This window comes from Vidua macroura, chromosome 5, assembly GCF_024509145.1.
Source record: "Vidua macroura isolate BioBank_ID:100142 chromosome 5, ASM2450914v1, whole genome shotgun sequence".
NCBI lineage: Eukaryota > Metazoa > Chordata > Aves > Passeriformes > Viduidae > Vidua > Vidua macroura.
This window is the reverse complement of record NC_071575.1, coordinates 13,445,195-13,517,283: the sequence shown is the minus strand read 5'-3', so window position 1 is coordinate 13,517,283 and position 72,089 is coordinate 13,445,195. Positions and strand designations below refer to the sequence as shown.

At 39.5% G+C, this 72,089-nt stretch overlaps 2 protein-coding genes across 2 annotated transcripts; one reads left to right on the top strand and one right to left on the bottom strand.

Annotated features, from left to right (window-relative positions):
• Positions 1-31,506: 31,506 nt before the first annotated feature.
• Positions 31,507-35,450, bottom strand: LOC128807232 (5E5 antigen-like). Its single transcript, XM_053977429.1, has 3 exons — positions 35,364-35,450; positions 34,628-35,280; positions 31,507-33,070 (listed from the first exon to the last, which is right to left on the bottom strand). The coding sequence occupies exons 1-3, from the start codon at positions 35,448-35,450 to the stop codon at positions 33,049-33,051; spliced, it is 762 nt and encodes a 253-aa protein (XP_053833404.1). The 3' UTR covers positions 31,507-33,048.
• A 53-nt stretch (positions 35,451-35,503) lies between these two features.
• On the top strand, positions 35,504-38,355 carry BTG1 (BTG anti-proliferation factor 1). Its single transcript, XM_053978574.1, has 2 exons — positions 35,504-35,923; positions 37,076-38,355. The coding sequence occupies exons 1-2, from the start codon at positions 35,776-35,778 to the stop codon at positions 37,438-37,440; spliced, it is 513 nt and encodes a 170-aa protein (XP_053834549.1). The 5' UTR covers positions 35,504-35,775; the 3' UTR covers positions 37,441-38,355.
• The last annotated feature ends 33,734 nt before the right edge of the window (positions 38,356-72,089 follow it).

Here is a 72,089-nt window from a genome sequence, read left to right as displayed (position 1 = left end):
ACTAAATCATATAGGTATGAGTGCCATCCAGGCATTCCTTGAACTCTGATAGCTTGGTGCCAAGTGTCTGCTTTAGATCTGGTCTGCCTGCTGTTATGATTAAAGTTTATTGTGTAAATAACAGTTTATTCCTACTACAAAAGATGTCACTGCAGACAGTGGATAAAGGAGCGTTTGCACTAGTTCACATCTCAGCACAAGTGACTCAGGATGATTGGTTTGGTGTGGGTCAAGTGCTGCTGTGGACAGAAAGCCTCATCACTCTTGCTCTCTAAGGGTGCAGACCTGTTGTGCCCAGGAGGTGTTTGTTTCTTCATAGCTTCTGTAGCAGAGTTTTCAGGAGCAGCTCTGCGCTGACTGTCCCCTATGACCACATAAGCCAGGTGGAGAGGGATTTCTGATCTTTTCTGGGCGATATAATAATGTTCCTGGACTAGTGGTCCATGTCCCTCTCAGCATGGTGTGGGAGGTGAAGGTCTGGCACACCTTGTACCAGACATATCTTTGTCCTACTGCATTCCTGTAGCAATGGCTTTAGCACCTGTGTGCAAGTCCATGTGCCATTTCTGGGCTGTGGCTCATGTCCAGAGGTTTCTGTGTCCTCGCTATGATTCTGTGCTGAAGGCAGAGGAGGAATTGCATGTACATAAGCTGCTACATGCCAAAAGTTAATTGCCAAATAAAAATGCATTGGCAGCATGGGAAATGGGGTACAGAAAGCTGTGGTTTACCCAAGGCACACGTGCTTGTGGCAGTCTGGACACATTCCTGGTGGTCTGTGGCCTTGCCTGGACATGAGTTTTTTGAAGGAATGGCTATCGAACATGGAAATTTTGGCCATTAGAGCAGCTGAAGGTAGCCTGAATCTCTCCAGAGTGGTAGGCAGAACAGCAGTGCTTCCTGAGTCTCTTCAAGCACATGAGGAAGGGGGAAGTTAGAATGAGATTGAGGATAATTTTGCTTTTTAATCTGGCGCCCCTTTCACCATCTCTTATATCAGCTGCCCTCTTTTCCACCCCATTAACTGTATGAGAGTACCCTTTTATCAGCTTAAAGGCCTTAAAATACAGTATTTTGTATGTGGATTAAGGACAATATGCAGCATTAAGTAACCCATGCCGACGAATTCCTCTTTGGGGTCAAGTTGTGGAGGAATGCTGCAAGGTTGCATGGCTTTTCTGTGTTGCTTACAAAAATAACAGATAAATAGATATAATTTGTCAAAGCCCCAGTCAGAGTAATACATTTATGCCTGAATACAGTATTTCCCCATAAGTTTAAATTAGTTTACTTACATTTAATATCAGAAACCAGAATACATGTACTTGTAGTTTTATAAGCAAATCCACAACAATTTATTTTGTATGAAAGGTTAAATGACTTAACAATGACTTTCTCAGAATGTTTTTTCATTTTGTGGATGTTGGAAAAAAAGTCCAATTTTTTTGCTCCTAGAGAGTGAAAAAATACATCATTATGTTCTCAGTTTAGCTATGTAAATGACCTTACTGATAAATGAGAATTGATATTTCAAAGCTGTAGTTTATTATAGCCTGATGGCATGTTAGCCCTTATCATTCAAGAAAGTACTTAATTCTGAATAATACATCATGCTAACTCTCTGAAATCGTTATTATGAGATTTTAATGCACCATAAAACATGTCTTATGATCTTCAGCATGTTCAAGTGTCAGTCTAACACATTAATCTCACATATATCTTGGAAAACAGTAGTTTGGCAAAAACTGTCTTCATATATAGCACTTCTTGTACTATATTTCATACATGTGTAAGTATGGGATTTGCAACATCTTAATACAATAATTATCTTTTCTGCACTCAAAACACAGCAAAATGAGATCTGAGCCATGACTGGGAATTCTAGATTCTGTCAAAATATCCTTATTAAATAAACAGTGTTGTTGACATAACAGACATGATACTGAGGAAATGTGTGAATATATTCTTGGGTATGCACTTGGACTATTCATGCTGCTCCTTTCTGATCAGAAATTATTTGTTTTAGTTTAGATGCTATTTTATTTTACATTTCTGAGGAAAATGCATTAACTAATCTTGAACTGGAGGATGATGGGCAAGAACAAGGATAGAGAAATATGGCTGAGTTGGCTCTGACTTGCAGCATGGAATTTATGCATAGTATGGCAAAAAGTGATTTGTGAACTGTTGTCTCCAGCCAGGTGGGACAAGTTTGTGCCTATTCACATGTCCACTCAATCTCAGAGATACTGTGGGTCTTATGAGGACAATTGCTGAAGTAGAATACACAGTCATTCTGCTTCTCTCAAAACCAGAGCTAAATAGGCAGAGTACTGAGCCAAAGATGTTTGCTAACCATGAGAGTCTGCTGGGGCAAAATGGCAACTCCATCATAACATTTTCCTTTTTTATTTATTTATTTATTTTTTTTTTTTTTTTTTTTTTTTTTTGATGGTTAAGGTGGAAAAAAAAGGCTGCCAGAGAGATGTTCAGTTATCCAAATAACTGTGGCGGGTCAACACAAGTGGAGGAGTGTACTGCAAGGCTTAAGTCTGATTCCTGCAAAGCTGCAAGTTTAGCATCATACCGTTGGACCATAGCTGGTAAAATCACTCAAGGGTTGTGTTCTAAACTTTGCAAAGGGAAGTCCTAAATTTAAGGGTTTTGTCTCATTTGGGTCTGTATTAATCAAAATCTTCTAATTCTGGCCTTAATTTCATAGGGCCCATATGAAAAATAGTTGAGAAGCCATCCCTAGAATGGATAGTTCATAAATCAGGTTCAATATATCTCAAACTAAACTAAAAATTCAACATGTGTTGTTACATATGTTCTGCATGTTCTTCCTTAAGAACATTAGTGACTGTAACCTATATCCTTTCAAAATGCAACAGATATTTAAATGAAGCAAACTGCAAAAGGTAAAAATGTTCTTATTTATTAATACTGATTATTTAGGCAATGGGGTCTGGTCTAGAAAACTCTGTAAAGAAACATAATTTTTATCCAAATCCCAGGATTGTTCAACTGCCAGATCACATTCTTTCTCTAGCTGTAGGATAGTTGTAGTTTTGTAACACAATAAGTTCTTGTGAAAAATGTAGCAAAAGCTGTTCTTGAATGTGTATTACATTTTCTGGTTTTCAACCCAAAGGGTTTGACTGCTGCCATGCTTAATATTATAAGCATATATTATGTTTTTGGTCTCACCAGGTTTAGAATTTGTATTAAAAACATGTGGTCTGAAGGCTCTATTGAAATCTGTATTTATACCATTTAAGGATACATGCTTTGAACCATCTATCTTAGCATGTTTAAAATGATCTAATTTATATCAGACTATTTTAGACTTTTATATTTAGATGGTCTGATTTTCTAAAATTTATCTTTGCAGACTATAGGAACTGCCTTTCAGTGTCCTGATTACATGTCCACAATGATCAGAGACTCTATTTTTTGATTTGAAAGAGGTAACAAAGAGAAAGGAGGAGAGAAATAATGACCAGATATAATGCTGAAGGCACAATAATTGAAAGGAAGAACAGTTTTTCTTAGTATATTGCAAACTGAATGGAGGTTGTGCAGTTTAAAGGAGAGGTTACAGGGTCTATTGCACAAGAAAATTTCAATTCAGGGCCAGCAGTGGCCACCTGCGGTAAGAAAGATGCTGGTGAAGAAGAGGAAACGAGTAGTATGATGCATGGATAATAGGCCTTGTAAAGAGAGGATTCAATAAAGCAGCAGCTGGAGAGGCATCATGGCACTTCAGCAGTCTTTGTTGGGTGTGGTGCTGCTGTACGCTGTGGTTCTCCTCATTTCTATTGAAAAAATCAACAAGAGACTAAGTTGTGCTTAGGAAAATTAGATTGCATTTTCACCTGATAATAGGAAATGGGCTTTTTGTTCAGTAGAAAATAACAGAAAAATCTATTTGTTATTAAGGGGGTTTGTGTACATCTTCTTTCATAAAAAAAAAAAAAAAAAAAATCTCCAATGAGTGTTTTTCATGGAGAAATAGTTGCCTGGTTATATCTAAGGGAAATTTGGGGATTGCTGTTCATAAGAATTGTTACGGGCAGACATAGACTTCTCCATTCCAAAGCAAAGATTTGCAATGTTTTCATAATAACCAATCTACAGGAGTTACATATAAGTAGACATAAGAATATTTACAGATAAATAATTAATCCTGAATGTTATTGACACTAACCAACCACAGACAAATGGCAGTATGTAAAAATATGTGATGATCCAGTCATCACCAAAGAGCTCAGTGCCAATTAGGTAATTCAAGTGGATGGTTCCTGAAATGAGACATATAAAGTATTTTAAAATTCACATCTTTGAAACATTATTAAAGGTGAATAAAACTCCACTGAAATGGCTGGAGCTGATCACACATATATGCAAAAAGAGGGATTTTTGAGCTTGAATGCTTGGCATAACTACCGAAACTTCAGGGATGCGTTTGTACCAAGGTCCAAGTTGGGGTGCATGCTGAAATCAACTGTGACACTCTGCAAGCCCTGGTTCACCCCAAGTGGAATATTTTAAATCCTTGAACTTGATGTTTCTTCTCTTACAGAATTGATCACATCATCTGCTTATAAATATATTTCACTGGCATGGTGTCCAATACCAAACCAGCCAACCAGCCCCTTATCAAATGAGAGAGCTTTGTATCCTAAGGTGAGAGCAGATAAATTATTCCCTAAGGTGACATCAAGGAAGAAATGAATCACAAAATATTTCCATCAAGAAGTTGTTGACAGTTTGAGGAAGGCAAATAATTCAATGATTAAGTGAGAAGTCTGTTATTTTTCTTTGTTGTGTATTATTTGTGAACTGTGATTTTTATTTTTATACTTTCTGAGTAATAGTAGACGACAAAGGACAACTAATATAACAGAGGGGAAAATGTCACTATGAAATAAGTGAAAGATAAAGGTTCCTAATGAAGGAACTGAGAACACTTGGGCTGCAAAATAATAACAAAAAAAAGTGTATCTGTGTCATTGCATGAACAAATGCCTCTATATTTTATGTTTCAAGTTGACCCCATCCCAGGGTAATCAATCACGGTAAGACTGTCACCCATGCAAGGTTAAATATGAGATGAGGCAGCTTCTCACCAAAAAACACGTGGAGACCAGGAAAATATCCTCCATATGCACCTTGAAGTGGAGAAAAGTATTTCTGAATTTAATCCAAATTAGATCATGTGAAGTTTCATGTGTTTCTTTCTTCTAATTTTTTAAATTTTTTTTTTAAATTTCCTTTGTGTACATGCACATCATTTTGGCTATGACAGTCCAAAAAGTTTGACTTTTCATGGCATAAATCATCATAGCTCTGTTGAAATCAGTGAAATTATGGCAAGATAGCCCCAGTCATATATTTAATCCATAATACAGACTTACAGTGTTTTCAACAGGCTGGAGGTGATTTTTGCCATGACCCTCTTGCACACAGCTGCACTTACATAAGCCAGCTCATATGTAGTGCTGTCCTCTTTTTTTCTGCAAGCAAGCAAGCAAGGACAACAAATATTATGACCTTCACTTCATCCAGAGAGCTGACAACAGAAGCAAGTTTTCACTTGAACCACAGCTGTTTACAAGATGTTTTATTCAGCTCTGACTAATAATTGGTCAGGGAAATTTTGCAGGGAAGTTTCTACACGGAACTGACTCGTCATGTAGATGACTAAGCTAATAAAATAGTACTCTTCCTTTTCATACTGCAATGTGGTACTATAGACAAAGTTATTTGAATGACCCAAAAGGGGAGATATTAGAAAGACCAGGGCATCTTCATTTAGAGCAGGGCTGTTAGTTGTGGCATTCTAGCTAAAGTCATGTCTAGCGTGCTAAGATCTCTTGAAGTTTAAAACACATTATCAGTGTCTGGCATCTCATCTTCTTTTTCTCTCCTATCTAGGTCAAACAGTTCTTGTTATAAGCTGTTTATGGTAGGTAAATCTCACAATGCTTAAACCAGAAATTCTTAGTCATGAGAATGAATCTATTCAACAGACAATATTTATTCATAATATAGAGGCATGCCTGTTTGCAGATATAATTCCTCATTTTCTTCACATGCAAATGAAGATCAAATCTTGGCTCTCCAGAGCAATACCCATAGGTAAAAAATCTAGATATAGATAAATCTTTTTTTGCAATTTCAAAATATTATATGTAATATTTCCCATTTGTGCTGGGATCAGTATGGAAAATACCAGCCTTGAAACGAAATTATGTATTTATTATTTAGTAAAATGATTAGTAATGACTGCTCATGAGCTCTTTCATTTTACTTCTGTTTTTAAAGCTGTTTTCAAAACTATGGTTATGTTAGATATGCATTGAAGCTTTCCCTATAAGTTAAGTATGACAGGCATAGAAATAATTTTCCAGTTTAATGTAGCATAAAAATTGTTAAGATGTTTCTGACTCTTCTAATTCAAAGCCTTCTCCTGGTACTCATCCCCCTGCAAATAGTTTCATTACCTTAATTTCTTTTGGAAATTGGAGACAACTTGTGACTGAGAGACTGCAAGGCTTGATTCAGTGCTTATTTGGAAACTAAATTATGAAGGTCTTTATAACATTACAGAGTTTAGACACAGAAAGGACAGCTTTAACTCTTAAAATTAGTGTTCCATTACAAATCATTCAAAAGGACTTATTTTCATTGACAGACTTTTTCTAAAAAGCATTGACAAACTTTTTCTAAAATTTGTCACAGAAATGAGTTTCAAAATCCTTGGTTTACAGAAATTCAAGATATGGTGTTACCAATGGTTTACCCTCTTTCTAGTCTGCTGTTCTAAATTGTAAATTGACCTTGTTTCTCAGTGCCCTGCTTTATCAATTAGTAACACTGCTACTAAAGCTTCTAGAACATTTTGGGGACCCAAACTCTGGGGTTTGAGTTTAGGTGGTATTGAGCATTCTAAATCTCAAATCATGAAAGGATATGCTATGTTTTAGACTTCCATTAATCTGTATCTCTGGTTTTCTGCAGGCTATAGCAGAATTTTCACTATGCACAAAATTAAAAAGTTGCTGGTTTGTTTTCCTACATGGTATTTATGAAACTCATGCTATGAAGCTCAGTGAAACAAACTAAGAGAAGAATTCTCTGTGTGTTTCTTTAGTGCTGTTTTTCCAACAAAATTCAATGCTTATAAACATTTAAATAAAGCTTATTTCTTGCCACCTAAAGGAATGATCTCTAAGACCAGAAACTCACTTCTTTCAGCCCAAAGGAGGTGCCAATATCTTTCTGGGTAAGTGTAAAACCCAGCACATATGTGGGAAAAAAGTTTATTTCTGTACAGGTTGTTTTTTACATGTAAGACTTTTCCTTCTTTCCTAAATTGCCAAAACTTCTGCAGGATCCTAAGCGATGATAACCAGAACAGGGAGAAAGTGTGTATACTGCGTAATATTTTTTTAAAAATGTGTCATTTAAGAGGAAACAAAGGAAGAGGAAGCAATCTTTGGTAATTTCTTTTTCAGACACTTATTTGCAACATGGAGGCTAACATTGTATTCCCTTAGGTATAAAAAGCGCTAAAGTCTGAGAGCTTCTCTCACTGACAGTCAAACAGCTGCATGAGATGGAAAACCATTGTGTAGGCTATAAAATGGGATGAACAAATAATCACACTTTACTTTCCAAAATTCTCTCTTTTCTGCATTAAAGGTCAAGCAGAACAGCTCTTTCATCTTCTTGTGTTCATGGCTAAGGACATGCATGGCAATCTTCCTCAACACTGAGCAGTATTGCTAAAACTGTATTATTTCTACTTAAGCACTGTATTTATTTCTATAGAGCAGCTGCTCTGTAAATTCACCAGAGGAAGGTGATTAAGTCCTTGTATGGCCACTGTATGATATGCAGACCTCTTGGTGCTCTCTTGCTGTGCCATTCTGAATCTGAGGTGTCAGTGATTAAAAGTTGGTGTGAGATGACTGCAGCTCAGCACTGATGTGACACAGGAGTTAGTCCTACTGTCATCAGAAAGGTGCCAAAAGATCGGAGGGCCCTTTGGCATATCATGAGCTTTTTAATCTCGTGCAAAATTGTGTTTGTTTTCTCATGCTTATCTTTGCACCCTTTCTCCTCTTCTACTATTTCTCTCTTTTTGTGGTTTTTCTGCCTCTTGATCCTCTTTCATTTCTTGTTTTGTTGTCAATCTTGCACTAGTAATCCTTCTTCCCTTTGTCTGTTTAGCTTCCTGCCCTCTTACACTGAGGGATGCCTTGCAGTTGGTATTATTATGAGATTAGTAATGCTCCCAAGACAGCGTGGAGCATGCCACACTTAGCTAACCCAGTCCTTTCCCTGCTCTCTGTAGATGACATCAGCATAAACAGAGCAGAGAGAGGCCCCGGTGAGGGCAGTGCAATGATCCACTTCCATATGGGGTATAAAGTTAATTTTTTTTTAAGAGGGCTATTATTTTTCCATTTTATTGTTTTCTGCCTTTCCCATCCTATCTTGCCATAAGGCACACAGATGCAGATCTGCCCTGCTTTCTGGAGAGGGCATGTTTTTACAGTCCAGGTGGACTTTAAAATTACCCCTATGTGCCATTCCATCATGCCTGTAACCCTGCGTGAATGATATATATGTTACATACTCAGAGGTGGCAGTATTATTTTCATGGTGTGATTTCCTTGGTGTCCTGTAACAGCTGTGTCAGGCAGAAACTGTCTTTGCAAGGATGCCCCTCAGAAATGAGATCTTTAGGTCTCCATTGTAAGCAAACTCCCTGGGGGGGGAAATACAAGCAAACCGATCTGCTCATGAACTTGGCCAAAGACATGAAAGCTGAAAGGGCTGATTTGGCACAACTTTCTCAATGAGATCAGGTTAAGAGAACCTGCACTTTAGCCTAACAATGAAAAACTGTACATAGAAGGAAGAAGGGACACAGGGGAGCTGAAAGTAAAGTAGTGACAGAACAGATTGCAATTCTGGACGAGAATAACAGCTTTTACTTTGTATCTGGCATGATCTCACTCCTGGGTCCAAGCAGCTCATTAAATCCTTTAGTAAGACTACTACGGTACAGAGTGATGTACTGTTGAATCTCAGGTAAATTCATTGGCCTTTATTTCTTCTGGCCTGTGCTCCCTGAAATTCTATTTTCCTATGCAACTCCCTGTACAGCAGCTTAATTTTTAGATTTCACTCAGAAGTAATTGCAAAAAACCAGTTCCTTCACTTTCAGGCTTGAAGAAAGTACAAATTCCTAAAGGCAACACTTTTTTACTTGAATCGATGCAGAAAACAGATATAAGTAAAGCTGAATATAGAATCACAAGCTAAACTGACTGTTGTATTGTGTTTTTATATCTCTGTAACAGTTCTGTAATGGTTTGCCCCTTCACCCCCCATTTTCTCCCAATGGCTCCACCTCGAGCTTTCCCGCCTCTCCCTCAATGCCAATCTCCCTGAAAATGCTCAGTCATTCCCCTGTCCCCTCCCTGTACCCTGTCCATCACTCGGCTCCCCATCCCACTCTCCCAGAATCTTCCACCTTGGGCATCGAGTGAGTGGACGAGGGCCAGGGGTCCCTCCCTTGAACGTTCCCCATTGATTTGTGTGTCTGTCTGTCCTTTTGCCTTCCACTCCCCCAAATTCCCGCATTGGGTGGTGGGCGTCCCTTCCCCCTTGCTACCGCCCCGGTATTTAGGCTGTTGCAAAAGCCTCGGGGGTACTTTCGGCTGTCGGATACAATGGCATTCAGAGCTCCCTGGAGCTTGCATTAAACCTGAGACTTTTCCCCTGGCCTTGAGTCGACTCCCTCATTACCTGCTCGGACGCCGCCTCTCCTCCATACAAGGCAGATAGCAAAGTGCTCTGTCTTAGCCGCTCCCCGAATCTCCTCGAGAAACAGGGGAGTGTCCCCCGCTGCTGACCGTGCCTCGGCCAGGCAGGCGAAGCCAGGGAGCTTCAGGCAGACACGGCAGCAACTGACCAGTGCTGTATTTTACTTATCAGTAGCATTCATGACTTTGATAGATACATCTCGAATAGGGAATTGTTTTGTATGAAAAAATCTATTTTTCCAAATTACACTGTAACTATTTTAATGACAACGCATCTACAGAAATCTCTTTGGCCTGCAAGAGGAAAAAAAGCATATGTGTTTCAATAACATTTGTAACTTGACTAGTGCCTCAGTTTCTGGGATCCAAATTGAGGCACTTATAAAGAGAACTTGGTGTATCTGAGAATGCAGAGATTTCCCTCTGGAAAGCAATGGCTTAACTGGCACCAAGCTTCTTAGATGTGGGGTTTTTGGGGGTGGTGGTATGGGTGTTGCTGCTCTATATAACATAAAACTGTATTTGTTATCTCTAAAATACAGCGACTTGGCATATGCCTTTACCTGTGCCTGCATCACTCAGTCTCTCGCCTTTTGAGATAAGCTTCAAGTATTTATAGTTGATGCTCCCATTTATAAGGCAAACTACAAATGTGTTTTTCCTTCATAATATTGCATACAGGCTAAAGGTTCAATTTCCACAGCACAACACAAGACTGAACAGGGTTCCTTTACCATCTTCAGTGCTGTTTTAGTTTCTTTAACAAATAAACCTGTGTGCAGGTCAAGGTTACCCAGTCGGAATTACAATTCCAGGGGCCTCTGATTATCCATCCTACTTACCGAACCTTATAATTTCTATGGGTTTTTAGGAACTTCACTTTTGTATATTGTTATTGGAACAGATCACTTTATCTCTTTCTCAGAAAACATTTTTTTCTGTTATCTGTCCATTGAAGGGAAAGTTTGTTTTCTCCTTAACTCCTAAAGAAGGTGAAACTAATCAGCTATGAATTTTTATTCCACTGATCCTGTCATCTATAAATTGTGTTGTAAGGTAATATCTTGTTTCTGCACTAGAGAACTATAGAAAGAATGCAGACCAAGGGCAAAGACATATGCTATGTAAGCAGACAGATTCCTGCCAGCATAATCTATAAGTGGGAAGTTAACACTTGGCTTTTTGAAGCAAGTTCTGACCTGACAATAGCAATACAAGCTTCTCAGAACTGGGTCAGAGAGACTGAAGGGTCAAAAAATTAATGTTATGCTGAAACAACATAGTTTTGGTACTGTTGAGCATGCAGTCATTCTTCCCTGCTCCTGCTCTGAAGTAATATCCTCAGAAAAGTTACAGGAAATATGTCTCTCTACTGATTCTGAATAAAACATAGGAATATTTTAAAACTATATGAAATCAGTGCTGGTACTACTGTAAGTATTTTTAGCTTTCTTTTTCTTTTTCTCCTTTTTCTTTTTCTTTTTCTTTTTCTTTTTCTTTTTCTTTTTCTTTTTCTTTTTCTTTTTCTTTTTTTCTTTTCAAAAGAGATAAAAAAGATTGCTTTTGAAAATGATACATAGGTCTAAAAAATTCATGTTTTGGCTATAGATTTTCCGGCTGTGGTATTGTTACTAATTATTAAATGTCTCCATGACTAAATAAAATCTGTTGGATGACGTCCTTCTAAGTTTATGTGGAATGATTTCACAGAGATCCATGAAGTGTAAAGACAAAAGGCTCATCCAAATTCAAGCACAGGAGTGAGCCCAGTTACCTCTGCCCTCGTCCTCCCCCCCCCTGCTGCCATCACCTAGAACAGTTGTAAAGGGCATCCTTTTGATTTGGTTTTATCCATCAGCCTTGTAGTGTCAGTCTGCTTACTGTCAGGCTTGCAAGTGTAAAGGAACTTGTATTGCCCCTTGTCTGGATGACTGGCATCTCTTAGGATGAGAAAAGCCATTAGAGTGGCTGTTCTGGGGCTGGAAGTGTGATAACAGCAGCATATTTAAACACAACTCTCACGTAGGATGAATCACTCTATCAGCCTGTTTAGATACGAGTCATGGAAGCTCATGAAAGGGTTTCAATGGCCTGTTGTTGCTTTAATAAATTGTCTGTTGTAAATTAATTTATGTTCCTGGTTTGTATCTTTTTTTCTCAGGAGAAATCTTATCTAGGAAATACCCTGCACCAATATAAGATTGCAAAGTATCTCTTGGACATGTTTTGCTCCAGGGTCTTCAGTGATCATTGATTTACAATAGAAGAAATAAATCTGGGGGACTGCATTGATCTTATAAGAAATTCAGGTTTCTTTTTTTGCTGCAAACTGGTCCATCAAATATTAAGTGGTCCACAATGGAAAGGATAAAAAGCAATGCTGATGGGACTGAGACGAAACAAGGAAAAAGGCTCAGGGTGTACATGATGATTTCATGGAGCAAGTGTACTGTGCTGCCTCTGAACAATGAACTGTATGGGGAAATTTGAGCAGAAATATCCCTTTCTTCTTTGATTTGACCCTTGGGAATTTCTTGAGGCAATGCTCTGTGTTTGGCCCACAACTCTACCTCAATGGACTCGGGGAGCTGGAGCTGGAGGGCATGGGTGGCTTCAAGACCAGCCCTTCCGCAGGTCTGCTCAGCAGGGAGGGCTTGGCAATGGCAGCTAGTGCCACCCCGGAAAGCCAAAGGGAGCTTGGCAGCTGTCCTGCAGTCCCTCCTCTCTCATGGTAAATGGATCTTCCTGTTGGGATACATTCACTCGAGACCAAGGGGCAGGGTTTTTATGCATTTGTTGACTTTTATGCAGCTTGTGTGAACACATGCTAGCCCACGGCACACTGTGACTAATGCCCAGGGTATGTGATGTTCGTAAGCGGCTGTTTGCACAGGGCTACTGCCCTTGAAGTGGCAGCTGCCAGCTCTGTTGCCTGGCAGACTACACAGAAAGGAGCCCCTTGTTTGGGGACCTCAGCTAGTGCTTCCACAGCTCCCTCCCCACACCACACCATCCTGAGCTGGTTTGTGATGATAAACCAAACAAGTGCCGAACACTGCGGTGTGTGCACCTGCCTGGTATGCACGTGTGTGCAGCTTGTGTTTATGCAGAAATATGGGCTCACAGGAGGTTTGGGGCACTTTCAGCCCTTTCAGCCAGCTGTTGTGGGAAACATACTCTCTGAACACCTGTAGGAGCAGAAAGATCTCACATAAGCTGCTGGCTGACAGACATCCTCCAGTGCTCAACGGTGTAAAGATTTCTTCTTTCTGTGAATCTCGCAGTTTTAGCTGGGATGCAGCTTGTCATCTCTTTAACCATATAATCTTAAACTGAAGAAATACTTGAAGCTCAAAAAAGAGTTTAGCTTATATGTTTTTAATTACTTGTTGGCAAACACTTTTATTTCCAGGGCCCTGTTAATTAATGAACAATAAATTAAACTGCTGCTTCCCCCTTGTTATTTTAAGAAATACTTTAAAATATGCTACCCATTTGTAGCCATATGCCATAAATATTTTCTTTAAAGGCTTGAACCCAAGAAGTACGTTCTTTAGGTTTCCTTTACAAACTGAAGCAAATGCTTTAAATGCTTTAAATGCGCTTGCATTCTTACTTGCCATTGTACAAGCTGCACTCTATCAACTACATAAAGATGCTGTTTCAACACACTTGAATCTTACTGTACTTTGGGGGCTGAAACTTTCTGTCAAATTCAGGAGCTTTCTTAATTTTTTTTTTTTTTTTTCTTTTTTCCATACTGAGTTCACAGTTAAAGTGCTAGAGTCATCTGCAACTCTGGCAATAGCTGTGTTTCCCTGCTGGCCAGGGTCAAATCTGGCTCCATCCAAGTCACAAAAGCTTCATATTTTGTGGTCTGCTACCACAAAACTTGACTAAAACACTTTTTTCCTAATCTGCCCCTTACCTTTCCCACCATGTAAGGTGATAAGAGACTATCAGCTTAATATCTACAGGAGAGAGATTTATTTTGTGCATGGATCAGGTAAAACATTATTTGCTTAGATGACAGCTACCCCAAGCAGACATACTGCAGTTGGCTGTGCTTTGCCTGGAATAAAACCAGTTGGATCCATCGCTGTGACAGTAAATGAGGATTAAAATGACATCCTGTGGTTTCAGCATCTGCTCTGAAAAGAGATACAGGAGTATATATTCTAAATGTATAATCAAGGAATGGGAAAGATTAACAAGCAATATCTGTCCTCTCTAATCAGCTTTGAAAACAACAGCAACAATTTTCACTTGCTTGATTATTTGATGGGGTCTAGTAAATATTTGAACCAAATAGTAATATGCATCTATAAACAACTGAAAACTCATGACTCCAGGTAATCTTAACCTGAAGAAGTAGGAGTGACTAAACACTTCCTCTCATATGTCCTCAACTTTGATTCACCCACTTTCCACCTGTCTACCACCTCTCTGCTGTCTGTGTCCTGACATAAATAACATCTTGTTGATGAGGCAAAATAAGGATTTTGTGAAGCTTTGTCTGGCTGACCTCAGTGGGGCTATGCTGGCGTTATCAGCTTTGTCAGATGGTTGGCCACTTAGCACTGTTGCCCTGGTCCAGACACCTGTCTCCTGAGCACCAGTTCTTCCTTAAAAATCCAATTATACTGGGTAAACAAATTCTCATTTTATTTACTGTCTCCATAACCATTGCCAGGTTTTTGAGCCTCAGAGCTCTGATACTACAATTGCCAAGTGGTTGTGTTTGCAGAAAGAGGCAGTCTCCATGTTCACTTAGCAAGAGGAAGACTTTCAATTTTCAGGGCCATACTTAGGACAATATAATTACATCAAAGTTATATGTTAGTTCATCAAAGATGAGTCTGCAAGGAAAACATCTATTTTCCCTTGATTTACTGGCCTCATCCATTCTGGATTTGTAGTGTCATTCAGGAGTTTTCCAATAGTCCTTAGAAATCCCATTCAAAGTCTTGCATACACAACACAGAATTGCATACATTGGGACAATTTAATATATCTTTTTGATTTTATGTAATTTAAATAACAGTTTCATTCTTTTGTTTTTGTAGATGAATATGCTAAAAAATTATTTTTTATTGTTTTAAAGAATATCAATGACCAAAAATAGAGAGTGATGTGCATATACAAACTTGTACTTTCATGTTCTTTGGGGTTAGCTCATTGTCCATGCTCCAGAAGTGACACAAAAATACAGGATTATTGTGGGAATTGGAACAGTATTACCACCAGAACAAAATGGTTGGAAAAAAGATTTCTGTGACAAACATGATATTTTAATGGCTTTAACTTAGATTCCAAAATCGTTATCTGTCATTCACCAGGAATAGGAAGGGAGGGAAATTTGTATTCAGGAGGAAGCAGTATGCTGGTCTTTAATACTCTGTACTTGGAGACTGACTCTGGGCCAGTTTTTGGAGTCTTGGTCTCATTATTTTTTCAAAGTCATTAGATTTTGTGTAAACTGTAAACCACAGTTTCCCCATCATTTGGTTATGCAATGGCTGACAAGAAACACAGCAAAAATCCAGTGTGGAATATTTGAAAGAAGCATGTAGCCTTACAGCATGCCCAGTCCAAAAAACTGTTATAGAAGAAAAATGGGCATGGTTTTGGTTTTGTTATGAAACTCTCTGAACTGTTTGGGTAATTTTTGTCTATGTTGAATAATTTCAGGGCTAGTTTCTTCCTGAAGACAGTAATTTTTCTTACTGTGTTAAAACACTGACACAGTACCAGATGTATTAAAAGCATGCTCCATTATTAGTACACAAACTGAAACTGAAATCCTACACAACTAAGTATTTGACAATAAACATTTGAATCTCCCTTCTGTTGTATATTGCCATTGACATAAAATACAACAAATGCACTGGACATAGACTACAGAAGTTGAAATTACTTCCCTCTGAAACAGCTTTTATGATCTTGCCATAGTATATGGGGTCTCTGTGTGGCTATACATATTTTGAGCAAGATCAATATAAAAATGTTTATTTAAACAGGAACTTATGTTCTGATTCAAAACAAAAAATTAAATCTGATGCCTTCATAAATATGCTTACATTTAAATAAACGTGTACACTTCACAAAAAGAAAAAAACAACCTGTAAAGCAACATGCAAATTATTATTAAGAAAATAGCCAACAAATAAATTCCCTTTCGTTTGCAATTTGATTTTGAAATCATTTACAAAGGCATGGTTAAAGTCCTACTAGACAAGCTATAGAGCTCTGTACTATTAAATACACTTATTATAAACTGGGTTAGTTTGTCCTTCAGGGCAATGCCACAATAGTTAAGGCAGTGCCAAAAAATCACTCGCTTGCAGAATATTTACTTGGAAATAAGGAGCACACTGAAAGCCAATGTCAGTGGCTTCAAGATCCTGTCTCACCAACTCAAGGATTCCAGGTAGTGGGAGGCACAACATGAGCAGCATTATGCAGGGGATGGGAAAGGCTTAACCTCATATGGCTGCATGGTTCAAAAAGTGTTTAATATTTGCTCTTTTTTTCGTTTCATTTTTTTGCTTTTTTTTTTTTTTAAGAGTTTAACTTTTTTGTCTGATCAGGCAATTGGATGCATTACAAGAACAGCTCATTTCCTTTAAATGAAATAACATGGCACAGCAGTTCCCAAGCTGTAATATGTTGATTAGGGTTGTGTGTAAACTGCAATCAGATGATAGCTGAACTGGTTTGAAAGTATAAATTCAGAGGAGGAATACATTTAAAATGCATGATTAAGAAAGCTGGTATAACCAGGTGTCTAAGCCTCAAGTGCAGTGTGAGCTTGGAATGATCCAAGAGCTACTGATAAATGTCAGAGTGGAGAAAAGGAGCTGAGTTGGTGCTTCTCTCCTTGGTTGTACAGTGCTGAGCACTGCACATTATAAATAATAGATCTTTCTACAGAGAGTTAACTTATTCCTTAATCACCATGAGGGTTGTGGTTGATGTGTTTGAATCCCAGTTCAAGCATTTGCAGCTGCTCTGACATGTATTCCTTTATGCCCTTGGAAGCCAGCCACCCCTTCCCAAAGAGCAGCCCTTATTTTTTCTCTTTCCATGCTTTCCCTGTGCTTGACCTCTGAGGGAAAAATTTCAGTGTAGTTTAAGAAAAATAATTATATTTGTCTTGAAATATTCCTTCTGTCTTAGAAAATAGTCTTTGTAACAACAGCATTTGAGCACTTAGTAAATCTGCTAGTATTTAGAAAGTTTACCTCTGCGTGTGAGAGCAGATATGTATGCATGGGTTATGTCAAGATAGCAAACTGTGACCTAGAAAAACAAAGGGTCACTTGAAGCTTGTCTTCATGTTAGCAGCAGTTGTTTTATTTTGTTTTAAGCTGAGCAATACAAAACTCTTAAGAACACATATGCTTGAAAGCAAACATTAGTCTATATCAGCTTTTCTTCCCAAAAAAAAAGTGTTACACCTTCTCCATGAGACATGTCTGTGCTAGTATGCACCTGGCTGACATTTGTGCTTATCTATGCTGTTGTCATCTTTGATTGTGGGATTAAATTTTGGAAAAGGCAGGAAAAATATTTTTGTATGCCATTTATATAGGTTAGAAATTATGTAAGAGAGAGAAAACAATATGAAAATAATTTTGGCAAATACTGTATAAATATCTAAATTCTTGCATAATCATTCAGTAACTTAAAGATCATACAAAATAATAACATGTCATGAACGTAGTCACATGCTTTATTTCTGAATTAAGTTCCACCGTGGATACAGCTTTTACTTTGGTACTGCTTAACTTCAGCTGAAAGAGAATTTAAAAAAAAGTCCATGTAAATAGAGCTAGAACTTGTTCTAAGTTCTTTCATTTTGGGCACAGGCATGTTGGTGTCTACAAATATACCAATGACCTGGGCATATATTTGTTGCATGCAGTATCACTCACTCACCCCAAGTCACACTGTGAGACACCTCCACAAAGCTCAGTCAGGAAATAAGGAACTCAAATTTCCAAATAAATGCTCTGACATCCATGAAGTAAGAGCTGGTATTGTTTTGCATGTGAATGTATGTGTACACATTTTATCTCAGACCATCAAGCCAGAGCTCTGACAACACTGAGGGTAAGAGGAAAGTACAGATGTATTGTTACTGAGAACGCAGCTGAGGAAAGACATAGACTAAAGCTGGTTTGGCTGGGAAAATACCTAAAGACACATCTCATTAACATGACCCAGTTGAGTTGCAATGCATGTAAGGAGTTTGACATTTAGATGTGCAGGCAAGCATGTACAAACTAACTATGACACAAAACTGGCAGTTCAATCCACAATGGTGAGGCTTGCTAACACCTACAATTTCCTTTAGGTCATTGATAGCAACTGTCTGTTGTAAGCAGAGTGAAAATAATGTCTTCCTAAAGCTTCAGTGAATACAGTATTGTTGTCTGCTTCCTACTATGAGCAACTGCATTATGTGAATGAGGTACAAATTCTTAATTTACTTTGTGCAGTGTATGCAGTTATACAGGTTTTCCTGTGTTTCATCACAGACTTAGTTTCTCTATATCCTATCTGGAGCTGAAGTTGTTACTTGTTGCCCTAATAAGGTGCTTTCAGCTTGTTTGGAATAAGACGTAATTTTGCTGGAATAAGAAGTAATTTTATTCATGATGTGTCCTCTCAGCAGAAGTATATGGCAATTATTCAAACTTGCAAATAGCAGTTTTGTACTTGATCAACCAACGCTCATGTAATTTCTGGACAGCAGTTTCTGAATAAATAACATTCTCCTGTTACAAGAATGCACTTCTACACCTATAGTCAGGGACTTAAGGCTGATCTGTTCCTATCAGTGGGACAAGTGGCTATATTTGGGTTCTTTGATGATCCAGAATCTGTCTCAGACTGGAAGTACAGAAGGCATGATGGACTGGCTGATTTGCTCTGGAGATCTGGTCATTCATGTTAGGGGAACTACATGTATAGCAGTTTTTAAATGTCCTTTCTCTGAGCATTACACAAGATTCATTTTTACATTCTTTCTGGAGCTTCTTCTCAAGAAGATGTGCTCTCTCTCCTGACTTGAATCAGTAGAAAGGATGAGTTCTCCAGCAAAACTCTGTCCATATGATCCTATGGTGTAGGTGCCTCACAGCACAGTGATGTGCACCCAGGTTTTACAGCCATGAGAAGATGAACTCAGTTCCTTCAGGAGTGATGTAAACACTACTTTCTGTCTTTCAACACTTTCTCAGTATTTCCTCACCTCCAGAAGTTCCACCTAGAACTGAAGTCAGAATCATGTGGGAGGATGTAGAAGAAAATGCATCTTGGGAGGAAAGTAAATACTTTTACATCCCCCCTCTCATATTTCCATAGTGTCCCCTTTCCCTTGCAGCCTGTGCTCAGAACCAGGCTGAGCAGCACTTGTAACTAAATAAATCTTGAAGATTTCAGGGCTAGGGCTCTCCTCTCCCCAGCAAATATCTGATCTTTGGGTTGCCTAAGAGGCCATGAACACGCTAGTAAGCAACTCCCTCCTCCATCTGGCTCCAGCTCTTCTCTCCCTGTTCAGATATCCCCCATGGCTCAGAAATAATAACTGGTTTAACAATAAGCTTTCACTCTTTGTAATGCAAATGGTTCCAAAGGCTACTTTGTTGCCATAAAACAATTTGAGCAAGCTTTTGAGCCTTTCAGGGTATTCTTACCCTTCTAGCAGAATGCAGCTCTGTTTTAACAATTGCCTTGTCTTATGCCATTAATGAGGGACAAATGGTCAAGGCAGGACTGTGAGAGGGTAGCTGCTCCCGTGCTTGAAAGCGTGTCTTCTCTGTGCCTGCAGCAACTGAACATGTAATGACAGCGACAAAGGGGTGACAGGTTCTTAGAGCAAGCTTGGGCTGGATTTTCATTGTTTTGAGCAGTGCTGTCCTGGCTTACTTTGGAGATGAGGGGATGTTTTAAGGCTTAAGCAAAAGGCGCTGCCTGATCTTTACTTCTCCTAGACTCAGAGTAAGTAATCTTACTATTACTGTCCTGCTGATTCTAAAGTGCATAAACTCTACTCACAGTAAGAATGGGAACAGCTGTTAAAAAAAGGGTCTCAAATTTGGCACCCAGAGACACCAGCCTTTCCTGAAAATTGTCATCAAAAGTCCATAATATTTTTCTTCAAACAAGGAAAACAACTCAGAATGTACTACAAGTTCCATTTGATGATTATCAATTAATTATGGAATATAATTTAAACACTGATGATGAAAGAATGAAACTGTAACATATCAGGTTTTCTCTCCCCTTTTGTTCAACTAAGTACAGTTAATAATAAAACTAAGATGCTGTTAAGGACTGGATATGAAACAATTCAATATTAAAAATATTTTTAATATTAGATTATGATGATATACTCTTGCAAATCAAAATAATTTACATATGATTCTCAACTTTCACCAACATGTATTATACCTAAGTGCAGTTTAGAAAGAGCTGTCCTATGCTTTTTAAGTTCTGTCAGTTGACATCTTGAGCTTTTTTGTGTTCCTAAAGAAAGAGACATTTAGTAAGCAAAAAAGGATAAAAAATTAGGACCTTTACTTCCAAGCAAGGAAATGTATCTATGTAAAATACAGAAGAATACAGAAGAGATGATCTCATGGAAAAAGTCCTATTTCTGTTAGCACCTTGTCATAGCTTTTTATCTTGTCCGCTGAATCTGGCCAGTTCTATTGTTCCCCCTAAAAATAACAGAAACCAGAATGTACAGTGATTGAATTGATTGTTGCTCCATGCATTACCACATAACATGATCTGCTTCTGAGCTCTGCAACATCTACTCCTTGAGTTGCATCCCAAATTTGTTGGGAGTTTAAATACCTATTATAGGTTGTAGGCACCTTCTCTCTTCCCTTCCTTCAGCACAGGATATGCATAGGCCTAAATGTATATAAAGAGTTCCCCATGTGGAAAACAGTTGATCCTTTTTTTTTATTGAGCTGTGTGTTGAATTTCTGTGCTGAAATATCTGTGCCCTTTTACCAGGCTTCCCACGAACACAGTCAATAGATCGCTGTTCCATGCCATATGCTTTCCTCATTTGCCCATAAAAAGGAAAACCCTACAGTGGTCAATGCACTACAAATGCCTAAATAAATTAGGCAAATATAAAATAGAACATACATTAAAGAAGCCTCAGGCAGCACTACAATATGTTAATGGAATAACTGCACAGTACAGTGACCATGAAAAACAAGATTAATGAGGTCAGGCAGCATAGACATACTAAGGAGGTGCAGTAAAATCCAGGAGCCAGCTTTTTCACTAGAAGTTAATTACTTTTTATACAATGCTCCTGCAGAAGAAACTTCTATGAGCTATAGGACCCTCACTGCTGTCCTAAGAAGGAGGTTGGACATTTGCATAAGGAGAAGCTTCCTCCCACTTCCCACTCCCCCATTCTGTGACTCAGTGGTTTCTGGGAGAAGATGATGAACAAACCAGCTTGCCAATGTATCATTGCTTTCAAGTCCATTCAGAGTTCTTCCCTGGGAATGTTCTGTGTTTGATCCTAATCAATGATGGAGAGTGAAAAGTGAGAGAAGATAAAGCTATCTGCTTTTTAAAATCCCTGTTGAGAGGAGGATCTGTATGTAGATACATGAGTGACAGCTGCTACCTGACTTCCCCTGATAGAAGGTGAGAATTTGACACCTTTTTTAGTCCAATTATCCAAAATGTGTACAGCCAATATTATCAATGTTTCTTTCTTTTTTTTTTAAATGGTTATTATTTAATTAAACAACACGCCTGAGAAAAATAGAGGTCTTTAAATACACTGTGTCAATTATTTCAATATCTTTCTTGATCATATTTCTTCACATATTTTCAGCAGATTAGGTATTTTCATGGGTTTCGGGGGATAGGATTTGTTAGACATTTTTCTGAGTGTTTTTTTCGTCTTATGTGGGTTTTTTCCTCTTCTGGGTCAGAACAGGTATTGCAGAGTTCTTTATTCAGGAGTACATGAATGTGTATCAGTATAAAAGTAACATGCATGTGTTTTATTTGTCAATAAAAGATTTTTCTAGTTTCCAATTGTTGATTTTTTATTTACTCCTTAAGTCTTGGGATCAGGATGATGATTCTTCCTTTTGAACACACTAATGATTTTAATTCAAAATTCCATTTTATCTGAAGATCCACATTTGGCAGCCAATACTTTTACCATACAAGAAACCCTGCATATTGCTGGATCTTTACATGACCTCTCACACATCCTCTAAACATGTCTGAAATCCTCAGACTATAATCCCAAATTCCATCTAAATCAATCCATTATTTGTGATTTTGTTTTCCCCCTAGGCTCCAAATGCAGGCAATGCAAGTAAAATGTATGCCATTGATCTCTTCAGACTACAGAAGGCCATTTAGAAAATATAAGTACTCCTCTGCACCTCAAGTGCCAAAATCCAGTGGCCTATTTTAAATCAAGGACTGAAGAAAATTAGTCAGGAATTCATAAATAATTTTGTCATCTCCTAGGCAAACTAACCTGCTTCAGAAGGGGAATCTCATAACAAAAAGGCTACTTGAATTGTTTATATGCCATTAATTTTTGGCAGTTACATTATCAGTAGCAATACTATCTGATTCTTGCTAGCTCTTTGCTTTAGCTTAGGGCCTTAATTGAATTAAAGGGTATGAACATGGAAGAAGTTTCAAGGCTCCCCTGTGTGTAACTTCATGCTGAAATAGTGAACAATTAAAGGAATAATGCCTTTTTTTTTCTTGTTTCCCAATTCCCAGTTGCATTTATTTGGAAAAGATAAGGCAACTTTGTTATCCTCTGGATGAAAAAAATGCAGTTGATTTTGACATACTAGCAAAGCAGGTCATTGCCTAGGGAAAAATGCATGAGGAATTGAATCTTCCATAATTATATTGGGGATTTCTTAGGGAGAGCAAAGGGATTCCTGTTTATTAAGGCAGCAATGCCTTAAATTCAGCTCTGGACAAACAAGCAATTAGAATGGCTTGTTCAGGATCACAGATCAATTTCTGTCCCCTGAAATGTGTAAGACACATAAAAGAGGGCCTTGTATAAGAGGAGGTGGGATTATAAATGGGGTATCTTAAGCATCATTACTGTAGTGGTGATAAGATGAAATGCTTGAATGTGAGCTTATGCATAAAGCTTTTGATGATACTTTATACAAAAATGTAGGGTTTTTTTTGGTTTTGGGCTTTTTTTTGTGTGTGTGCGTTTTGTGTGTTTTATTGTGTTTTTGTTTTGGTTTGGTTTCTTCTGTTAAAAATAAAGGTGGCACACAAAGGCATCTGAAACCTAAAAGAGATGACCTCCTAATTATGTTGCCTGCTCCACTCCAATTCAATTTACAGAATTAAAGGAAGCCATCCTTGGAGAAGGGATTACATTTGTTACAATCCACTCTTACAGACAGTGACCCAGTATATTTAAAGCATGCTCTAAAAAACAGTTTGAAAAAACAGGTCATAAAGTTCATGTTTGTGCTGTCATCAGGCCAACTGTTGTGCCTCAGCTGGGAGATACAGAGCTGTGACTTTAATCTGTGCAGGGTAGCCCTAATCATGGATATATTTAGACAGCCACATTATCAGCTGCAAGGGGGACCTGATTGCTGCTGAGGGCCCAGATCATCTGTAGCACTATTGCCCTGGCAGGTGCAGATGCCAGAAGAAGCAGCAAAAACATTCTGAGGTGGCCGAGTTCCCTGTCTCCTGTCAGCCATGGGGCTCTCTGGAGAGCTCCCCACACTTGGCCTCACTGGAGCACTGCAGTGATGCCCTTGTCTGGGGTCACACAGCCACAGGGCAGCCCCATGCAGCCATCCAAGGGAAGCAGTGCGCACACAGTGTGCTCCATCCACTGCACGTGCAGCCCAGGGGGCCAGAATAGAGGGGTCACATACAGCCCACAGCACCACCCACCAGAAACCATATCCTGTGGGTTTTGGGCCCTCAGCAGCAGAAATTTTGCTCTGCAGATTTTATTCTCTGGGGTCACAGCACACAGGCCCAGTAACCCTGTGGACCGAGCCATGGATTGTCATTCAGGGTGAGGAGATGCACAACAGGCTAAAAGAGTTACCCAGCAGTTAAAAAGGCATCATACAGGAACAAAACCACTCTCCTGGCCTATTTCGTTCTCTGTATACATCTTGGATGGTGCTTGCATTATCTAAACCCTCTGCAGCTCTCCCAGAGGGGGTCAGGGGCTTTGGTTATCAGCCCAATGTCCCCTCATCTCTGAAGGGGAGACAGAAGTGGAACCAAGCAGAAGGTGCATGGGAGAGCATTCTTGAATCTGAAAGGAGGCTGACTTCTATTTCCTTTTCTTTTTGGAAAAGGCTTTGCTTAGTGAACGTGAAAACAATTACCCATCTTTTATGAGCTCTGGGATGTACAAATGACATCCCTAAATAAATTTGAAATGGTTCACTATCTGCAGTTATACATCGTCCTTGCCTTCTGTCCTGGCAGGTTAATAATTTTTTCATATCAGGGAACACACTTGATCCTCTTGAAAGTAGTACCTGTGTGTATGAAATGAAAAGTAGGAATGTATTTAGTCGTCTTAAGGAGAGAGAATATTTGTGTTAAGAGAATCATCCCAATTTAAAAGAAAAACTTCATATTCTGATAACTGAAAACATTTTCAAACTTCTTTAGGATATAATACTCTGTTTGCATCTAAATTGCAAATGAACTGTTGAAGAAAGTGTTTGTTGAAGTGTGTTTTATGAGTGCTGTAATCCATATGGTATTCTGCAGGTTTTTAAAAACTAAAATTTATTGGATTTTGTAACAAAATAGAACATTAAAAACTTTAACTATTCTGGGACCAATTTTTAAAAGTTGATCTTAGTTCCTTTAGCATTAGTAGAGAGGTTCAAATAATTCCAATCAGCATAGGGATGATATTCATTGATGTTTGTGTTGCTTGATCTCCAAGGTAAAAACAGGTCATTCAGCCATCCTAGAAATAAAAATAATTTCATTTTCAATAATGTATGTGTCTAAGTACCTTTGAAGTGACCCTTCAGTATTCCAATAAATCTGATAGCCTTTAAACCCATTTGTCATGTGCAAAGGGTAGAAAGTGGTCTCAATTCACAGGCCTTAGAGCTTCCAGTTAAAGGAACACTGGGAAGATACAGTTCCAAGCATCCTCTGGACTCCGTATCTCCAGAACTCCTGATCTCATACTCTGCTATTGGCAAGAAGGAACTTGTATATCTCCCAGAATTTTAATGTTTGGTCAGTTAAAACTGAGGGAAAAAAAAAAAAAAAACCAAACCAAACAAAACCAAGCATTAAAGTCAGTCAATAGGTTAAAAGCAACCAAGTGAAAGAAAGGAAAATAGTCTTAGTGAATTTTAAAGGCAAGGTTCCTACATCATTGAACACAGTGAAAAATCTTTCTACAGAATTTCATAGCAAAGCTCCTCTGACACCAGAAGAATACATGTTGGATTTGGGATGTGTATCCACCAGTGAACAGCTGATATTTGTGCACACCAATATGTTGACCTTATGCTTCCAGAAGAGGAAAGTATGGATAAATAGGCTGGTCAGCTTCTTTTCAAGGACTTAGTGTGACTGATACATAATCAATGAAGCTAGTAACCATAACTGTAAAAATACTTGGAGAGAACTCACGGCACTTATAAAACAAAAATATGCTATTACTTTTGTTTCATTTCCTTCAGAAATGAGTGCACATATAATTCTCCTCCACCCTCCATTAACCAACTGTTTGGTCTCCAATCTTTGGAGTTAATGAGCAACATTACTGCATTTTTATCTGACTATCCATAATTTTATTTACTACAAGTAATCTTTTATTTATCTGTCTTCACAAAGAAGGGTGTTAACTTTCATCAGGAGTAGTAAAACTGCTGTTGCCTTTGTTCTAAAACCTCCACTGATGAAATTGGCATTTCTGTGGTCATTGTAACTGCTTTATGGCTGGAGTGGGGAATCTTAAGCAAGTTTCAGGTATTTACAAACACACAGACAAAAATACTTGATATTATTAAATCAATAATGAAATGAGATCCACAAGTATCTAATGCACCCCAACTTGGCAAAAGGTGAAATTTCCACTTGTACCCAAAGAATGTGCTATTCTTCATATCATCAAAACTTCTCAACATATTGAACCCCTATCGGTGTTGTGTTAGGCTGAGGGTTGTAATTACTGTTCCCTTCAAATCTTGAGCAACTGAAATTCATCCTTGTTGTACTTTTGCCCATTAGGTGAAATATTGAGTTTAAATCAACAAAGCAGTGAAGTATGGCTCAGTTCATCCTTCTAAGGCTGTTTCGTGTTGAAATCACTGCATTAGTCTAGCAATTTAAAACATGTACATGAAAAATTCAGGTTTCAATCACTATTTCTTACTGTACATTCCACTACCTTAAGAACAAAAAATATGACCAGTCTTCAGGAAATGTCAGCTATTACTAAGCCTTCTTGATAGAAACTATTGAATATACTTTTGATGCAAAGTAGGAAATTGCATAACTAATGGACAGGTAATTTTCTCCAAGACTGTAGCAACTGAAGGAGTTTTCTTACGATCACTCCAGGACATCTCTAATAATTCTCTTTATACTGTAATAAGAAATCCAGGAGTATGCACCTACATTTGGAGTTAGATCTGAAAATTTCAGCACAAGTGGGACAATTGGGAAATTTTGTTGGTTTGGTTTGTTTTTTTTTAATCTTATGTGAAACTGAAGTGTTTGGGTGGTGGCATCACCAGCTCTGGCACAGCTCTACTGAAACCATGCTGCCTGGTAGATGAGACTGAAGCTCTGAGTTGGTGGGAGGAGATGACTCTGCAGGAAATATCCTACAGCTCCAGGGAAACAAAACTGAGTGGAAACAATAAAGATACGTTTACACGGAGGAAAGGAATGTGTGACATTCTCTGCCTTGGCTTTGCATATGTTGGTTTCTTGGTATGAAGTAGCACCGTTTTGGGGCCTGAGCTGGCTGCAGTGACGTGGCACCAGATAGGACTGAGACAGCTGGTGGGACTCCACCTGCTTCTGGTGGAGCTCAGCCCCGTGTTCTTGTTCCATAGTGTAGATGCTCTAGGTCTCCCTTCTCCCCTGTTATCACAAATGAATTTCTACTTGCTCCCTCTCCACTGACTGCTAGCTGAGTTGTGGGGCACAAAAACCCAAAGGGAGAAAAATGTGGCTGCAAAGACATTTTATGAAGTTCCTCAAGGGATGTGTTATGCAATTGCTATGCCTCTTACATATTTTTTTATTAGCAAGCTTTCATAAAGCAGTGAATTCTTTAAAAATGTTTCAAAAAAAAAAAAAAAACCAAAACCAAAACAACCCAGAGAGTCATCTTAAATAATTTAGAAGTGAATTAAGATGTGAAAAAGAAAAGAAAAAGTTCTGAAGCAGTAGGCTCATCCTTTGCAAACTTGGGATCATGTATAATACACCGCATAGTTGTGAAGAAAATGGCTTTCTATCTTTGCCTGTATGTTAGATCCTGCTGGAACACTCTGTTCTGTGCTCCCAGAAACACTTAATGCTGCTCGAAGCACGTGTACCCGGCACTACACAGAAGAATTGAGCAGCTCCTCCCACACAGCCAGGCACATCTCCTTGCTATTGTAAGAGGGGTATCAAGCAGCTTTTGTTCCTCTGTCTCTGAAAATGCATCAGAGACAAACATGGGGGGAAAATGGTCACTGAAGGTGCTGTAGAAAGCAGAAAATGAAAAGAAATTGATCAAAAGGCTGGGATTTTTTTTTTGATTCACAGATGCTATGGATCTCTATTTTTTCCTTTTTTTTTTAATTAAAAATCTGTGATTTTCTTGTTTTTCATCACATGCCTGTTTAAGACATCTGGTTAATCTAAGTCAGAACTGATGGCCTAATTTTATAGAGGTGTATGTTTCTGCTGTCAAGATTTTTGTTTCTATTTTAGTTAGTATTTTCTGATTTCCTTTAATAAATGGAGGAAAAAAAAACCCTTTCTTTTTTTTTGTGAGATAATTGGAGATGACTGCCTCTGCTTGTATTCAGGCCCCTCTCCCTGCTTTCCTAGTGTTATCAAGCATGCTCTTAAAAGATATTTATATAAGTGATCAGATCACTCTTGTTTCCTGTAAAATAGTACCATTAAAAACAAGAACCTTTTTCCTTTTTTTTTTTTTTTTTTTTTTGGTTTTGGTTGGTTGGGTTTTCTTTAGGGGGGGTTCTATTTGCTTTTATGGCACATGTCTAAGAAAGAAGCAAAAAAACCAGTGGGAGCTCTGATATTCAGATATTGCACTGTGGGCCCTAAAATCATAACCTTGGTCATTTGCATTTATAACGACAATTTTATCGTTGTCAGGGACATTACTCACATGACTGAATTCAGGAAAGTAAGTTATTGAGGTTTCTTCATCACATCTGGGGAAAGAATTAAGTCACATGAGGAGCGGTGGAAAAGCTTAATTTTGGGCACCCGACACGCACTACAATCCTGTTAAAGGGATGAGTGACTACACTTTCACACCAGCATGATTGAACTGTTCACACCTAAATGCAGTTGAGCAGCACTGTACATAAAGCTACACAATCAAGTAAGAATGGTGTAGCTGTGATTTTAATTTTTTTCCCACCTGATAATATCCAGAAAATCTCTCAGTACTCAAAGGAAGGTAATAACACAGACTGTCTCTGTGATGTTCCTTCACCCTGCCAAATCTGTCCTAGAGAACTAATTATATTAATTTTGTCTTGAGAATTCTGTCTGAGACTGATTAAAATGCCTGAGTTAATACCATTGCAAGGAGAAAAAAACCTGTAACAGGAGCAGTGCCATGACTACAAATGACAGTGATAAAGAGAATAAGTTCTGGCAAGTGTTGGCTAGAAAAAAATGAGGGGAAAAAGCTGCTGTTCTTGCAGCAAAGTATTCACTGCATTGATATGCAGGATTTAGATAGACAGACCACAATCAAAGGACAAAAAAATGGCTAAAATGAAATCATTTGACCTCCAAAGCCAGACCCTGCACAAAATGAAATACATGCAGGCACCTGATTTACAAGCCAAAAAACCCACATGTCCAACTTTGGTGGAGATATGTTGGGAGTATAGTGAGGCAGCTGCTTATGTCTACCTAAATAGTGCAATCAGTGTTTAACTTTTTTTCTGTTTTAGTAAGTGCATAGTAGGTAATATCCTTTGTAGTCTGTGCAGACCTGGCCTAAAATATCCAGTGTTACCATTACAATGTCTCCATGTTTTGCTATTTTGATGCATTTTTGAGACAGGCAGATTTGGAAGGTTTGGTTGCCACTACTTAATAAACAGCTCCGAAGGAGCCATCTATTTAAAAGTGTATTTGATTTCCAAATCACAAATCTTAATAAAGCTGGTTAAGAACTTTTTATTACATCATTGGAAAATAAGTGAAAGGTCTTTTTCTCAGATGTTTATTAAAAGATTTTAAAAATATGTCTTGATTTTAACTACATCATAAATTGAAGTATGTAAGGTGCAAATATGAAGAAAAAAATACTTGCAAGCATATTGGTTTCTTAAAATCTTTCAGTATTTTAATGGAATTTGCACTTAAAATCTGCAGACAGTCACAGTTTTAATTCTAAAAGTCAGGGAATACTGCTATAAAAGTATCATAAAAATTCCTGTTTTTTCCTTTGCCTGACCACAGGGTGACTGAGAGCCCCATGCTGACCAACACAGGCTGCTCTGGCAGTCACCAGGCAGTGCAAGAGGCCATAATGCAACCACTACAGACAAGGGTGTTTGAAATTATTTCAGGTCTTCCTAAAATTATATGGCAGGCCAGAAAAAATAAAACCCTGAGAAGCATAGAACTATAAACCTCTTTATGATCCCTTCCATCCCAGCTTTACTATGAAAAACTACAGGAAAGGTAAAAATTTGGAATTTGAGATGACATAATCGGATTGCAGAGCACAACAAACAGTTGAATCATTCTTCTCACTTACAAGCTACTTTCACTTTAATATTATTGTTAACAACTTCCATTCAGGATTGCAACGAATTACTGTTTATCTCATCTAGATTCTTCTATCCTATTGAATTCCTAAATTCATGAAAATGAAAACCTGACTGTGTAATAATGGTTATGTATGGCTGTGTTGTGAGGAGTTCTCTCGATTGACAAGCTTTCAAATTATCTGTTTCTATTGTTTTCTTAAATTTTTGTTTTTACTGGATCCAAACTATGATTGCTTTATTAAAAACAAGTGTTGCATGTGCTGCTATACTGCTACTATCCCATTTAGGAAAAAAAATCATCTGTATAAACAAAACAGAATACTATGTTATGGATTTGCTTTTTATTTGCCACATGTGCATGTTGTTTGCTGAAGTCAAAGGAATAGCATCAGAAAAGCCTTCTGTTGCATCTGTCCTGGCGAGATTCTGGTTTTTGTCCTGGCCAGACCTGAGGCTCATGTCACAAGGAATATCTTCTCAGTGAGTGGCTCCTTTGAAATCAAGCTTAAATGAAGCAAAGTGGCTCCTTTGAAATCTTGCCCCATAGAGCAAACCTTTTTCTGTATGGAGTAAGCGCAGCAAAATTTGGTCATTTAAGGATGTCATGAGAGGGACTTCCTGAAATGAACATGCCATAGTTATGACCAATGCTGACAGCCTGTCCTTGCCCCTCTGAGTCTTTCAATCCCTTCTTGACCTTCCTGCAGTGGCAGAAAAGTTTGTTAAACAACTGACAGACTGTAGACTGGGACTCTGGCTTATGGGACTAGTCTCACTTACTTAAACAGGACTCTGCTTATGTGAGAAGTGGTTTGAGGAATTCATTGCCTGATAGGCTAATTTAGAAATGCAGACTGCAGACATGTGGGTTTGTGTGTAAGCATGAGCATGTTGAAGAGAAAGGGAAGTTCCCAGTGGGGTCACAAATCAGACTTTTGCCCTTTCTCTGACTCCTACCAGTCTATCTTTTCAGATGCGAGACTTCTCCACTTTGGAAGAATATGTGACTGACTGACTTCTTCACCCCCACACTTTCAGGATGAAACACTCACTGCTCCAACGCTGAGGTTAGGTGCAGTGTTGCAATGCTGGATTGAGAGACAGGCTTGCATTTGGAGCTGAAAAGCCCTTACCCCCTCTTCACTGCAGAGTGCTGCTTTGGCAGTGGGCTGGATCCACACCACGTTTCTGAGCCCAGGTCTGTGCCTGAGCTCAAGTCCAAACATTTCTAGTGGCAACACAATAGGAATGGCAGCCTGCTCTCAAGGTTCCAGGAAAAAAAAGCCTTAGGGCCAACATTCCCCTTGGAAGGCAGGTAAGGGCACTCACCTGCAGTGAGAGAGGCTGGCTACTGCTGTCTCTGTCTACAACCAAGCCATGGAGCTAAAGTTTTTCCAGGGAGGAAGGACTCCCATATCACCACTGTAACTTGAGGAGTGTCTGCTTGAAAACTTTACAAAACAAAGTGGGGACTCACAACCAGGCCACGGGGTCCCCGAGGAGCAGCATGGCATGCAGGGCTGGCTATGGACTCTGGGTTATGTTTGCCCCCTGGAGCAGCAACTTAATGTCACTACAGCTGCCACTGCATATTCAAAAAATGAAACGGGCTAAAACATTGAAAAATGTTTTAAGCATCCCATGGAAAGCTTTCTTCTGCATAAAGTAAAAATAAAAGAGGAAACCTCTTCCTATACATTTTCAAATACTTGGTAAATGATGAAAATACTGTGTCATTTTAATAACATCAACCTATACTAAAACTAAACTCTACATAGAATGGATTGTTGTTGTATTTTATGTATTGCAACAAGTACTCTTCAGCTTACAGGTTATGCCAATCTAAGGCATATATACTACTTTTTGGAAACAAATACCAATTACTTCCCAGCTGTTATTTCTTGATTAGGTCAATGACAAACAATGCAAAAAATTATCTAGACTTGACACTGAAACAGGAAGAGGAGAGACCTAACACTTTTCTACACTGAAAGACTTTAATAAGATACCACATAAAAATCCTATAACTCTCTCTAACAGGAAAAAAAAATATCCATGCTGAATATGTAGTGTATTTATTTTCATAAGCAAATATATAGTAATTCAGACCCCAAGACTAGAGCAAATTTTTTTAAAATCAAGTAACTCTAATTTTTCTCCTTTGAACTCTTGAATCTTTCCAGTTACCATAAAGAACACTCAGTAGCTTCAGAAAAGCTGTGAAAAGAGCATGTTGCAATAGTTGCAGGGTGTGTATGTGTGTATGTGGCATAGATGAAAGTGTATTTCTATTGCTTATTTCCATTATGACAGAACTCACAAAGTGCTAAGCACTCTCCAAACCAATGTCAAGAAACAGATTCTGCCAAAACATGATAGAAATTTTGTAAAGGTTGCACTGTATTCCTTAAATGTTAGGAAATATCAGAAGCTGGGATAGAACCTTAATTCAACCCTTCTGTGCATATCCGTTATGATCCAGTCTTTAATTTCATGATCACATACCCTTTTTCTTTATTTTTCCTCCCTAGGGCCTCTGCTTCATTTAAAGTATCAAATGGGCTGAAAAAAGCAGTTCTTAAATATTTACATTTATCTTCTTCAGCACCCTGCCACTAATATATCAGTGAGCATCTTGCACTATTAAGCTGGCAAACTGCCTTCTCTGTGTCTGGAGCTGCAGAGACAGGAGTAGACAGCTGGGAACTGGCCAGAGAAAAAAGAACCATTTTGTACATCCCAAAATGTGGAAGCATCTAAGAAGTTCAGAGTGGCGTGGTAGATCAGTGAAACGTGCTGGCAGCTGGCAGGAAGCTAAGCTACAAACCAGAAACAGGCTATGGTGTGGCTAGTTTGCTTGATGCTCTCCATTACAGTCCAATCAAGAAAAGATGACTTTGCTTGATGCCACGAGCTGCATGCCAAAGTCTTCCTCATCAATTAAGAACCTCCAGACTGTAAAGATGAGGATCTTTGGGAGAATTTCACAGGCCAGAAATGGCAGCAGCTCCTTTGCTGTCCTGCCTAGCACTGAGATGGAAATGGACTTGCCTGGACTGGGAAAACAGCATGAGCAGCTCCAGTTACCTTGTTCACACCCACGGATAGGGATGAGGTCCTCCTGGCAGGCATCTCAAGCCTTGGCCTTGAAGTTACACTTGAGCAGCTTGGTGGCTGCGAGCGACAAACACCAAGGTAGTTCATTCCTTACCAGTGGACTGGATCTGTATGCACTGCATTTTACTCTTTCCACAGAGAAGACTGTTTTATACATGCTGTTACTATTTGGAATCAATAGGAACTATGAAAACTCGATTGCTAAAGAGTCCTGAATTTAGTAACTTTGCAAGAGATTTAAGAGGAACTCCTTGATGGTCCAGAAAACTTTTTTTTTTTTAAGATAGAAAAAATTTTAAAAATTATATTTTAAATTTCTCCCCCTCTCACTGAGCGTGCAATGAAGTACATGTTGCCACATTATGTTCTTAAAAGCACAACTCAAGGGGGATGATTCAAATCAGAACAGCCTTGCTGTTCATGGAAGTTATGGTGGGGACATCTTTTTAAACCTCATAGTGCTACTAAATATAATCACTTATCTACTTGAGAGTTCCTAAAACTCCTTCTGAGCATTTGATTCTGGGTGGAATTAAGTAGAAGAGATGAGAAAGTGGCCCAGATAAAAAAGCTCAGGTTCAGGCAAAGGTGGCAAACATTACATTATTTTTTGTTGTTTTTTGAAGTATTTCCAGTAATTATTTTAGCGTAATTGTGATGCTCAGACATCGCTTTTGCACAAGGTAAGTGACAGTTTCCAGAAGGATGGTGGGCCTTGAAGGCTTGTGAAGGGGGAAAGAAGCATCTGCTGTTCAAGGTTTGAAAGAGCACAGCACTTTCCAATCTATGAACAGAGCGGAAATGGCAGCTCTGGATAGATCTCACATATGCCACAGGAACACTAAGAAAGGATGGCTGGCGCCTGAGGAGCAGCAAGAGCACAGGCCAGGTTGGCAGCTCTTCTCATAGAATGGAGGGTCAGCTCAGGATTATTAATGTAAATACTCTGAAGTTAGGAGGGGGAAAATGGGTGGGACTGTGCTCTAAAACCCACACCAACATTTTTAGTATGCACTAAAGCTGTGAGTTTGAGCTCTCCCGATTATCTTTTGAAGGCGTTTTGCAGATCTCCTTTGCGTATAGAGTCAAAGAGAGTCCCCTGGGGCTGTGCAGAGACCCTGTGCAGAGAAAAGTCCAAAAAGCACTAGACAGTTACATTTCTCACACCAGATAAGCAAAAAACCCCGTTTACTTTCATCTTTTAATCAATTTATTTCACACACATATTTTTTATAGATTCCATTAGTGAATTATTTTCACTGAAAAAGAATTTGTATGTTGTGTGTGCCTTTGTTGGGCTAATTTCTGAACAGTGACTGTAAGAATTGTGTATACAAATATCAGGCATCAGGCTGTATTTCACTTGAGGCTTTGCAAGGCGGCAGGGGACAAACCCTTGGGAAAGAATAAGGTTTCTATCAAAGAAGCTAGACTTTTGTGTTTTTTAACAAAACCAAAACAAACTAACCAAACAGAAATCTTCTGTCGGTTTTTTTCCTCTCCCTTTTTTTTAGCAAAAAGGGAGACAGAGCACTGGAAGGCCTGAGATAGACGCTCTTCCTGGCATTCACTCGCTGATACATCACTCCCCCCGAGGGCTCTGTGACACGATACCTGGGACAACAGCTCAGTGCGATGGGGGGCGCGCAGGGCCAGACGCGGTGTTTTGGGATGTCCGCGGAGAGCCCGAGCCGAGGCCCGGCTCGCGGCCTGTGAGAAGGCTTCGCCGTGCTCGGGCACAAGGGCCCGGGGCCGCCGGCTGCCCGGGAAAGGCTTCGCTCTGCGCGGAGGTCCCCGGCCGGAGACCCCGTGTGGCCGCGGTCTGAAGGCCACGGCTCACAAGCGTGAGGGAGCGCCGCGCTCGGCTCCCGGACCGCCGGGCACTGCGTGGTGCCAGCGGCGCACCCCTGCGCTCCGGGAAAAGGCAAGGACGCGCAGACACGCCGCCTCCGCCGCCCGCGGGCACAACCGATCACCGGATCACGGCTCCGGGAGCGCCCACGCCGCCGCGCTGCTGCGGCCGCCCTGGCGTGGGGCGGTCCCGGCGCGCTGACGCGGCCGCCGCCCCCGCCGCTGACGTGGCTCCGCGCTCCCCAGAGACAGCGCGCGGCCGCGCTCGCGCGGCTCCCCGCGCGGCCCCGCCGCCGGCCGGCGCCGCGCGCCGCGCCCTGCCCGCGCCGCTGCGCGCGGAAATCCGCGCGGGGACGCCCCGCACTGGCGCGCGCGGCTGCCCGCAGTGCGGGCGCGCGCCCCGGCGCGCGGAGGCCCTCGCGCGGGCACGCGGCCTCTTGCGCTGACCCCCCCCCCCCCCCGCGCGCGCCCCCGGCTCTATTTGTTTACAGCCGATTACGTCACCCACCCCGGCCGGCCCCGCCCCGCCGCCTGCCGTCACGATGGTGCGATCGCCGGATTGGCGGCGGCGCGCCCCCGGCGCCATGACGCCACTTCCGGTCGGTAGTGGCTATAAGAGGCGGCGGAGGACAAGCAGCTCCCTTCGCCCCTCGCCGCAGGAAATGCGGGGAGCGCTGCCGCGGCCGCCGCTGCTGCCGCCGCCGCCCCCCTGCCGTAGGAAGAGGAGGCGGAGGCTGCCGCCCCCGGGATGTGATCTGGGCTCTGCCGCCTGCTCCGCGCCCAGTTAGAGCCGAGCCGCGCCGCCCCCCGTCCCGTCCCGCGCCGCTCGCTCCGCTCCGCGCCCCGTCCCGACCCGACCCGTCCCAGCGCCGGCCGTCCCGGAGACCTGGCTGCCGCCCGCCGCCGCCTCCATGCATCCCGCCCTGTACACCCGGGCCAGCATGATACGTGAGATCGCCGCGGCCGTGGGCTTCATCTCCAAGTTCCTGCGGACCAAGGGGCTGATGAACGAGCGGCAGCTGCAGACCTTCAGCCAGTGCCTGCAGGAGCTGCTGGCAGGTGAGGGCGGCGTGGGCGCGGCGGGAGCCGCTCCCCCCCGTCCGCCGCGGGCCGCCTGCCCGGGCAGGGCTGGCGGCGGTGCGGGCGGCACCGCGGTCCGCCGGCGCCCGGAGAGGGGGAAGGGGAGAGATCGGCTCCTGCGAGGGACTGGAGCCCCTCCGCGGAGGGCGACTGGGGCTCCGCGGCCGTGGCTCGTCCCTTACGGGGACCCTCCGTGCCGAGGCGGCCCCGGCGGGTGTGGGAGGCAGGAGCGGGGTATAAACAAAAGGGGCTCGGGCGTCGCGCAGGCAGCTCCCCCCTCCCGTCTTTGCCTCCGTAGACAAAGCTTTCGAGCAGCCCGGACTTGAGCTCCGTGCCAAGGGCTCAAACTGCTCGGTTTCCAGAAAGAAAAATGCTCGGAAGCTGGGTTTTTTTTGCCAAGTAAAATTAGTCAGTGGACGATGGGTCTCGGTTCCCCTTTCTTCTAGAAGCGTCTCTTAGCCGCCCCACAGCCCTGGTTTCGCTGCCCTGTGGGTTTTGTAATCCCAAGCTTGCGTCCCAGTGGGCTCAGTAGTGACTACGAGTACCCTCAGATCGATAGGGTTTTGGGTGGGATAAAACTCCTGAGGTAAGTGGAGTCCTTGGTTTCTCGCCATGGAAAATAGGCTGGGAAGAGCAGTGGCGAAATACAGCTTGAGTCAGTCGGTAAATGCTGCCCAGCTTCCTCCATAGTTATTTTTGGGTGTTCTTAGAATGTGAGAAGCTAAGCATGGGTGGTGATCTCGAAAGGATGCTGGAAAGGGTCTTTTTTTCTTATCTGTTTTATGATGATTTGAAGCTCTTGAGTTTTTCTGTTACGTATGTAATAATTTCTTTATTTTTGTATTTGTTTTTATGAATGCCAGGAAGCTGCTTTTCACTCCTTTCTGGTGGTGGATGTTCTCTATATAGTAGCACAAAACAATAACTTTGTAGGAGTGCTTCCCAAGGGACATTGCACTTCCCTAAATCGCCAGCAGAAAAAAAACCTATAATGATTTTTCAAGTCATTTTATGCTAAAATAATAAGCTTATTAAGATATTGAGGTATGAAATTTGCAAGAGACCAATAATCGCTGCATGTATCTTTCAACATGGAATTAAGGAGGATAATGTTTGTTTTTTATTTTATAGAACATTATAAACACCACTGGTTCCCAGAAAAGCCATGCAAGGGATCAGGTTACCGATGTATCCGGATCAACCACAAAATGGATCCTCTCATTGGACAGGCAGCACAGCGGATTGGATTGAGCAGTCAGGAACTGTTTCAGCTTCTTCCGAGCGAACTCACTCTCTGGGTTGACCCGTACGAAGTGTCCTACCGCATTGGAGAGGATGGCTCCATCTGTGTGCTGTATGAAGCTGCACCAGCAGGAGGTAGCCAAAGTAACACCAACATGCAAATGGTAGACAGCAGAATAAGCTGTAAGGAGGAACTTCTCTTGGGCAGAACTAGCCCTTCCAAAAGCTACAATATGATGACTGTATCAGGTTAAGATATAGTCTGTGGATGGATCACCTTAAAATGGATGGATAAATTTGGTTTTTACTTTGGGTGGGCACCTCTGGGGATGGATTATGGAATTTAAACCATGTCACAGCTGTGAAGATCTGGCACACGTTAGAGTGGTATACTTAAAGTGACAGTGCCATAGTTTGGACAGTACCTTTCAGTGATTTAATAGCCTGTGAGTCAAAATGATTGCAGCTTGCTAGGGAGTAAGAAGATCTAGGAAGTGTCAGTTTCTCCAAGACACCTGACTTAATTTCTACACCAATTTTCAACCCTGATCTGTATTGATAAAGTGATTCTCTGCAGTAGGTCGTGCAGAGTAAATTTGCACTATTACATTTATTAATTGTTAGCATTTTTGGCAGCTCAGTAACAAGACTTATGAACACCATAATACTGGAAATTTTAATTTTCAGACTTTTACCTAGCACTTACAAATATGTATAAATGTACATAAGATAAAATAGTAAGAATAACCTGGGGAAATGGTCAGATCTTTACATTGGCCTCAAAAGTAGCAAGTGATCAGAATCTGCCATGGCAACAGGCTTTAAAAAGACCATATAAAGACACTGTCTGAACTGTGGTGTTAGCACCAGCCAGCTATCTGTACATTTGCTAGCTTGTAGTTTTCTAAGACTGAGTAAACTTCTTATTTTTAGAAAGTGGAGGTCTGGTTTGTAATTTCCTTGTTCTTAATTGGGTAAAAGTCTTTTCCACAAACCACCATCTATTTTGTGAACTTTGTTAGTCATCTTTTATTTGGTAAATTATGAACTGGTGTAAATTTGTACAGTTCATGTATATTGATTGTGGCAAAGTTGTACAGATTTCTATATTTTGGATGAGAAATTTTTCTTCTCTCTATAATAAATTGTTTCCTATCTTGGCATTTTAATTAATCTCTTGTCGTGATTACATAGGATCAGTTAAATTATTTTTGTCTCACAGTAGAAACAAAATAGGTACTATAAAGGCTTAAGAACATCCGTGGCACCCTGGTGCTAGGGAACACTTGGTACAGACCTGGATTAATGAAGACCTCACATATAAATGCTTGGGAAGTTTAGGGGAACACGATGTATGTGTCGCTTTAAACCTTGTAAAATCAGTCAATGTGGAAATAACTCCAGGGCCAGTAATTCCAGGATATGAGGAAAAGGTACAGAAATAACATCCACCAAAGATGACTTGAATAAATCCAGAGGATTAAAGTTTACTTGGCTTCCTGATGAAGGATATAGCAAACTTAAATGTCCATTGTGACCTACTTGCTCACGAGTTCACAGTTCTTACCTGATGGATTCCCTGCACAATAAGAGTTGGGACAAGTGTCCCTTAGCCTTAAGAGCAGCTTGCTGCCTTTTGCTTTCTTCAGATGCAAGACTTTCACTTTAGAAATCATTAAGATTGGATTCAACAAAAGGTATGTTGATCTTTTTTCCCAAACTTAAAAGGTTGGCTGAGGCGAAGTGAGAAGCCCATACTTATATGTGTATTCATTCATAGTTAATGTATGATGTAGAGATGTGATTCACTTGAGCACCACACTAATGTCATTTGTATACAGTACAGCAGATACACTTGAGAAATTCCTTACCACTCTATTTCCACTTGTCAGAGTGCTGGAGTAAAAGTCAAAGACTTTTCTGTTCCTATCTCCGGTGTACTTTGTTCTGTGAGTGCTTAATAAAAGGCCTACCCACCTTGGTCATTTTAGTCACAAGAACTGCTGTTGATGCTCTGAATGAAAAAGCCATCGTTAATTTCCAGCCAAGCTTGCAAGCTATGGGAGAACTGAGCATCAGACTTGCCAGGAGCTGTTGCAGCTCCTGCTCAACTATGAGTGAGCCTTTACAATTAGATAGTAGTACTGTGTTGTATCTCCAGTCCGTGTCTTTGTAATATAGCTGATCTGTAATATAGCTGGTTATATAAGTGCAAAACATAAGACTGAACTGTCCGTTTTTTTTTTTTTTTAGCAATTTCTTTCCCTTTGTTTTTTGAAAGTTCAACTTTACAAATAGGATTGTCACAATCTGCATATGTATGGCAATATTTTGCACTTCAAAGTATTGCTAGGGCTTCTCTGGCACTGTAGCTTTCTGGCATGGACTGGTGGAAGCATAAGTGCTCCTGAAGCAGTGAATTTTAAAGACCTTGCTCTGTAGGCATCTGAAAAAAGATGTATTACCAAAGCTTCAGAGTGAGCCTGTGTTTTAGTAAAGTACAGGTGTAACTCATGCATGGGTCAAGGTTTAGGCACATGTTTTGATACCTTAAAAATTCTGTTAGGTTGACACTTTAAATTGTTAAATCTGTAAGCAAGAAATTTATTCTAGTGGTAGGAGTACTCAAACCACAATTTCTGTTTTGTTATAAGTCCGCAGACAGCAGAAGTGTATCTGAGTAGAAAGAAAACATTGAACTTGGCTTTAAAGCTGTATTAAACTTTCATGAAGCTCACTGCTGACTGAACTATGCTTGGTATATTGTGGTGCTGCCTGCAGTCTTTTCTGTTGCACAGCAAGAACAGCATCAGAAAGGATAGCTGTATAGTTGGTCTTTGACGTGAGCTGTGCACATTATGAAAGCATCAGCTGTCAGTACTTTCTTTTTGGTAAATTAAGCATAGCTTTGTGAGGCAGCAAGTGTTCCATCTGTGAGACTGGCATGTGACACTGAACCAAGAGTGAGCCTGCTCCTTTATATCGTTAACATTTTAGTCCTTTTACGGTAAGGTGCTTTCATTCATGGCATAATTTTTAACTGCAGCTGTAACTAGTAATTGGTACAACCCATGTCCTCAGAGTTGCTGGGATTTATTCCAGCTGGAATTTAAATATACCCCAATGTGCACACAATGTGCCCTTGTCTGATTTTGAAAGTACTTAGCATACTGTGGCAGCAGGGCATAAGGACTCCTGAGAGAAGTGGAGTAAGTCTATAAGAGTAGGCTGTTGCCAATCCTGTGTTTTGTTGCAGGTAGAACAAACAGCACACTAAGCTAAATGCTTGTCACTTTTGAATTTCATTTAAGGTGCCATTATGAAACAGGCAAGGCTGTTATTTTAATGCAAATGTTAGCGATGAGAACACATTCAAGACCTGCTTGATCAGTGCACGTTAGTTAAATTAGCTGACTTTCCTTGAGGAGCCCTGAATAGTCCTGTAGTTGTTCTGAGGGCAGTCTCGGCTGTACAAGGCTCTGATGTTACAGCTCTTCTCAGAGTGAGGATCAGTCTGCTTAGACTTGCTGACCATTCAGTGAATGTCTTTTTATAAAGTGTACAGTTGCTTTCTATTTTATGCCAGGTGAGCAAATTTTTTTTTTCTGACAGTGTGTTCACCCACTGTGCTACTGTATCAGATCCTACCACTCAATGCTACTTTTGTATTTTATATTTGGTAATGATGCTCCTCCTCTAGAGAGTTGTATTACATGTATCCTGTAAGAAGCTCTGTTGTTTTGGTCTCTTTGCAGTTGTGTTTTCTCCTGCTTATTTTGGAGATGTACATCTGGCTTAAGAAACCATTTGGACCATAATTTTTTTTTTCTTCTTGTAGATCTTAGTGTCATTTTTTGGTTTGAATAGAGATGTGAGGATTCTCATTTGATTGCTAATAATGCTGATTTTAGTTTTCCACTTTTCTGCTGACTCTGCAAAGATTTTCAAGTAGATCTGCATATGACAGGCCTCTGTGCCACAGGATTTTCTTATTATTGATTTGTTCTGTCAATATACACAAGAATTTGGTAGTAACATGAGGCACTTTTGTGATGTGAAAATACCATCACTGACTTATACTTTCGTTGTAGCTCATATTGGATCAGTTCATAGGATAAGAAAGTCTTCCGTATTTATCACAAGATGAGCCTTGGATCATACCAAGTTGTATGTCTCATGCCATAGCTTAGAGATAACAATTTTGAAGGCTAAATATTGTTAAGCCTGTATGTTTTTGACTGCCATCATTTTAAATGGGTAAAGGAAAAGCTTGAGAGATTATTTAGAAGGAGAGGGAACTGTACTGCAGCAGTAGAACCTTACAAAACAGTTTACTGATGTGCAAACCATAAAGAATCCAGTTAGTGCTTCTGGAGTGGTTGGTTTGTGCTGATGCTTGTAAACATTTCTGTCACCAAATTAAGCAGATGTCATGGAACATGAACACTCAATACGCATAAGGTGTCCTTCTAATTAACCTTGTTTATGCTGGGAGAATATGATCTCTTGTTATTGTGCAGGCTAGCAATGAATACAACAAAGAACATTGCTGCTTTTCTTTTTTGTGTGTCTATGTAAAGCTTATTTCTGAATTTCCATAAATCAAGTAGTACTCTACATTTTACAAAGTTTCCTCTACTTAATGCCATAATTTTAAGAGAAAATAGTTTATATTGGCAACAGCTGCCGCTTGACTGAAGAACATTAAAGCTGTTTTTAGTTTAAAGAGTGAAACATGTATAGACTGGAGATAAATAGTTCTCCCAAAAAAGGAACGTGTATTTGCACATTCTTGGTGTAAAGCAGAGGTTATTTTTACACGTTTCAGATTTACATTCCAATGTGAACACTGAGAAGCAGGATGTTAATTCAGTGGCTTTCAGGGGTTGGTAGAGCAAGCTGGGCTTAGACAATAAATGCTGTATTAATAGTTAGCAGTGACAATTTCATCAACATAGGAATTGCGGGGTATAATTAACATCAGTTGCTTTGACACTCTGCTCTTAATGTATGGTTTCAACCTTTCTTTCAGTAGCAGTTGGAGAATGCACTGTGACAAATTATTGCTGATACAAAGTAGGTCAACAGTAAAATGGCTGACTTACCATAAATGAACAGATCTAAATTTTGTTAACTTCATGTCTACTGGAATTTTCTTAGTGGCTAAGGCTGTGCTCTTGTGTTTCTCAAGCGTGACCCTTGTATACATCTTTTCCTAACTCCTTATTTCCTAACCATTTGGTATTTTTGTCTAAACAAGAAGGAGCATTTCCTCCCAGCTGCTGGGAAGAAATCCACACAAGCAGTAGCTCTGCATGCCTGACAGCAGATGTTTGCCCTTGTAGTATTGCAATTCTGTGACTGCAAAGCTGGCAAGGAGAATTGACTTGCAACTGAGGAAAACAAGTAAAATGCTGGATCTTCAGGTTTCCAGGTTTTCTTTACTGAAAGTGACCAGTGAAAACATATGAGGAAGGGAAATAGGATCATACAGGATGAGAAAAATCCCAGACCGAGGGAATGTCGATTATGTTTTTGCAGAGTGAGGTGATTCCTGTGATCAGCTGCTCAGTGTCTTATCATGGCTTGCAACAGTCTTCTAATGTTTTCTTGAGAGGTGTAGCTTTTATCTTTTAGATATTAGGAAACTTCTAGCTTTCATATTCTCTGAGCCACTGTAAAATCCATTGTGATTGTTCTATGTGCTGGTTATATAACTGAATAAAATTATAAACATGAACCTGTTAGCATGGTAAGGATACAAGGGAGGAGAATGTCAGTCTTCCTGGAGCAGCCTTGAATGTATGCAAAGAGCCGCAGTGTCTGGAATGCCCAATGACAGTGTCAGGGCTGGGGATGCTGCCCAGCATGCACAATTGGATTCCAGGCAGCAACACTTACCTAAGGAGCTCTAACATGGAGCTAAGGCTTGGGTACATCTTCTAACTCACAGATCAGCTTAAAGACAGATTTTGAGTACCAGTGATATCATCTGATGGCATTGACTGCAATTAAGAGTTTCCAACAGTGTGCCCATGCTTTCCTGTGTTCTATAAAGTTCAATTTTTTGCTTTTTGTAATGTAAAAACATGTAATAATTGCTGGGTTTGGAGTTTTGCTGGGCACAAGTTAATGAGTTTCTTGTATGTTAAAAAGATTATTGAAAGACAATATTTCTTCTCTGCACTGAAGTTTAAACAAAGTTTTATTTGTATGTATAAATGGTACATATATAAATTTCTTGCATAAATGTATATATACGCACACATTTCATTATTAGACTATTTTTCAGTGGGTCATCCTGAAGTCCCTGCTGGCTGTGATTTAATTCAAGTCACTGCAGGTGTTCTGAAGATTGTAATTTTGCATAGGTGGGGGGTAATTATCCTCCTTATTCACTTTTTATGCCTTAAGACGCTGGTATTAACAGGAACATGTATTCTTATTTTTCTCTTTAATTTTTCATTATGTGAATTTGCAGCTAGACTCAATTTTCTATTCCGTTGAGTAGATTTTCAGGATTTCTTGTGTTCTAGAGCAAATTGTAGTTGTCTAGAGGAATGCTTGCAACATTTTAATCAATGTGATACTGGGCTGACAGGAAATAAAGGAAAGATATTTTTTACTGTGTATATTCACGCCAATAGTAACACAGGAGAGATTTCCCTGGTAAGCAGGTGGCTGAACAATCAACCAAAGGTCCATTTTGGTTGAGCCTACCGCGCTTCCCTAGATGGGTGCAACAGAGTAGTTGCTTCTGTGTGGTAACACTCTCATTCTATAGTGTGTAAGTTAGGTGTTTGTTTACAGGTGTGAAAAACTCTACATCTTCACTACAAAATCAAGGTGTTCTTGAGGCGCATCTAATGCTGTAAAGTTATACTAGTGATATTAACCAACTTTGCAGTTCCACCTCTAGATGTAGCCTTTGTTATAAAAATTTAGTTTTTAACTGCTATCTTCCCGCATCCTTTGTCATTTGCAGCCTATTATCTAACTCCCTTGCTTGCAGGCAGCATGAGGTCATTCTGTTTGTGGATCAGTAGGGAAAAAAAGAAGGCAGTGGAAATGGCAGTATCAGCCTGAATCATGATGACATTAAGGAAAATGATACATTTAGTTCAATGTTTGTAAAGGACCTGTATCTGTGTGATGAAGGTACCAGAGAGTAAATTTTGATGGTATTTATCATACTTTCTTTGTTGTCTGGATACATTTAATATAGGTGAGACTTTTGTAATACAATTGAGGAAAAACATGTTGCAGATATGTAAGTACTTTTTAGAAGGGACAGCTGAACAAATATATCTGCTTGATTGTTTATCCAAATGTTCCTGTGACTATCTTCAAAGCTTGTTGCTTGCAGAATTGACAAGCCCTGCATCGTGAGCAGCAGAACCCTGGCTCTGAATACTGAAAGCAATAGTTTATGCAATTATTCAGTAGAAAAATACGTGCATGTCATTCAAATTTGAAATCACTATTCATAGAGTTTACTGAAGTTGAAGTTAATTCCAAGCCAACCTGATATGTGTACAAAATGTCTCCTGAATTATTAAACTGATGTAACCCCATGAGTAATTCTGCAGTACAGATATGTAATTTCTTTTTCTTGCCCCTTTTGTTACACCCTCCTCTCTACAGGAACATCCCTTTGCAAGCAGTTTACAAACAATAAAATGAAGATTGGTGTTCCAGTATTTTAAAATATAAGACTTCAGCCTCTGCACATTCCTAATTTTACTGGTATGAGTACCATGAAGCCTTTTGACTTATTCATGTGAATACGTCATATGCCCTTCAGTATTTTATGAGATCAAGTATTTATCAAAAGCTTTCTTAGTAAAGCAGAAATGTACTTTTTATTATTTCCATGGGCCCTGGAAGGCACATTAAGGTCTTTATTATTGACTGAAAAGAAACTTTCTTCTTTATTACGGTAGAATAGAGATAGTGAATAGGCTGAAAAGAGAATGCTGCACACCTACTGCATCATGATCTCATTCTCAACATGATTGCCTTGGTGCTTGCCAGTTCCAACGTTCATGAGTCACCCACCAGTATGTGATTTGCTTAAAAGCAATAAATGTCAGCACTTTTATTTACAATCTGCCTTTGAAGATTTGGAAGTCATAACTTCAACACATTTTTTTTTCTGTAACCATGAAGGCTAGGAACTGGCTTTACCTTTCTCTTTTAAATGAAATATTAAAGCTTGGATTGATGTATTGCTCAGTGTGACCTATCTGCAGTGGGTTAAGATGTGTAACTATCCAAACCCATTTCTTCCTCCACTTTGTGAGAAATTACCATTCTGGTAGGTGGGGTGGCAGAAATGACTTTTCTGACTCTTGCTCAAAATTAGCTGAAGTTGTGAGGGTCGCTAGACCTGTGTCACGTCAGACTGGAATGCCTGAGCCGCGGCGGGAGCGCAGTGCCGGGAGCTGACAGCCTCCGGCAGACAGCTGGGGGGGTTGGAAGCGCCATGAGCTCAACACCTGTACGTGAGAGCCACTCTTGTCACCTGCCTGCCAGAGCTGGCATGTGCTGAGCAAACGCTCCCGTGCTGGAATTTTGGGAAGGGGTCATGTGTGATCTGTGGGGGAGGAGAGAAGTGGGGAAGGTGAAAGACCAGACAAATTATCCATATGGTGAGTCAGTGGGAAAGAACTGAATGCAATTCCAGCCTAGTAATGATTCATAGCTCCACTGTTTATAGTTCTTGAGAGAGTGTCTGATCACATGGGCTGCAATGTACATGTTTATATGCTGTCCTTGAGGACAAATGAGGGAATTAACAAGGAAGAAAAACCCAACAAGCTTTCAGTTTCAGCTTACCTCTTTCTTGTGTGCATTTGAAAGTTTCCGTTTTTTCTAACTCTCATTGCCCCAGGCTCTTGTGCTAATAAGCCTGGCAAATTTTGCCTGTGAACTATTAAGTGTGCTTGCTAGAAACCTTACAAGCACTGTAGAGCAGATTTTAGGACACCTACGGGAAGGTGGGGTGCCGCTCGGCAGCGTTTGTGTTACTTGCTCGCTGGGTAGCACAGCAGCCCTGCTCTGGGGGGCTGGCTTTGCACATTCACTACTCAATGGATAAACTTATCCTTCCTGCTCATGGTCCTTGAGTTTGGTATGTGTTTGACTGCCTCCACTGTTGCTATAGTCCAAGGTAAATGGCAGTGCTGACTTGCTGGAATTAGGTTCTCAAGTGGTTGTTTTCTCTGCAGGCTGCTGTCGGGACATAGCTGTGGGCAGAGTGGATCCTGCCCGTGTTGCAGATACAGTCAGCAGCTGGGGCAGCTGCAGTGGTGTACAAGGCAGTTATTCTGATGGTGGTGGGCTATAATATAAACTACAAAAAGATCTTTTTGGCTAATGACTCCTAGAGAAAGAACCCTTTAAAGTGGAACTTACTCGGAGGGAGGTAATTGTGGTTGAGTGGCTGTTCCTGTGGTGGGTCTGCACAACACCTTCTGTTTTCAAGAATGGTCACATTACTTAAAATATTTAACAGTTCAGTCACTTACAAGCTGCATGTGTGTAGAGGTACACACATACAAGTATACAAGAACCTAAATTATTACTATGAGAGAAGATACTGGATTGGCATAAAATGTGTGAGAAGTTTCTGTAAATACTCTGATATGGTTAAACAATTATTGTTGTAAAATATTTATGAAAAAAGTGGTGGGCACAGCCAAGGGCAAGAAAGCCTCCTGTGTCTTTCTCCCTGGAAATGTGGTGAGAATTCTTATACATAGGTTTTTTTATCAGATGTTCTTCCTTTTGGAGAAATGGCAGTGAGAGGAGGGAATGGGAGAAACTGCAGGGTGGAAAGTCAAATGAAAGTCTAAAGTTAGGTCATGTTAAATGTCATTGCAAAATGCTTGAGCCATGAACCAATGCCCCATTATGAACTATCTGTGACATAGGTGTCATTTGAATTGACGTAATTTGGTTGGTTTTTATCAGGAGTTGGAGAGAGTGATACACAGGGGAAGAAAATAATTTCAGTGAGCTTTTCACCTCTCTTATTAGTGCTCAGCATTCAGCTGAGAATGCCTTTCCCAGACCTGTTGTCTCCATTCTCACAATATTAATCTCTCTGGTAATTTCCATGCCTGAGTCTGAGACCTGTTCCCTAGACTCTCCTGATGGTCAATGGAGAGAAGAAACAGACCCTTCATAAGAAAATCCTCAAATGGATTTCGGTGTCCCAAGCTAGAAGGGATGCACTCTAGAGTGTGCACAGGGTTCTGTTCATATGAAGTGAGTGAGAGCTTGCTCAGATGTTACTGACTCTATCTCATTAGGTAAGTCTCACCCTCTCCTTCTGAATGGTCCCACTTGTAGTGTACCTTAACTTGCAGTATATTGATTAAGGTACCTGGACCTATTTTACTAACTCCTAGTGCCCCAAGTGAAGAACAGCTAACTCTGCTCACGTGTTCGTTTTGAAATGCACTGGAACTGCAGTACCTTAGAGGAAATTAATAATTAGCAGCATGTTTCCTGAATTTTGGGAACACGTTCCCAAGTAGTTGGAACAGTAGAAATTTATTTCTGAGAAATTGCAGGGTTTGGCTCACCCCATGGCATCTTCCTGTGCTCCGTGACTGTGGGCATGCACATTTTTTGCCAGAGAATAGTGTACTAGCTCTAACAGTGCTACCTCTAAATAGTGTACTAGCTCTAACATTATTTTCTTGATGTAAGGAAGAAATAAGTATTTATTTTAGTCCTCATCTCATGCTTCTTTTGGTTTTAAAAAGTCAGTTACCAAACACAAGAGGCCAAATTCTGCTGTTTTGTTTCAAAGTAAACTGGAAATTATTTGATGCACTTTGGATTGATGTTAAAGTTAATTGCTAATCAAGTTAGGCTCACTGAACATTTTATGTACAGCTTCCTTGAGAATAGAGAATTCTAATAGGACTTCAACACACTCCTGGTTGGTTTTTTTTTTTTGTTTGGTTTTTTTTGGTTTTTTTTGTTTTTTTTTTAATATATAAGATACACTGACTTTACATGTAAAATACACTGGACTGGCTTGTTTTTATTCCAGCTGCCAGGCAGCAGTCCTGTGTTGTGTACAGGGAATTTAGCTGGTCTCCTGCTCATGGGTGGTGGCTGTTGGAGCTATAGCCCTGTCAGATGAATTGAACCCTCAGTTCAGTTGTGTGGGGTTGTGACAGGAGTAGCAGGCTCCTGTATATAAACAGTTTGAAGACTGACAGGACAGGACATGGGCATTGCAAGCCCAGAGGAATAGAAAAGCAGTGTGTGATAGTGGCTACCAAAGTGCATGGGATGTATGCTCACATCCTGGAAAGTGCCTGGTGAAGGGACTCTCTTGACAGTTTAACATGATTGTTTTCTTGAGTCAAACCCCACTGGGTGATGGATGCTGCCTGTAGTACTCTGCAGTCTCACAAAAAGTGTGTCTGCCCTTCCCAGTACTACTGCTGGTTTCTTGGGGGATCTTAAGGGACTTAAATAGTACTACTTTTGTGTAATTGCTAGAGATCACATACTGGTTCACCTTTTTTGTTCTAACCCACTGATGGAGGCATCAGCAGTTAACCATAAAGAGTCAGAACAAGATTAAAACTGATTTTTCTTACATAGGGCCAGATTATTGCTATCTTTGTCTTCTCACGCACCCATTTTGCACAAGAGGGGTGTGCTGCTGCCAAGCTTTGAGGCTCTAAAATCCAGAAGGGCAGCTAGGGAGCCAGGACAACTTGAACTTCATATCATCATTATGAAATGTGAAATAAATTTTGTAAACAACAGTGGCTGCCCTCTTCTCCTACTTTAAGAGACTGTTAGTGCACTCCAAAGTGTTTGTTTTTTTTTTTTTTTTCCTCCATGAAACTAGGGTGAGGTTCATGTTGAATTGGCATGTAAAATAGGGCTTTCTCATGGCTTGGAGGATGCTTGGACATCACAGAGAAGAGTAGCCAGGGTCACTAGAGGAGCAGAGAGCAGTACATAGCCTCTTAGACATTCCTTGTTTTAGGTGGTACACTGAGCTCCACCTTATCTTTCATTGAATGTGCTGTAAATAAAGCTGCCCCCTACTCCTGTTTGCCTGTTCAGCTAAAGCTTCCAAGCTGAGTGATGGTGACAAGGGCCAGGCAGTGGGCTCATCCTCACAGGAGCACATGAGCCCTTTCACTTCCATTGTTTCTCATTAGATTTTCACTTGTGTTTCCTGTAAAAGGTATGAGGCAGTCTCTTTGTTTTTATCTTGTGCTGTATGTTTTATTGCACAGTGGTATTTATACATCCCCTGTCAGCTGAATATCACAGGTTTTGCATGATGATGTGTTGATATGGTCATAGAATGAATTTATCTCACCTGTAAAGTAATAATCTTCAAAATAAATAATTGCGGCTCACTTTTGCTTGCTTAGTTTGATTTTTCAAAGTAAATTGCTATTCAGTCTTGTCTTTTTGTCTATACTTGTGAATACTAATGGTTGTTTTAATTAAATCCACTAAAAACTTTCTCAGCTGACTAACATCATTCATATTATGTAGATTTTTGTTCAAATTAGATCGATTCAGCCAATATTTTGATATATGTTTATATATTTGATAACTATTCAGATTGCAAATATTTTACATAGATTACAAGGTAAGAGATTATTGTTACCTTGGATTAGAGGGAAAGATGTTGATTGCTGCGAATTAATTTCCTCTGTGAATGTGGCAATATAGGAGTGCATTGTGGTTTAATTTTTTTAGATTGTGACTGCTCTTACTCTCAGCAAAAAACATTCCCAGGCTCTACTTGATTTCAGAGAGAAGAGGATTTGTCCCTTGGTGCTCTAACATGCAGAGTTCTCATTTCTTTGGATATTTTTTCCAGTCTTAATAGCTTTGTTAAGAACTGTGTAATGTATCATAGGACACAATAAATGGAGCAGAACTGGCTGTTCTCAGGAAGACTGTCAATGGAGACTCATCACTGAATGGAAATGCTTCCAGTCAGGTTCTACAGGGACCAGCACTGTAAAAGTGCTGTTAAGGATTTTCAATAGTGTTTTGAAAGCTCATATAATATCTCTGCTCTTAAAATGCCTGTGTGCCACCATTTGGAGGAACACAAACGAGGGCAATAAAGTGCTGATACTGAGTGGTCTATATTGCTTATAAGCAGTCTGTTTATGTTATATTTGACTTTATTGAAACTTATTCAAAGTCACTTAGGTGTAAGAAATACAGGTCCTCTGTCTATGCAAGGATGGGAAACTTTGTGCAGTGGCTGGGATGAATTTGCAGCTTGGCAGATGAGCAAGAGTAGCAGCTAACAACACAGTGTTAGGGCTGTGAAAGTGAGAGACCCCTGGGTGTATAACAATTGGGCAAAGAAAAGGTGTGATTTTACTGTGAAATGGGACATGACGGATGTTGGGAAACTTCTCATGTTGGTGTCAATGTTGGTGTAAGGACTTCAGGAACTGGGGAGAGGGCTCAGCAGTGCCACCAGAGTGACGTGGGGTTGAAAAAGCTCTTTTTTCTGGTTAGCATATCAAAGGACAGGTCTGAAGAGCCACTTAACAATCTGAAAGAACCTTCCTGGCATCAATGACTGGGTGAGGAAGAATCCTACAGCCTTATGGAAAGGAGATAAAGAAAACTCTGGGAAATACCTGAATCAAGGCATTTTTGGGAAGTAGAAGAGACATTTTTCACAATGAGTTTAATCCTTTGAGCAGCCCAGCAAAGGAATCAAACCCCCATTTCCTGATGGCTGCATATCAAGGCCATGTGACTTTCTGGAAAATATATCTAAGTTAAACATAGGTTAGTAAGTTTGTTATTTGAAAATGTATGAAATGTAGAGACCTGGATATCCTGAGATGTTGAAACAATAGAAAAATTAAGAACATATTAAATTATCATTTTCTTTTTTGTCCTTAGACTGAGTTTACAAATATCTAAGCTTTTATATTTTGTCCATTTTCTCATTTTCCCTGCATTCCTTGAATAGTAAGTGGGCATACCATGCTGTGTAGTTTCATTCTTTGCATGTGGTATAAGGTTCATTAAAGGTATGCAGGTTTTTTTGTACTTTCTTCCCAAGCTCTGCCTTATGCAGCTGTCCTGACAACAAAAAAAGAGAAACCCCTCATAAATATTTCATATGAGTATTTAGGGATCAGCTTCTTAGAGAGGAAGAACCCTCCTTCCAATACTATCAATTATACATACACTTTTAGAGACACTTATTTTGTTTTCAAGGCTCACTAAATTGGTTTAAGCTCTGGTTCTTTAAAAGACTTGCATGATTAAACACTCTGTATGTACCAATAAACAGTGCCTTTTCAAATACTTGGTCGTAGTCCCCTTTTCTGAGTGTACTCAACTCTTCTGTCACTATGAAAGTGAAGAAAGGTAAGAAAACTCCTGCTCTGGGAGACATAAAGGAGTATGCAGAAGCCCTGAAAGTGAAGCCTTGTAAGCTCACCTGAACAGGTATAAGAAGCCTGGAGTAAGGGGAGAGGTTCTCAAAGAATCTTGAAAGGCAAAGGTGTTTTTTCTGCTCTTTTTATGCTGTTGAAATTGTGACCTTTCCAAAGTAATGTTTTTATTGTTTTGATGCCTGTTTTTTGCTTAGGTTATGTTATCATTTTGAGCTCACAGTTTAGTGGGTAGAAGATAAGATAAATAGAGAAGGGGAAACAAAAACACACCCAGAGTTTCTATCAGAAAAGTGACTGAATGACTAAAAGAAACAGATGTTTCAATGCATGTTTAAACACATATTAGAGCCCCAAACACATCTCAGAAGTGCTGTGCATCAGCTGCCATTTCATATGGCAAATTAGTTACCTGCATCAGATTCCTCATGGTTTTGAGCTGTCTTTATGTTATATGTATAAAGTACAATATTTCAGGATGGACCACAGAGTTGAAAGACAGAAGTTTGATTGATCTTGTCTTTTATTTTCATAAGTACAGTAGTGACTGGAAACTAAAACACAGATTGTACACTGTCTTCTAGGAGGAGAGAGTTCCCAAGTAAGGAGCATAAAAGCTCAGTAAATGTGATTGAAAAGCAGCAGCATTCTGGGTACATAGACCAGAGTAAGGCAGTATGATGTGCTGTAGGGGACAAGAGAACACAGGTTATCCAGCTGTCTGACTGTGGGGTGTGTTGCTTATTTAAGCAGTTACAGAACTCATCTTTAATTTCTTTTTGCTTAAACACAAGTTCAGACATGACGCCTAAATAAAAAAAGAATTTTTGTCTTTTGCTGTATACTCTGTCAATCATTATGAAACAAACCTAATTTCTTGTAACCTCTGCATTTTTGTGAGTCAGGATCCATGGAAGTGATCCCTGTGGTCAGACATGCAGGTACTGCATTAATAAACATAGGATGGTTTTCCCTGTATTTTATTGTTTTGATTGGGAAGCAGTTAATTTTGGAAGCTTAGAGCTGCATTTTGGCTTAACATTGATGTTTGGCTTAACATTGACGTTTAAGCCTTCTGGTGGCTCAGAATTACCTTATTTTTCTTTGCCAGGAATATTGCTTTTTATTATTTTTCTTAAATAAAAGACCCATAAAGATTTCCATCAATTTTTGTGAAAGAAACTATATGAAATAGTTACTGCAAGACAGTGAGGGAAAAGGGGCTGAAGCTAAAGGTCCTGGACATCCTGTCCTGTCTGTGCTCCTTGATACAAAATATCTTTGCCTATGTCTGTCCTGCTGCTGTAACACTGAAAGTAGCCATTTACAAATAAAAATTGCATTATAGCTGTAATACTGAAAGAATTTGACATGCTTGACTAAAGGGACTTTGGACACCTGAAACCCTGTGCACTGTCATATTGGTGGTGAAAGAAGCAGCTTTGTCCTCTTAGAAGCCATGATCCTGTGCCCTTTTCTGGCTCTTTCCACAGAAATGTGCCTTGGGAGCAGCCCTGGGGAGCTGCACAAGTATTGCACCAGAGAGCCCAAACTCATTAGAATGCTCCTTCTATGCACAGCTTAGTGTTTTGCACAGCTTTTGGGCAGTGGTGAGGAACCTCGGAAAGAGCAACCAGCTTGTACATTCTGCTCCTGCATTGGGCTCACAGTAAAGATGAATTTGCTGGCTACTCAGGGTTACATACATGTTGTGTCCTAATAAATAATCGAAAGAATCAAAGTAATGGGAATTACATATTTAGGGATCAAACCACACAATGGAAGAAAATGATTCAAATTGCTCAAAAGCAAAATCCATTAAAATTCTCGCTGCTTGTACAAAGCTTCAGCAGCATTTTGAATGAAAACATCCTATAATCAGAAACCTACATAGTTTGACAAGCAAATATAGAAAGCAAAGTTTTCAATGTTTCTGATTTTTTCCCCTCATTTCCACCTGTCAAATTAATTCACTCAATTTAATCCAAATTTGCAAAAGTTTTTTTTTTTTTTCTTTTTTTATCTCTGGGACATGTTTCTAAGTGGTTTATATTTTCTTTGGCAAACAAAACAGGGAAAAGAAATCTCAACAGCAAAACCTCACTTGTATTTTACCTGTGTTCTCATTAGTTTTTCAAAGTCCCTTAAGAAAATAAAAAGCTATTTCTAGTGCTTCATAGTTCTTATAACCTGAAGATCAGTTCAGTAAAGCTTATAATAGTTTATTTGCTGTCTTTAAGAGATTTTATTTTCACTCCATAGAGCTTAATGTTAAAAACTAATGGGAAATTTCACTTATTCATAAGTGATTTGTTTCTGTCAGTACTAAAAGAGCAAAGTTAAGATTAATATACCTGCACAGTTTGTACGTGGTAAATAAAGGAGCTGCCTGCTGTATCTGCATATGTTGTCACAAATCTTAAGCCAAGGTCAAAACCTTAATTTTGAGCCTTCACACACTTCCATTTGCCATGTTCAAACACTTTATATAGGCTTGTATCCTGCAGATGGTGATGTGAGGCTCGTCCAAGGGTCAGTCCTGATGAGTTTAGTAAGGATTCAGGTCTACACATGGTATAACCCTTCCTCAAACTGACTCAGGGCAAAAGAGCAGAATTCTGGAATTCTGTCAAAGTTTCTTCTCTTTGATTCGTATCTATTCCTTATGCCTGGCCGGGGCACCGCTGATCAACTATTTCCACTTAGAAATTGGGGAAAAAAAAAGACTATGGGCAGGACAGGCACTGGGGAGTGCCAGGATTTCTTTGTGTCTCTGGTGTAAGCTTAAACCTGTCTCAACCCAACCACACTGCCTGAGCTGTGACCCAGTGCAGGCTGTTGGGAGTGTCTTGCAGATAATATTGACAAGGTAGGTCTCAGGATGGGAGCAGTAATTATTTGAAATCACAGGCAAATATTGCTCAATCTTTTCTAATATTTTAAATTCCTGAGGGTATAGTTAATCTGTCAGTACTGCCATTTCACATGTGTTTTTTCTCTAATTTTAGAAATGTTAGTGTACAAAGTCTGAAAAATATGTTGACTATACAGCACACTACATGTAGCGCTAAATGGAGATAGTCTCTTAACAAGGCTCAGGTTTTGTAGCCATATGTGCAAGATATGAGAAGCAAAATATGCATTGTGTAGGAACAGCTATGTTCCCACAGCTGTGGGTGGATCTGTGTCTGTGTGCAGCAGCCAGATTGCTATCCTGCAAAACACTGCACAGGGCAGTGCCTGTATGCGACTGCCAGATCAGCAGCTCTGCTTCCTCCCAAGGGTGCATCGTCCTGCAGTCTGACCAATAAGGCCTTATGGCTTCTTTTGTTGCTTATTTGAGTTTTTCTTTTTGGAGGAAGGATTTTGTTCACCTCTTATTACCATGCAGTGAATAAGATCACCTGGAATTAATACTTGGAAGAATATTTGACAAACATCACCTCAGAAATTCAATCCTCCTGACACTGTGGACCACAAGCACACCAGATATAAATATGCCAAAACAGTTCTTCCATTAACTTCACATAACCAGTCTGTCTTTTTGGGCTGAGTATGAAATATTAACTGGGAAATGCACTGTACCTGGGGATTGGAACTACAAAACTATTTCAGGCAGCTCTCTTATTCCTTGTGACTATAAATTTTATTTTTATTTACTTTTGACTAAAAAATTTATTCTGACCCTATTTTTTCCTCAGTATTTTAGCAAAAGTAAAATCATTCCCATAAAAGTTTCCATTACTATAAATTGGCTTTTTTTTTTTTTTTTTTTTTTCCATTGTGGAATGAACTTCCATTTCACACTTATTTATAGACTTATGCACCTCTTAGCCATAGTGAGGCCTTTGTCAGCTGGTGCCCCAGTATGGTAATAAGGAAGACAGCACATTCTTGTCGATTTGATATGTGGAGTCAGAAATTTTTGGTCTAGCAAGCATTTGGTTCATTTTCAGGTGACTGACTGGGGCTAGTTAACTTCTCTTTTCCATTTGAAAATGGGAATATTGATACTGATCTCATTCATAACATACTTCGGAATTTACAGATGAAATGCTGCAGATGTATTCTATTTATATGAAATGCATCTTACAAGGCAAGATTGTTTTGACATCAAGAGATTCAAAGATTGAACTTTTCTAAATATTTCATTTTATTTACATCCTTAAATAATTGAGCCATGTAGGAGAGGTACATTTAGCTGTCTTGCTGGAAACAAAATCTTGATCCATAGTGCGGCGCCACTTACAGTTCCTTTGGTTTTTGCTTGGACAATGGCATAGTTCATCCTGAAGTTACAGAGTAGGCATCTGATATGAGACAACTCTGCTGACTGACCAGATTCATAGATGAGTTGTATGTTCGTAAGTCTGTATGTCTGTATGTCTGACCTGTGATTTGCTTGCTCTGATTTCACTCATAGCTTTGTAGTTGTATTTGTTTGCTACTGTGAAGTGCAGCTGTGGCTGCTGTGAAGGTGAGAGGTGGAGGAGAGGTTGTCCCATCAGTTTACATTAATTGATGATTTTTCCCAAGTTTCCCTCTGCCTACCCTTGTCTCTTGAGGTAACACCCCATGAGTGGTGTTGACTGCAGAGCAGTAGCCCCATGCTAATATTCAGGGCTTTATGCAGGCACTGGGTATTGAAGTATGCTATTACTGAAAACTCTCAATACATAAAGATTTTTTACCTATTTATGTCTCTTCCTGAATTTGTGAGCATGTCCATCTAGCTAATAAAACCCCCAAAGAACAGCTCTTTTATATCCTGACAAAAAGGCTTTTTTATTAATCTATATTAAGTAATATAGTTTAGTTTGTTGTAAACATGTATACATGTAAGAATCACTGGTTTGGTTTGTTGTTGTTTTTTGGGAGGTTTCTTTCTTATTTTGTTGTTTTTTTTTTTTTGTTGTTATCTAAATTTCTCATTATCATTTTTGACTATGTGTCCATTATTTCCAGACACAGGTGCTGTAGTTTTAGCCATTGATTTATCTTTCTTTTTCTTTCATAAAAAAATCATATTAATGTGACATCCTACACGTCTCTGATGTTTACATAGTATCAGCACAGGGAAATACTACTTTCAGTTTGATACATAAAGCCCTCCTTGTCTCTTGTGTCTTTTGTCTGTAGGCTATTATGCATGTGACTAAAGCCATGCATGACTTAAGCAAATGTTTGAATAGGGTTCTTGTGTAGTAGGACTGTATAAGCCATTAGGCATACTCTCTTTAACTTGGTGATGAAAACATTATGGTACATTTGGTCACACAAAGTAGAGTAAAATTGCTTTTGTGGCAGCAGAATAAACAGCATTCTAATCTGTGGGGGTTTTTTATTGTGCACGTGTGTGTGCGCTGCATACTTTTGGCAAAATTATCAAGCGGGACTGAACATGGGAAGTGTTAAAGTTATTGGAATTGTGGAGTGAAAGCTGGGCTGAAGAGAGAAAGAATGTATTGCTTTTTCCATCCTGAAATTTGAAATCAACATTATTCTGTCATATTTGTGATCTGAGCTTGAAATCTGTTAATTGACATGTGAGGCAGTTGCTAACCATCTTTGTCATTTATAAAGCCTTTTGTGAGGGCATTGTTTTCCTTTCTTCTCTATATGTGGTGAATACTGGAGAAAGGACTTGAATTTTTGCTGTGGGAATGTGAAAAACACGGGAAGCTGCTCTCTGCCAAGTTATTTCCCCAAGGATCTGCTTTACATTCTGACAATCAATGACCTGTCAGGTGTAGTTATGCACCATAGCAATGATATGAGGTCAATCGGATGAAACCAAGGTATGTATTCCCAGCAGATCCCAGCTATCTGTTTACCACTGTCAAACTAAGTTTTCTTTGCTAAAGAGCATCTTTCATTTCTTTTTAGATTTGATTAACTCTGGATTTGCACCTAATCTGTGCAGTTCTCATAATGGTGAAAATATTCATTTATTTTGCTTTGTCTTGAAAAATACCAAACTACATGTTCTGCTATTTTGTTTTTAACATAAACCCATGCTTGTTTTATACCGTACAACTCTTCCTCATATAAAGGGTGTGTATTTGATGTAAAAAAAAACCCCAAAACCAAATATGTTCTTTGCTGTAATGGTCAGGAGATATTTAAGTAATCTGTTTTACAGTAATATAAATTTAGTTTCTCCTAAATACATAAACATTTCCTTAGAGAAAGCCACCATACAGATATAACACATTTATTTTGCCTTGCAATTCCATATTTGTGAAGCAAAAGATGTATAAATTGGATCTGTAAACCAGTATTTTTATATGGAATCACTTCTCATTGTTTTATGGAAATCCTGCATCTTGCCAATATTTCCAATCTCTAGATACCAGAGGAGAAAATACTTTCTTTAAATGGATACAGGATTTTCCATATTTTCTCTTAAAAACAAACAAACAACACTCAAAATAAAAAAAAAAAAAAAAAAAAAAAAAAAAAAAAAAAAAAAAAAAAGAGCTCTGCTTTGTTAGTTCATGACTGAGAACTGCTAAGGATTAAGAATAAACATGCACTTGATACACTGTGTACTGCATACATTGTAACAGAACAACAGCATTTTTAGCTACCATGTGTATCATATTGAAAGCAGAAGACAGCAATGATAACACAGCAACTAAACTGGATTAAAATGTATTTATTAAGTTACAAAAAAAAAAATAGAAAGAAAAAAGAAGTGTTGCTTTTTGAGGGGAAACAAGAAACTAAACCTAGAACTTTTAAAAATATATGTTAAAAATATCTCATTCAGAAATGCAGATTAATCCTGTCTGAAAGCTGCTGCAAGATTTTGTATGAAAAATCTGGTTTGTTTTCATGATGTTGTAATCCATCCTTTATCTGTTGTCTTGCTAAATATAGTTCAAGCACTATCATCTGAGAATGTTCGTATACGTCTGCACTGTGATTCTTTTCTTTTTTTCAGATATTTTGAAATAATCTGTTGATTTTCTGTGCTGCAAGACCAGCATGTGAATCATATCAACAACTATACTCCATGTTTCAAAAACATGTAAAAACTTTGCAGTTCTTCAAACAGAAGCAGCAGAGATCTGGATCCACAGTGGAGTGCTGGACAAAGAAGACAAAGGTGGGATGTAAGATGATACCCTCATCCTTTAATGGGGGAAAATTTGTAGCTAACTTATGAAGTTGGTACACAATTTGAGGAAATGAGCATCCCACCCATTTTTTCTTTGTGTGCTCTGTAGAATTCATATCCTTCCATTTTTGTTTTTTGTTTCCTTGAATTGTGCCTCCTAACTTATTGTCATTGCTCATTAGCTGTTGGTGTGTTGGGAGGGTTGTGCACACAGTGACCCTGCATGGTAACAGCGGAGCAGTTCAGAATAGAGTCATAATTCACGGTGACCTTTAATGAAATATAAATCTAAAGAAAGCTGCTTTTACTTTACCATATCTGAAACAAAGTGAGAACTATTATTATCTTTAGACTTTGCTGTCATATTATTTAAAAAGACTCTGAAGCAGAGGAAATACATTTTCTCATGGGACACTACTACTATCATTGTTTTGGTGAATGGGATACCTCATTTAAACTCCCATTCCTCTAGCCATCAGATTTAGGACCTGGTGGATGAGTTCTCATCCATTGCTGCTGCATGCTTTTACAGGGAATTCTAAGAGCTGCAGCATGTTTGCACATTCCCCTTTCTCTTGGAAGGGAAGGTCTATAGGTAACCTGTGAATGCATTGCCATTTGCATTTTCTCTTTCTAATTTTTCCCATTTTCCCGATAGCAGCAAGGAAATACCAGATCCAGTTGCCTTTCTCCTTCCTGCTGCTCCAGAGTATTGCTGTAGTGGCAGTTTGGGTTACTCCAAACCAGCTGGCAAAGAAAAGCATCCATTTGACTGCTGGGCAGAATGGCAAAGGGGAGGTGGAGGCTGGAGACGATCCCTCTGCAGGGGAGCTGTTTTTGGGCAAGCTGCAGTCTGCCCTCAGGGTGCACCTGCCCGCAGTGAGGGTCTGAAGGCTTCACTGCCAGGGGAGACCCTCCCTGCACGAGGGTGGAAAGCTCTGGGGACCATATCCTCAGCTGCTGCTCTGCTCCAGTGGGACACTGAAAGATGGTCCTGCTTTCATCAGGTGAGGAACTGAGCCTGAAGGCTAATTAAGTGATTTTTGTCCCTAATCCAGTTTATCAGAGGGTGAAATTAGCCTCTCCCCCCGGATGAACATAATGCCAAGACCAACTATTCACTTCTCCAGAGATCAAGCCCCTCCTGGAGCCTTTCCCTCTACTCCTGAACTGCTCAGTGCCCTGTGCCCTACAGCTTTATGCTACTCCACTGTTTCCCTCCCCCAGACCCCTGTAGAGTGGGGTTGTGCTGGCTGCCCATCTCCCTGCAGAAGACACTGCATGCTGCCTCCCTGAGCGGTGTCTTGTCCAGGTGCCATAGCCCAAACGACAGCTTGTGGGACCACTGGGGTAAAATGCTGCCCATCCAGCCTATCAAGGGACCCTGTTTTACCCATTTGGTCCTGAATGGGGAATAAATGTTCATTGAAATGACAAAAGAAGTGCCATCCTATTGCCTGAAACAGATGGGAAACCTACTTGCATTGGCCATATTGCTTTTGAGCAGTTCCTAGTTCATCCGCATAAAAATGTCTGTGCCGTGAGCCTTAGACCTCCTGTGGGCAGCTCATTTGGGGTACTACACAAATCTGTCTGGTGAAGACTTACTGGATACATCTGGCTTGCTCATATTTCTAAAACTGAGCAAAGGACTTATTTATTTGTGACTGTTCTCTCCAGGGTTGGTTACTCAAGAAGGCATTCCTGCCATGCTCTAAAACGGGGATGATTATCTGTGCAGCTTGAAAATAAAGCTGTGTCACAGCACCTGTTCTATCCCATTACAACAAAAGCCAGGATGGCAGGAGTAGAGCTGGAGCAGAGTATATAAAATGCAGTTTTATTTTACATGAAATTCAAAACGTACCACTAGGAATAAACTCTTTCTTCATAAAGCAGGGAAGGGAGAATACATTTTCCAAGCAAATTGCAAAAGTTCAGGAAATTCTTGGCTCACTATTTGTTCTAAGTGATCTAAAGGAGAAGGAAGAGACTCTATCCAGCACAAATCATATTTTTAAGGATTTCCCAATATTGCTTCCTGTCTTTGTGCTTGTGAAGCAGATTGTATATAGAAATAAAACAGATTTACTTTATCTTTTCAGAGGAAAGTGTCTGCTATATAATTTGCTGGCTCTCGTTTGTTCATTCATTGAAAAACAGCAGGAAAAGAGCTTTTGTGTTAAGAACAGTCAAGGTCAGGGATTTTTGTTTTTGATGTTGGCTGCCGGTAGCTTGCTTTCTCTGTCTACTCTTTCCAAGTCAGTTTGGGCAGCAATCTAGTTGCTAGCTTACAGGGAGATATTTCACATTTACAGGTCATCTGCAGTGAGTGCAAACTAGAAAGAGATTTGAGGACCAAATTAAATGTCTTGTACTCAGCTCCTATTTCATGCCAATATCAAATTAAATTAATCAAGCCTACTAAAGGACACACAAATTTGTGACCCTGATGCTGCAAACTCTTCTTCATGCACACTCACCTTTGGAAACTGTGTGAGCAAAAGCTTTATCTGTGTGACTTGGTTTACAGAATCAGAGCCTTTCACACAAGAATTCACTATAGCAAATACTTATTTTCATGGTAAGCAAATAAAAATGGAAAACAATGCTGTGATTTTATAAAAAAGAGAACTAATATTCTGCAAGTGAACATTTTTTAAGCCATAGTACCTTGGCATTGCACAGTCAATTGTCCTTACTCATTCACAGTCAAGCTACTGTATTTCTAAAGTCTCAAGTTAATGGTTAAAGGAAAGTAAAAGAAATCATTAGACAAAATATCTATGTCATAAAACATTAGTATGAAAATCTGAGCATTTCTTGTAGAGCTTATTTTTCGGCAGCAGGACATTTGGGTGGCAGGCAAGCACAAAGTTGAAATCTGCTGTAGTTTATTCCATGGTCTGTAAAACCAAGCCACTATGTAAGAGTGCAACTTAATCATACATCCTCTGACAATGCATGTTTAAGTCCCTCACAAGCAGTCTGTGACACATAGAGAGATTTCACTTTTTCTCACCTTTTAATGTAATTCTAAAGATTTTGTGAATATATCAATTAGAGATTTCCAATAATGGAAAGCAGGTTTCAAATGCTGGAGAAATACAATAAATCACCGGCCATATGGGCTTTTGTCATTAAAAGAAAGTCGTAATAAGACAAAAGCTGAAGTACGTTAAAACAGCTGAACAGTGATTTTAGGCGCTCTTGTGCACAACTCACTACCTCGGTTTATTCACAGGAAACTTCTTTAGAAGACTGAAAGAAAATCTTTTTCAACTCTTTATTTCTTGGCTACATCAGAAAGAAAGCAAAGTAAAAGCCATCTCAGTGACACTTTTCATGCTCTGCTTACTTTGTTTTCACATGAGATCCTGTCTGCTACCTTTGTATTTTCCCCCTGCTTTTTAGAGGGCTCCTTGTGCAAAACAATGAAGAGTTCTGATAACAACAGGCAGTTGCTCCAAGGCCTAGTTGTTCAGCAGGATTCACTCCAAGAAATTGAGAGGGGTGTGTTGAGTCTATTTTGCATCACCAGCCTTTACAGTTAGCGGGCCAGATGGCATGAGACGGGCGCAAAAAATAACGACAATAAATAATACTGCAACTTACAACGTGGACCAAGCTCAGTTACTTCCACTTCATCTCACTGTTTGGAAGTGCCTTTGATGTATAAAAGCACCCCCTAAGATAATGAAATGCGGTGGCAGCTGGCTAATGGCTGGGAAAGTGCAAACCCTGCATTGAACTCTTCCCACCAGGCTATTCAGCACCCAGGCAATGTCAGTCTCAAGGAGACAAGGAGACGGGAAGAATCAGAGGCTTGTTGCTGTGCAGCATTTGGGCTTCTGGGCAGGCTGCTGTAGGTGGGGTGTTATTTGCCTTGCTGAATAGAAGTGATGTGCCCAAGGCAAAGGGAAAGTTTTTACTGTCTTAACATATTAACCTTGCAAACTCTGTCCTAGAAATGTTAAATGAAGCCACAGGGTCACACTACTTGAAGAGACACCGCTCTTGGGTAAACTTTAAAATGGACTTTTTTTTTACACTTCAATCCCATCAGTCATGCAATCAGGGTTAGTTTCCTTTCAGGCAGGACTATCTCGTGGCTTGGTTCCATGGACAATAAAAAAATAAACACATCCAGACTTTTCTCTCAGCTGCTCCATGCCAAAATGTGGGCCAGAGTAAATGACAAAGATCCAAAATAGACAGCAGACACAGACAAATATGAAAACCCTATTTGTTCAGGAGCTTTAAAACAGTAGGGGATTTATTCCTCCAACACAAAGAAAAGTTTCTGGTCTCTCCATTAAATGATCCTGTGTTAATAATATTATAATGGGGTCCGACCCTGCAATTAGATGTGCACTCATCTTCATGCGTGTCATTAGTTCTGCTAACCTCAGTGCCAAGGTTTGTCACCAGAAAGTTCAGAATATGCACAGACTTTGCAAGTTTGAGGCTTGCCCCTGCCAAATGTGGCAGCAGCCTGTCTCAGCAGGGGCGGTGCAACAGGACATTTGCAGCAGGGTCTTATTGTAAAAAGAGTCAGTGGTGAAAGTCAAATTTACCAGAATAAATATTTGGGCAAAAAAGTGATCAGATTTTTTTCTTTTATTATTTGGCAGAAAATTGTTATTTTTTTATATTTAAATTTTGGAACATTCATGCACAATTATAAAGCTCAACTTGCCAACAGTCTAGATTCAAGGGCTGGAAATATTCTGAAATATTACTATTGTGGGTGTTATGATCTTGCAGGCAAGGGTCTTGTACGACTAAATTATTACATTGTGACACTTTAATCCTCCATATATAAGTCCACAATTGTCTGAGAGCTGTAGTAGCCTCCAAATCCCATTGGTTTAGGAGGATGCAGAAGATTAAGGGGATATTTTGCATACTTTATCTCAGGTAAGTGTCCAGATCCACAGTCTGGGCAAGGCTGCTCAGTGTGTATTTTGATTGACTGTACGTCAAAGGTGTATTAATTATTGTCACTTGGGCTAATGTGTATTGTATCCCGCAGTACAGCTCCAATAGATTTCCTACCAGTAAACCTAAGTCAATGTCACCAAAATTTTTCCAGTGCCAAGAGGGAATAACTCTGTTTAAAGCTAAGATTATGGCAGCAAACTTTTGATCTGTTCCTTATGATCCCGTATCCTCGCAAAGTGTACTTGTTTTTTAGGAAAAGTCTTTTTGTTTCATTAGGTTGTCACTCACCAAGAAATCCCAGCTGGGGTGAAAATATTGGCTCTATCAGTCAGCCTTCGACCGTTCCCTCCACAGAGCTTGTTTTCTAAATCTGGTTTTGAGAGCTGTTTCCTTGACAGACTGCTTCACAGACTTATGATTGTTTGTTTCTGGCTCATTTTGATTGCTCTGCTAATCTCTAGACTTTGGCCTTGAGGCTATTATTTATTTTGTACTTTTATTGATGTTTGTTATTTGAAACTTTGTTTTCAGGAGATTTGCAGCCCCTTTCTAAACCACTTTTTTGATTAAATTTTGTTGAAGAAGTTAGTGGATTTCTTTACCTATTTTCCCCTCTCATTTTTCCTCCTTCTAATCATTCAGTTGAGAACTCACCTGCCTTTTGTTTGTGCCTGACTTTGTGATTTATTTTCAGATTAGAAGGAGCAGCTGCACAGCTTTCACTTTTATTAGTTCTTCTCAGTGAGTCAGGCAAAATATTAACCACCCATGAACTGCTCTCCCAAAACCTCAAGTGAATTACAATAGAACTTTTGCCTCCACAGTTCAGAAAAAAAAATTTTTATTCTTTGACTTTCACCTCACACAGGCCTTTTGTGTGTATGTGTCTGTGTGTAGATATACCTGCTATAAGGACAAAAAAAGTTAAAGTATCAGAATATATGAAACTAGCTTGACCTTTCTGACAATTTGTCTAATATTATTTTTGCAAAATTTAAGTTCTTATTTAGGCCTCATCCCTGCAATGCCAGGAGCTCAGTGGCATGAATACATGTATCCAGTGCTTCCTGAGCATACTGCGTTCCAAGGTATTGTGGTTCTTAGCTCTCTGATTCTTTACATTTTATCTACCACAAAATGTGTGGTATCTGTTAATAATCTATTTATATCTGTAAATAAAGTGGTTTCTGTCTTGATTTGGGTGATTTACATAGTTTTACTATTTCTCAGTTATTGAGTGTTCTGCCTGTTTACATTTACTAGCTCTGTCAATGCCTTAATGGGGAGCTAGATTTCCTACAACTTACATATAATAATCTCTGATGTGGGCCTTTCTTCCTATTAATACATTTCAAATATATGTTTTGCTTCTCTTTAGGGCTCAGGGGTCAGTGGGAAGGGAGGTCGAAGGGGTGTAATATACCACAGATTAAGCTAGGTTCCCCAAAGACCAATTATTCATAGCAAATTTCAGATATTTAGAAGTTTAGGTTACTGCATTTCAATTTCTCATACCTGAGGCTTCAAGACCTTGGCCACACAAGAAACTGAATGGCCATAGAGGCAGCTAAAGCCAATGGTCTCTGCAAGCATTTTATTTTTTTGGGAATAGGACAGGATGTTCAAAACAGAAGCTTCAGTGGGGAAAGGTTTAAGTGCAGAACACTGCTGACATAAAAGCTTAAGTGCCTAAAATATGAGATCCCAAATTAACTGATGCATAGTTAGTGGGTTATTTTAAAATGTATTTCTTGGCAAAGAATGGTAACGGAATAATATGCTAGCCAACACTGAATTTGCCCAAGTCTGTGTCCATATGTTTGCTGAGGCCGATAAAGAAGACAAATAGACTGGTTTTCTTGTTAACCATTGCTCTTTCTTTGTATACCATCTTGAATGGTTAAGTGCCCCCTGGGGGGACCCTGGTTATTGAATTTTTTTTTTCTAATTATGACATGTTTCATAACAGACAGTATATGTGTGTGGTGATTGTGTTCATCTCCTGAGTGATCCCTGATTAACTAAACCAGGTTACAATTTCTCTTGCTTCTTGACATTTCAGCTACCAGCAGGACCTTGATCCTTTTTTTTTCTTGCAGTGAGAGCTTAGGTTGTTTCCCCAGTTCTATATGGGCTCTTTTAGCTTCATTTCTGTCCAGTTATGTATAAAAGTGTTTGCCTCACATTTTTCAATGGCATGTTAGCATTCATTATTCTCCTGAGTCATGCTTTCTAACCTTCTGACTGAATGACTTTCTGGATTCATTTCCATTGCTCATGTTTTGTGAATTTTTTGCCATTTCCATTTGTACTTTTATTAGTCTTCTCAACCACCTTTACCTTTTATAATGTTTTAAGTGATTCTTTTGACATTTGGGGTTGCTGAAATGATGCACAGGGTGGGTCCAACTTTCTTTTTAGGGTGATGTAGTGATGGTCTCTTGAGGTCTGAACAGCAGCCTGAGCTCTTTCCAAGCTCCATTTCATTCTGCTGTGGGTTTCTTTGAACCACTGAAGCTGTTATATTAATAACTGGATTATAAGCATAGCTGGTTGTTGGTCCTTCATGTGCTTTTGATGCTAATTCTACTTTAGGATTTTATGTTGTTATAATGTGAATCCCTTAAATAAAGTTAATTTCCTAAGATGCGCAGGGACTTGCTTCAATGAATCAAGCCCTATTCTCTACATGCATTTTGAGTTTTGTCTCCTACCCTGAGTCTGTCAGAGGTGCATGGCATTTGATATGCATTTTCTTTCTCTCAGGAGTGAGACTCAACATCCACTGTAGGACTGACTTCAAAGTGCAGCCTCTATGGAAATGTAGCCTACTTACACCAGGAGATCTATGAGTCACTATATTACAGTACCTTAGCTGCTGGAGTCCACAAAGCATTTCATAGTCTTCACAAACAACACATTTAGGTGGCTCAATTCCAAAGGGGAAAAATCTGAAAAGCATAACTTCTAGTGTTTGGTAAAAAAAATCCAATCTAAACCCACACCAACAACAGAGAATGTTTGTTTGTTTGTTTGTTTGTTTTGGTTTTTGGTTTTTTTTTTGGGGGGGGGGTGGTTTTGTTTTTGTTTTTTTTTTTACTTTTTAAATTATCCAGAATGCCTTTTCACACCAGTGTGGTAGTGTACCTTTGTGCCACCAAGTCAGAGTTTCTTCTGGAAATATATGGTAATTGCCTTAGAAGTATAAGTGCTCCAGAGTAGACCTGCCCTCTCCAAAAGAAGTCTTCAAGGGTATTTCTGTTACTCTAATTCACTCAAAGTGAGTTGCTTAAAATCTCTGGACTCTCTGACAGATGAAATAGGATTGATTGGAAGACAATCTGTTTTGCAAGGAACTCCAAGCACAGTTTTTTCAAAGGATTTATTACCAATAGAATGTAGGCACTCTCAAAATATGAACAAAGTAAAACTACCAGCTGTCAGCTAGAAGGAATAACTGAGAAAAGGAATGAAAAACGTAGTGTGTAGTTGATAATTAATCCATAAGATGCTGCAGACTCCACTTAGCTTTTATAGTATCCAGAAAGAAAAGATGTAATCCACCATTATGTATATTCTGTTTTTCTATCACAAGGTTGTTAGGCCTCATCTCTTCAAAGATTTCTGCACATATTTAATCTTCTGACTTTACAAATGGTAAAATTAAGCATGTAGGTCAATTTCTGCATAAAAAAAGATGTGGGTTTTTTTTTTTTTTCCACATCAGCTAAAGTAAACTTTAGGAGGAATCAGGGAAGATTTCCAAACCGTTGTGTTTAGACTTGCTTGGAAAGGTTCCTGAAGTGCATCTTCCTCAGTTTTCTCTGTTGCTTCTGAGTATCAGGATTGTGATGGATACACATGATTCTATTTGAGTTATCTAAAGTGCTTTCTAGTGAATTCTTCTTTTCCAGTAACTGAATTTTCAAGTTTTTTGAGAGGAAAAAAAGTTCTCACTTGTGAAAAAAACACAGAAAACACACTCATTTTGGAGCAAAAATGAATGATCTGCTTTTATTAAAAAAAAATCCAAATATTGTTCAGATATTAATTTTCTACACACATAGCTCCTGCTTAGGGAGGCTCTGCAGTACACCTTTCCCTTTCAACATTTGTTATTTGGTGTATTCATTTCATTTAACAACAAGGAACTGAAACATTACAATGTGGAGTGAGGAAAGACAACCTTTTAATACCACTTGGTTGCTTGCCAAACATTTTGCAAATGTTGCTGTTAGGACATATTACGTGAGCATACATACTACATTATACATATACAGCATATTTATATTCCTACAACATGTTTAAACTTCTCACTTATAAATGTCTTGTACGTCTAGATTCTCCTGGGAAAGCAAACCTGCACAACCTGCCCTTGTCCGTCTTCCTTGGCAAGGTTAATGTGGCTTTTGTCATGGTGGGGCATCTTGAAGACTAGGTCAGCACTGCACAGCAGCTTGCAAATGGGTGTGTTCCAAGGGGAGAGGGAGCAAATCAGAGAGGAAACCTGAATGGGTTATGTGTGATGAAAAGATAGAAAAGTGATAGGTAGAGATCAAAGTATGTTGATTCAGTTGTATAATTTGGCCTCAATATCAAACACAGGTTACAGTTCACCAGGGGAAATTTTTCTGTTTGCCTGTTCTCCTCCCAAAAAAAGAGGAGGGAAGAGGAATGGAAAAAGGAAGGAATTCTAAGATCCAACCAATTGTTTTAACTGTAGCAGAGCTCAAGCTGGGAGTATTTGGAGCATTGCTGAGTGATGTGTTCCCTGCCTGTTTGTTTTGCTTTGGTTTTTTTTTTTTTTTTTGGTGAGGGGATTTGTTTGGTTTTGGTTTAGTGTTTGGTTTGGGGTTTTTGTTAGTTTTTTTTTTCCTCTTCCTTTGGAAAGGGTTGTAGTAAACTCAATTAAATATGAATGTTTATCACATAATGGATTTGGGATTTTTTTCATCAAACACAAGACAAGTTCTTCAAGATGCTTTTCTTGGTAAGAAATGACAAAGAGTGCCAATGGGAATGCTTATATGATCCTTTATGTTTTCCTGCTTGAAGTATGTGAACAGTGAAACTGCAGCTGAGAAATCTTGCAATATTCCGGCAGGAATGCACTTCATTTCTTCTTTCTCAACAAGTTCCTACATGCAGCTATTGCTACAGAATGGAGACTTCCTTCTCATGTTTTTGCCCAAAACATTAAAAAAAAAAAAGGACCAAAAAAAGGCAAGCAAAAATTCTTCCCACATTAAGTTCAAGACAAAAGGAAATAAGTTGTCTGTAGGGAGACTGGTGCATACGGTCTTAAAATCCTCTTCCTACTGAAGTGTCTCTGAATTTTTTGATGCTATAAAGCATGGCCAAATTTTCTTCACTGATGAGGGAAACTTGGCGTTCTATTTCTTTGGAAAGTCAGTTTTATTCTTTGCTTTGTTTCATCAAGGGGCTTCTAGAAGAGCCGTGTGCTGCAATATTATAGAACATTTTCCTATGATGTGGACCCATGGGGCCTGATGATGTTTTGTCCTGTAGTATTTTCAGCAGCTGCAAATGCCTAAGGAACATTGCCCTGAGAGAGCGAAGCTGTGCTGCAGGCATTGACCCTGCGTGGACTGTTTACAGAAAGCACAAGGCAACAGGGAATTCAGCAGTGTTGTTCTCATAAGTAGAGCTCTTTCTTTGCCAAGATATTGCCTGTCCTCTTGCAGTGCCACCACACTGCAGACTCACCCTATGCCATTGTTCAAGCAACATGCCTGAACAACAGATCATTTTCTTCATTGGCCCAAATCTGAAAAGCTAGAGGGGAGGTGAGAAGTGAGCCCAGTAGAAGGGAAGCTACTCAAATTTTAAACTAAATTCAAAATATAAAGCTAAATTTGTAGGATCTTCAACATCTTTTCCTTCCCAGCTGGATTGTTTTAAAGCATAAAAATGTTATTTTGAAAGGAACAGTAAAAATTTCATTCAGGAAATTATTGAAATAAACACCTTGTCTAAACAAGCCTTTCAATTTTAAAAATATCATAACACTAATGTTGATAGTCACTACTTAAATGTTTTCCTGTTGATTTTTCATCTCTTCCCCTGTCAGATTGTTAAAATATGAATTTCTTTCCTTCCCTTAAATTGCCTGGAACTTGTGGGGAGACAGAATCTTTTTAAAAAGCTCTGTTTGCAAAAGATGGGCCAAATAATGTATTTTTAAGACTATTGATTTTCATCCTTCCTGAGTAAGCTGTAAAAATGTCTGCTTTTTTCCCACAGAAATTCCTATTCTGTGAGAGGTACTCCAATCTCCTTTATCCAAAATACTATTACTAATACCTTTATCTAAAAATGCTAATTTAATTTCTGTGAATCTTCCTTCCTGCTGTAATGGAAAGCCCCTCAAGTATATTACCATGCCTGCTACTGTTTGCTGTATCAGTTCCACATGCTAATGTGATTTCCTGTAAGAGGAGATGAATATATTTGTTCTGCAGTGAAATCGGGGGAAAAAAAAAGATAAAAACCTGACCAGAGCTTTAAAGAGAGTAATCTCAACAGAAAATATCAAATTGGTTCTGTAGTGTGAGTGTTAGATGTAAAATCTTGCTCTAGCACAGACTCCAGACTTTCTCTGCTTTTCTGGCCAGTGAGGGATGTTGTTTCTGCCACCTGTTTGGAGACAATTGTGCAACTGGGACTGTGGAATGACGTCCAGTTGCCTTTTTTAGAATATGAATAGGACTTTTGAAATTGGCTGTGCTGAGCAGTTTGGGGCTGAATCACTCTGTAGACTTGCCAGAGAAAGCGTTTAGCTGATGGACATGAGCCAAAGCCCACTGAATCTCACAGCAAGGCTGTTTTTGGCCTTGGTAGGCTGGGGCTTAAGCTCTGTATGAATGACAGCTTCTTTTCTGGAATTATCAATAAAGACTTATGATTTTTGGTTTCTGACTTCTTTTTGCCAAAGTATTTTACCTACGTTTTTTCAGTTTGAACCACCACTGCCTGGTTCTGCTCTTCGCTCCTCTGAAAGGGGTGTCACATTTGATGGTAACATGGATGCTTCATCATGAAAATGTCAGGGGTAAGGAGCAATCTCAGCTCAGCTGGCTGAACTGCTCAGTACTCACTGTCCACTTTTACTCACTTTTCATTTCTGAGTGTGTGCTATTTTGAAGTGCTTCAAATGCTCTCAGACTCCAAGCTATTTTGGATGTGAGCATGTCATTTCCCTTCCTTCTGCTGCAATCACAATTGGATCCTGCAGGCACTTCCCATAACAGGCCTCAGTTATCAACGGCAGGAGTTTCAGTGCATTTCCCTTCGCAAAGACTTTTGTTGCCAGATGGGAGTTGTTACTTGTTTATGTCAGTCTGTGAGTAATGCCCTTTTGCTAGCATTGTACACGATGTTTTTAGGTTTTTTGACATTTATCCCTCCTGTTGTTAGACAATGCTAGCTTTGCAAGTTGCAAAGAGCACTCTTTTCCCCTCAGGTGTCATTTTTTCTGCATTTTGCTCTTCTTTTTTTTTTTTTTTTTTTTTTTTTTTTGAGATTTTTCTCCAATTTTAAAGGTAAAAAGAATAGACAAAAATAGAAAAATTAACAAGCTTAGAGGCCTTTCCCAGTCTGCTACTCACTGCTGTGAATAGATCTTAAACATAGATTTCTGTGCCCACTTTCAGTCTTCTCAGATGCCATTTCTTTTGAGTCTCTTTTAGGTCTGTTACAGCAGTGTTACTGCTTTCATGCTGTTTTCCTCGGTTTTGTGGGATGCAACCTAAATTGTAACAGCCTCAGCATTTCTGTTAAATGGTAGGATGAACCCTTTCTCTGCAGACCTCACTCCATTGTAATCCATATAATAATATCTTATCTTGTGGGCCACTGAGTATGTCCTATGAGAAGAACGCTTAAACCATGCTAATTTTGAATACTGACTTTCAGTATTTGGTCCATCATTCTGAAGTCATAACTCGATAATGAAAACTGTACATGATAACTTTAGCATCTCTTTCATTCTTTTTCATTTCACACATAGAAGAAATTTTTTATCCTTCCACTTGATTGCTTCCTAACTTTTTTCTGTGGTTTTATTCCAACAAAGTTGGCTTTAGCATGGCTGTATAGACTGTATTGCTGTAATGGTGTCAAAACTGTGAGACACCTTCAGAGCCAAATTGTGCTTCATACTTGTGCTACATTTCTACATAGAAGATGGACAGCCCATGCCTACCAGACTATTTCCTTGTGTTGCTTCTTGTACATAGATATATAAAAATCTGCTCCAATAGCCCACTGTGAAGAAATGTCCCAATTTCACATGGTCCCTATGGATCAAGCTCCCTGTAGATGTCCTAAGAAGATGGGTGTTTTTGATCTTCCACACTGGCCAACTCAAAACTGTCTATTT

Excerpts from the sequence above, each read along its gene's own strand:
- LOC128807232 (XM_053977429.1), bottom strand. The coding sequence starts at position 35,450 with ATGGCGCCGGGGGCGCGCCGCCGCCAATCCGGCGATCGCACCATCGTG. Across the intron at positions 35,281-35,363 it reads GGCCGGCCGGGGTGGGTGAC|GGCCTCCGCGCGCCGGGGCG; the intron begins GTAATCGGCTGT and ends TGCCCGCGCGAG. Across the intron at positions 33,071-34,627 it reads GCACTGAGCTGTTGTCCCAG|CCACCAAGCTGCTCAAGTGT; the intron begins GTATCGTGTCAC and ends TGTCGCTCGCAG.
- BTG1 (XM_053978574.1), top strand. The coding sequence starts at position 35,776 with ATGCATCCCGCCCTGTACACCCGGGCCAGCATGATACGTGAGATCGCC. Across the intron at positions 35,924-37,075 it reads CCTGCAGGAGCTGCTGGCAG|AACATTATAAACACCACTGG; the intron begins GTGAGGGCGGCG and ends TTTATTTTATAG.